General features: G+C 37.8%; 3 protein-coding genes across 14 annotated transcripts; 2 read left to right on the top strand and 1 right to left on the bottom strand.

Annotated features, from left to right (window-relative positions):
• The first annotated feature begins 16,955 nt into the window (after positions 1 to 16,955).
• On the top strand, positions 16,956 to 19,171 carry LOC131437824 (uncharacterized). 8 transcript variants are annotated; one of them, XM_058607434.1, is made up of 6 exons: positions 16,956 to 17,242; positions 17,754 to 17,891; positions 17,954 to 18,087; positions 18,144 to 18,575; positions 18,648 to 18,825; positions 18,886 to 19,171. In XM_058607434.1, exons 3-6 carry the CDS (start codon positions 17,963 to 17,965, stop codon positions 19,018 to 19,020), a joined length of 870 nt encoding a protein of 289 aa, XP_058463417.1. In that variant the 5' UTR covers positions 16,956 to 17,242; positions 17,754 to 17,891; positions 17,954 to 17,962; the 3' UTR covers positions 19,021 to 19,171. The 8 variants fall into 8 exon arrangements, with proteins under 8 accessions (XP_058463417.1, XP_058463418.1, XP_058463416.1 ...); XM_058607435.1 differs by having other exon boundaries at positions 17,747 to 17,891; XM_058607433.1 differs by having other exon boundaries at positions 17,722 to 17,891.
• Positions 19,172 to 24,115: 4,944 nt separating this feature from the next.
• On the top strand, positions 24,116 to 32,034 carry LOC131435934 (transmembrane protein 53-A-like). Its single transcript, XM_058604240.1, has 6 exons — positions 24,116 to 24,543; positions 30,444 to 30,553; positions 30,824 to 30,989; positions 31,047 to 31,315; positions 31,375 to 31,552; positions 31,616 to 32,034. The coding sequence occupies exons 1-6, from the start codon at positions 24,334 to 24,336 to the stop codon at positions 31,754 to 31,756; spliced, it is 1,074 nt and encodes a 357-aa protein (XP_058460223.1). The 5' UTR covers positions 24,116 to 24,333; the 3' UTR covers positions 31,757 to 32,034.
• A 2,853-nt stretch (positions 32,035 to 34,887) lies between these two features.
• On the bottom strand, positions 34,888 to 51,171 carry LOC131436028 (SHC-transforming protein 4). Of its 5 annotated transcripts, none has more exons than XM_058604454.1 (8): positions 50,971 to 51,171; positions 49,933 to 50,336; positions 37,499 to 37,569; positions 37,182 to 37,413; positions 36,833 to 37,120; positions 36,600 to 36,747; positions 36,317 to 36,531; positions 34,888 to 36,251 (listed from the first exon to the last, which is right to left on the bottom strand). In XM_058604454.1, the coding sequence occupies exons 2-8, from the start codon at positions 50,047 to 50,049 to the stop codon at positions 36,036 to 36,038; spliced, it is 1,287 nt and encodes a 428-aa protein (XP_058460437.1). In that variant the 5' UTR covers positions 50,050 to 50,336; positions 50,971 to 51,171; the 3' UTR covers positions 34,888 to 36,035. The 5 variants fall into 5 exon arrangements, with proteins under 5 accessions (XP_058460437.1, XP_058460440.1, XP_058460438.1 ...); XM_058604457.1 differs by having other exon boundaries at positions 49,933 to 50,358; positions 50,979 to 51,171; XM_058604455.1 differs by having other exon boundaries at positions 50,979 to 51,171.
• Positions 51,172 to 62,697: the final 11,526 nt, after the last annotated feature.

The raw sequence follows: 62,697 nt of genomic DNA, 5'->3' as shown, positions 1-62,697 counted from the left end.
TATTGAACAAGAGACATGCGTCAAGCATGCGTCTCCACATAACTCGGTTCATGGCTGCTCGTCGCCAGCCACTCAAGGCACGGATGCTTCGTAGATCACCCTCCACTTGGTCGATCCACCTTGCTCGCTGCGCCCCTCTTCTTCTTGTACTAGTCGGATTAGATTCAAGAACCATTTCCACTGGGTTGTCTACCGACATTTTTATGACATGCCCAGCCCATCGTAGACGTCCGATTTTAGTTGTCCGTACGATGGGTGGTTCTCCTAACAGCTGTTGCAATTCGTGATACGTACGCCGTCTCCACATTCCGTCTTCCATCTGCACTCCACCTTCGATGGTCCTCAGTACCTTTCTTTCGAAAACACTGAGGGCGCGTTGGTTGGTTGGAACAACCGGTCTAATGAGCGTTTTGTAGATGGTCAGTTTCGTGCGGTGGCGTACTTTTCCCGATCGAAGGGTTTTTCTGAGTCCAAAGTACGTACGATTTCCTTATCCTTATCCTTATATTACATTTTGGTGGGGAAAGGGTTCCAATCAGCTTTTTACAGCCCTGTCCAAAATGTATTGCCCTCCCCGTTAATTTGTATCAGGCCGAATTAGCGCATGCGCGCCATATAAACGCCTCTTTCAATATGAGGAAATTACATTGTTACCCAGCAGTTTCTATTATTTCTTCATGTTTTCTTACCTTTGTTCATAGCTTGTATTCTGTTTTACCTTAATTCCAGTGTTCTATTCAGCTGTGATTCGTGTCTTTTGTTGTCATTTTTCACTCCGTACTTTAGCTGGCATGTTATGTTGCTTCCAATATTCCTTTCTAATTCTTTCAGCATTTTCGTATTTCTTGTTCCTCATCCAGTCATCCGTTTCCAAAAAAAAAAAAAAAAAAATTAGTGTTTCATTGATCTTTGTAGGGCAGCTCATCATGGTTTGACGGATAAGAACTGAGGACATGCGTTTTTATTTAAATGATAATAACACTTGGGTTTAATAGTATTGCTACAGCATGTTCACATTTCGTTATCTTCGGTTGATTCTTGACAGTATATTACCATCCGCTCAGGCACTTTTGAACATCTGGTACACTGACTCGCAATCGAAATGTGTCACAACCAATTTGATACAACACACCCGAGGGAACGGTATAATGTATGTTGTACACACAAAAACACATACATACACACAGGCACATACGCATACACACATGCATACATACCTACATGTATTCCACAAGCAAGCATCACAACATTGAGTTACTATTTCTATTCTAATAGATTCTAACTAAAATTTGTGTGCCAATAGTCATCTCATTAGTAGAGTCACCATGTTATTTTACCGATTACTCGACTTTCAATAAATTTATTGAGATAAAATCGAATACAAAATCTTTGCCTCGTCTGTAAGAAGCAATGGAACATAAAAGTAGTTCAGAAATGATTCAATACTGCTGTTTTAACGAACAAAAAAAAAAAAAAATGCTCCAGATTTCATGTTATTCTTGAAATTAATCCATCAAACAGAGATAACAGATCTCACTCTAACTAATGGTTTTCGTACATGAAATGACTAATGGATTTGAGATGAATGGGGGTACCGTTACCCAATTTCTATCTCTTCTATTGGTCGATCGTTAGTCCTGAGCTGAAACGGTGGCCTTTATTACCGTTCTTGCATGCACTCACTCTTACATTTCATTCACACATCATCTCACCCATCAGGTCCCAAACGATACATCCTCACAATATAAACTGGATGAACATCGTTTGACAGCTATCAGTGGTTTGCTCATTGGTTCGGTCATTATTATTTTATTATATTCTACAATATTCTATTTCATTCCACAGTATTCCATGGTACACAAACCACCAATAAACGTCAAAGATGGATTCGATTTACCGTTCATTTATTGTCATCGTGTGAAACCCAATTGGGATACGTTTACTCTACTTAATTTTCACTTCACACTGGTAATAAGGGTCGGTAGTATGAAAATAAAACATAAAAAAGAGCTCAGTTAAGCTCTACCGGCCTCTCCAACCCCGGATGTTGGAGCGTAATGCAATCAACATCTTATTCAAGTCGTTCCCTATATTATTCATTTAATTCAATTATGAAACTAAAAACTGTAACGCATATCTTTATCAAATTGTAACGCTAATTGATTGAATGTGATGATGTTTGCAATACCGTCAAGCCCACCAACCAAAGGGAGGGAGTCCAAAGTACGTACGATTTCCTGCCAAAATACGTCTCTGAATTTCTCTGCTGGTGTCATTATCGGCGGTCTCCAGTGAGCCCAAATACACGAACTCACCAATCACCTCGATATCATCATAGTCTACCAATATTCGTGGTGGGAGGCGTAGTGTTTCTCTGACGCTATTATGCCCAGTCTGATACACCTAGCTTCAGGTTTCAGTCCCATGTATGTTTCCGTTATCTTCACAAAGTTACGTGTCACAATATCAATATCGCCAGCGAAGCCAAAAAGTTGTACGGACTTTCGGAAGATCGCGCCACACGTGTCAATCCTCGCTCTTAGAACCACATCTTCCAAGGCAATATTGAACAAGATACAAGAAAATCCATCACCTTGACGTAGCCCTCTCCGAAATTCGAAGGGACTCGAGAGCGTCCCAGATACTTGGACGTAGCACATCACTCTATCTATGGTTCCTTGACCAATCGCGTCAGTTTATCCGAAAAACCGTGTTCGTGCATGATCTACCATAGCTGTTCTCGATCGATTGAGTCGTATGCCGCATTGAAGTCAATGAATATTTGATGCGTGGGTACGTTGTATTCATGACACTTCTGGAGTACTTGTCTTATCGCGAATATGTAATCCGTAATGGCGCGTGGGACATACAACTCTTTCCATCTATTCCTGCAGTAGAATCTTCTCCTCCAAAATCTTAGAAATCATTCAGTGCAGCACTCTAGCCAGTGAATCTTCTTAATGTTTGAGCAGCTCAGTTGGCGATTGGTCATAACGCGCGGTTTTGTTTTTCCTCAGCTTACCGATCTCCGATAGATCAGGTACTGGGATTGTCTCGTCGACTAGCAAATATGGAGAAACCTTCAATCCGAACGACCCAACTGAATAAAGCACCGGTACACACAACATGTTCACAATTTGGTGAGCTTCTCTTTCAATCTAGCTCCTGGTTACGAACTTATTCAGTCATCGTCCTATTTTGTTCTTCTTCATTGTTCTCAGGAGGTTCTAGGAGTAATGTGTATTCTAGATTACGGAAGTTTTATTTGGAAGACGAAGAGCGAGCCAGAGCAACACCATAGTTTAAAAATAAATAATTGGAAGAAATTCTCGATTGAGACCCGTCGCCAACGCAAGACGAACTTGAAATATCACTTGCAGTATATAATGGAACCAGCTGGGTGTGGTGTACTATGAGCTACTGCAACCGAGTGAAAGGATCACAATGAGTGGCAGAATATGGTGCAAGGATCCAAATATTGACAAAACTGCATTGTCTCATTGGGAATAACGAGACGTACGAGAAATCAAATTTTCAGCACGTTCCTGGGCTCCTTTTTTCACTATCCATAATTAATCTGATGACCAGAAAATGTTAAAAAAAGAAGATGTCAGTGTGCCAAAAACTACTTTTTTTGGCAAGCAATTTGTACATGTGAAAAGCGAAGTAATCATTTGAATTATAACACCGCACATTAACAACTCTTTTCTGAAGTTGCTGATGTATAAATACACTAATGTATAATTACACATATACTTTGAAGTAATGTGCATTGAATTTACATTCAAAATGTAAAGAAGCATTAAAGCTTCATTTAGAATTGGAACAAACCTTTGCTCTTATTGTGGTGCTCCTGGTGGACGGATTTGGAAGTTCTTGGCGCCCACGTGGCGGGAATTTTGTCAGCTTCACGTATGATTTTTGACATTCCGCAAATCGACTGTATTTTGTAAACAATCAACATTGAAGCCGAAAGAAGGGAAAAAATTGTGCATGGTTATTTGGAAATTCCATTGTGGTCTGCACTCTTAGAAAAAATTAAATTTACGCTTGACGTGAATCCAAATATGCCGTAATTTCTTTGGTGATGCCATAATATTGCATCTACCAACATGTAAAAATTAATTTAGCATCTGTATCGATGTAAGCTTCAGCTAAATTAACTGTGAAATTAAAGATATGACCTATCTTCACATGCTTTGAATTGTGAATTTTAGTGAATCGCGACGCTTCTTTTATGTGCATCTATTAAGATGTAAACTGTTCTAAGTGTGTGCATCTAGGCTAGCTAAACAGCTGAAATTACCCAGAAATACCATATGGTGCGTTATCAAACGGTATAAGGAAACATTGACGACGATTCGGAAGCCTCAAGCCAATCGTCGGAGTGGAACTGTCGAACGGAAATTGCGTGATAAGATTTTGAAGACGATTAAGAGGAATCCTAATCTGTCGGCAAGGATGGCTTTTATCGTATCAAAGAACGCTCACTGGCAACTCTTCACACGATTGAATCAGTGCCATAAAGACGAGACGGAACCGGAACCTAGAACCTAGTATGAGAATCTTCAAGTTGAATCATCGATTCGATTTTCTGCGATAATTGTCAACCTGCGATTCTCTCTTGGGAAATTCCACACAGTAACGATCATTATCAGACTGTAAGTTTTTTTTAAGCGCCGTGAAATACTCAGAGTATGAAGTGCAGCGAAGAAATGTAGCAAAATTCTCTCACGGTTCATGCATTGAGAGACTCGAGTTCTTGTAGCATCTTCTACCGGATTGAAAATGTTGTATACAATATAGATAGCAATATAGCAGCTTCTGTCAAATTTTCGGGAATCGCCAACACTGTCTGTCGGACCGTGATTTGGCTAGAAAATTCGGTGCTGCCCATAATACCGTGAGAAGAACTCGACTCCGGGAAGTAATAAAGTCGTATCGAGCTAGCAAACAGCCAAATCGGACCATAAAACTGAATAGTGTGGTTAAAATTCGTATTCGGAAACTATATGACCAGGTGCTGACCAAGTTTGACGGGTGTCTTCTGATGGACGATGAAACCTATGTCAAGGCTGACTTCGGGCAAATCCCAAGTCAAAAATTTTACTTGACAACGGCTCGGGGGCCGACAAATTTGCAAGAAAATTTATGATTTGGCAGGGCATTTGCAGCTGTGGCAAAAAAAAACGAAAGTTTTCGTTACAAATAAGACAATGACATCGGAACTATACCAAAAAGAGTGTCTCCAAAAACGAATTTTGCCGTTCATTCGATCCCACGACCATCCCGTAATGTTTTGGCCAGATTTGGCAAGCTGTCATTACAGTAAAGTCGTTCAAGAATGGTATGCAGAGCATGGGGTCCAGTTTGTCCTGAAAAACCTTAACCAACTCAACTTCCCCCAGTTCTGCCCTATTGAGAAATACTGGGGAATCATGAAGAGTAGACTCAAGACAAAGGGAAAACGTTGTAAAAGACATCAATCAGATGACGACCTGGTGGAATAAAATAGCTAAAACGATGGACGAAGAAGGTGTGCGCCGCCTAATAAGTCGTGTTACAGGAAAAATTCGAGAATTCTTGAAACCATGACGAATAATTTTATCCGTATTTTTTCTCAAAAGTATGAAGAAAACGCTACATTTGTTTAAAATAAGATCAATTAATAAATAACTGAAATACAGGCAATTGTCTTTGTTCCAATTCTACCTGAAGCAAGCTTTATCTTACAACAACTTTTCGTCGTGCTATATATCAGCATTCAATGCTATATTTTGAACCAACGAAACTTTAATGATACAAGTGTAATGAAATTAATTTGCTACATTGAACCAATGCATTAGTGTTGATAATCATGAATGTTAGTCTAAATTTAATTTTATTCTCTAATATTTGTCGGTAGTACAGAAGTGAAACGAGTTATCAACGCAAATTTAGCTTTTCATTTACTTCGAAATTTTATAAAACAACTTTGCTGCTGCTGCTGTTCAATTTAATAACACTGTTAACATGCTATAACGTAGCATATATACCACGTCAAGTGTCAAGGTTCATTTACATTTCCAGGTGAAAGGTACGAATTAAGAAGCCCGAGAACCACGGTCGTCATGGGTTCAAATCCAAACAAAGGAACAATTTTATTTGTTAATTAATTGAAATAATTTATCTGATCGGTCAATTTTAAAGGAAGGATCACTTGATAATCTCCCCAAATTCTAACAAATGCTTAACTTTGGAAAATGCAGAACCCGCAGATCACAAAATTACAATATTGCAATTGATGTTTCACGCCCTGGTTGTTTCAACTTAAATGTTGTTGATTTAACTAACATATCTGTTGATTTTGTCATAACCACTCAGGTAAACGAAATTGTTGTATTAAAATGCTGTCACTTAGCGGAGAACGAAGACATAAAAACGCAGAACAAAAATCCACCATTTCACCAGTAACGTTTCATATTGAAAAATTTCAATGGCAAATGAACGTCATTTATGTTAGTTAGGTAGTGGTCGTAAGTATGCAGAAGAATATAATAGTTAATTGTGAAACAAGTTTTTAAAGTGAAGTGGTACTATTTGTATTTTCTTGAAAGTGCATCTGTAGCATTAGGTTTACCAGCGAGTCATTCTGCAGGTGGAGCAAAAAATTCTTAATTCACTATGAACATTTTTCTGGTGAATTCCCTTTTGAGTATTGTAATCTTTTGTTGCGTTTCTATATCCTTTGTGAGTTTAGTGATAAAGCTATAAGCATTAGCTGAACGATTAGACCCCCCCCCCCCTCCCCAAATAGCTGAATAATTGGTTGAGAAAACTGAGACATTTTTTGCTTTCATGCATACAAGTAAATTTGCTGGGATTGTGTCTTTGCTCAATTGCACACCTCATTGAAACGTTCCATTTTCAGCGGTGTTTGGCATTGCTTAACTGAAACGTTTCATTACTTGTTTGTGGTGCGTATCTTTGCTGGGTGTCGTTGCTAAGCTTCTAGCACGATAAATCAAAAATGACAGATTAGTTCAAACAACAATCGATTAGCTGTACAAAATTTGAACCAATCAAAATCAGAAAAATAACTAATATTTTAGTTGTTTTGCGATCGCTGGCTTTTCCGTGTATAGGTTCATGGAGTCCGAATGTAGTACGATGGAACCTAAGTTGAAGTAGACTAGTCAACCGCAGAGATCGCTGGGAATCACGCAAGTCGAAAAGGGATACGATCTTTGGAAAGTTGATATCGCCGTTGATTACTTTAGCCACAAGGAATGATTGTTGCATATTTATACGTCGCTCTAGTGTTTCCAGTCCAATCAGGCGACAATGGTCAGGATACGGTGGGAGAGCCAGTGGGTGCCGCCAGGGAAGTTCCCGCAAAGCGAATCAAATAAATTATTTCAGTACACGTTTTATCCGAAAATTACAAACCAGTTGGTAAGGACTCCAAATCAAACACGTGTTTTCACGTAATGGGCAACATAACGTTTTCATAAATACGGATTCTTGAAGTCCGAACATTTCGTTGCAATAAATCCAATTTGCAGCGTTACTTTGGAAATTGTAGTCGATCGGTGGTGATTAGAGGTGAATTTATCATTCCACAAAACGACGAGATCATTGACAAGTTCGACTCTATTAAGTCCACAGCTTAAAGTCATCAGCGTAAACCAATCTGCATGCAACGACATGTAGTAAAGCAGCATCGTTGGAGAACAACACAAACAGTAGTGGGCCAAGGTTACTGCCCTGAGGAACACCCGATTTATTCGTGAACGAAGAAGAAGTACAGGAACCAAGCTGCACGCGTAGTACTCTGTCGCATAGATAAGAACTCAGTCATTCTACAAACATTCTGGGAGCGCCTAGTCGAGGCAATTTTGTTATAAGTATTCCAGCTACATATTAATGCGCAATTTCTGCTTCACCTGTCAAATCCTAGAAGAGTTTATCAATCGCCATTTTCAGCTTCATAATAGCATTATAAAAGTATGTATAAATCTGTTGCATTTAATCCATTTCTTTACTCGAATCTTTAAAGCACAAATAATGTTAGGTTATAATGCGTCGTGAATGCTTGGTTATACATAAAGCGTCTACTTCCATTTCAAAGGTCATACGAAGATCATACCGACAACACGACCAGACACACCGAAGAAAAAGCAGTAATAAAAGTGTCCGTTAACAATTCACCTTCAGTTACCATAAATTGAGCAACCCCTTGGTAATGATAAAAATAATCTTCTGGAGCAACACTGCTCTGGTTGCTACGAGCTAGTTACCAAGGTTCTTAAACTTAAACAAGTAACGAGAAGAATTTTTCAACTTTCATTCAAATTCAACCGACTGTTTCATCAATTGCGGAAGATGATTCAACAAATTAGCAGTTTCGATCCCATCGGTGACTATTGCATCAGTGATATTCTAGTAACGGACCTTTCGGGGACGAGTCTTACATCCATTGGATACGAAAAGACGTCTATTGTATGGTGTACTCGCATATCGTAAAACAGAATCCGGTACTTCAATTACCCGTAGGTAAAATCTTCAAACATCAACAACAAACATTCAAACGTATAATTTCTTTTTATAACTTTCTAGGCAACCTCTGATGAAATCTCGGATTTTAAAGTAATCCAAATTATTTGCTTTGCGTAATTTCTTTTCGCAAAATAAGTTTTAAAGAATACTGATTGTTACTATACAAGAATTTTCGCATATCAGTTCGAAATGGATATTCGCATAATACTGATTTTTCATATGAGACTGAAATACGAGAACTTTTCTCTTGACAAGATGATATCACATTTAAATAATATTGGATGAAAGAGATTAATGATAAGTATTAAGGTATTGAATTAAATACTATTATTACTCCCTGGGCGTTAGCACAACCTTGAGACAGATTGAATGATGCTGTCGCGGTCCCAGGGCTTGTTTGTATCCTTACTCAATGGAGAAGGATGCACACTAATGGTGCCATGGGTAATGTCTGACAAGAAGAGGCAACAATACACAGAATGGGAACAATAAAATGGATATGTTCCTCTTTCTGAGAATGCCAAACTTGTCAGGCATTGTCCATGCTACAACAAATACTATACACTTTGATCTAGGGTAGAGAAGCGATCTACTAATCAAGTTTGATCTCTTTTGCAGTATGCAGTTGGTTTTATGATGACGGAATCATATACTATTTGTTACCTCTTGGAACCGCAAATGAAGTGGATACCAGTCAGTCGGTGTTGAACAGTCGTTCGCACCGCACGCGTATAGCTCTTGGCTCCTGAAATTTTTTTTCTGGCTACCTAGAGTTTCATTGATTCAAGGCTTCAGTCTTTTTCAAGGCTACCTGAATCACTAACTAAGTGACTAAGTGATACAAAGAGTGATATTAGAGTGACTAAGTGATACAAAGAGTGATATTAGAGTGACTAAGAAATTAATCAGCCTTTTTTAAGGCTAGCTAGGAGTCTAATCGAAGACTAATTTAGCCTAGTTAATTTAATTTAAAATTTCATTAATTTCAAAAATGCCTGCGTCCAACCGGAAAGGCAACAAGCCTAAGGCTAAAAATAATTCAATACGGAATAAATCACAATCCGTTATTCAACATTTTTCTAATAACATTCACGATCTTATAGAATCTGAATGTAAAAATAAAAGACAACGGACGGATTTCCCTTCCGCTGATCCTATGCCGTCTAACAATATTTACGAGATTCTTCCTGAATCCGATTGTAGCGACATAGAAGAAAATTCTTCAAAAATTCCCAAAATGGACGCTTGTCGTTCTGGGAAGAAACATCAATCTATGCCACCAGTGACGGTGATGATTTCCGACTTCAAAGCATTCCGTACTGAGCTTTCTACTTTTCTCCCGGAAGTAAAAGTCTCATTTCAAATCGGACGAAGAGGAGAATGTCGAGTCTTGGTGGATGGATTGGAAGATTACGAACGTCTTATTCGATATTTGTCCGAAAAACTTCATAAATTTTATTCATATGATATAAAATCAGACAGACCCTTCAAGGCTGTCTTGAAAGGATTATCAAATGATCAAAGTATTGATGAAATTAAAAATGAACTAAAAGAATTGCTTGGTTTTGCCCCTTCCCAAGTAATACTTATGAAAAAAAGAGCGAATGGTACTTCTAAACCACGCTCTGGAATTTCCCATGAACTTTACCTAATACACTTCAATCGAAGTGATGTAAACAATTTGAAAACTTTAGAAAAAGTACGTTTCATTTCCCACATTAAAATTCATTGGGAACATTATAAACGGCATAATCGTATTGCAAACTTAACGCAATGTCGTCGTTGCCAAGGCTTCGGTCATGGAACCAAAAATTGTCATATGGATATACGGTGTTTGAATTGTGGTAAATCGCATTCGAAAGACGCTTGTCCAATGAATGAAACCACTGATAAATTTTCATGTTCAAATTGCAATGGAAATCATAAATCCAATTATTTGAAATGTCCTGTCAGGGAAAAAATTTTAAACGCTCGTTCGCTTAGACAACAAGTCAAATCAACGACCTTAAATTTACAGAACATACCTGAAAATTCTTCTAAGGCACCTGCCAATTCGTCTTCTAACGAAAACAATTTATTGACAGGTAGATCGACCTCGTCATCATCTTCTTCTAATTTCACTTATGCTGGTATATTAGGTAGAAATCTATCTCCTATTTCTTCTAATGTAAATAATCAAAACACAGGACCGCCTTGCAGTTCTTCTTCTAACGAAAACAATTTATTAATAGGTAGACCGGCCAAATCATCTTCTTCTAATGGCAGTCTACCTACAAATATTCCTTCAATGCCATTCGCTTCTTTAAATGAAGTCGATTTAGGCGATATAACTGAAAATAAAATGATCTACCTACAAGATCAACTTTTTCAAATGATCATCCAAATGAATTCGACTTCATCACTTTTTGAAGCATTTCAAATCGGATGGAAATTTGCAAATAATATTATAATGAATTTAAAATTTAACAGTGATGTTAAATAATTATTTGAATATTTTAAATTGGAATGCTCGATCTTTGAAATCGAGTGAAGATGAATTTTATAATTTTCTCAAAGTTCACAAAATTCATATTGCCATTGTGACAGAAACTTTTCTTAAACCAAATGTAAAATTGAAAAGTAATCCACATTATGTGGTTCATCGATTTGACAGGTTTACTGGAATTGGTGGTGGAGTTGCCATTTTTGTCCAACGGCAAATTAAACATCGAATTTTACCTTCTTTCAATACTAAAGTTATTGAAAGCTTGGGAATCGAAGTTGAAACCATTCATGGAATTTATTTCATCGCTGGAGCATATTTGCCATTCCAATGCACCGGCGAACAATTAAATTTCTTTAAAGGCGATTTGCAAAAACTTACAAGATATCGATCGAAATTTTTCGTAATAGGGGACTTAAATGCTAAGCATGTCCAGTGGAATTGTAGACAAAATAACAGTAATGGTAAAATACTTCATAATCAACTCTCAGCTGGTTACTTTACAGTTCTTCATCCCAGTAATCCTACTTGTTTCTCTTCCGTGAAAAACCCGTCTACAATTGATCTGGTTCTAACAGATCAAAGTCACATTTGTAGTGAACCGATTACTCATGCTGATTTTGACTCAGATCATCTTCCTGTAACATTCAGACTTTCCAACGAAGCTATAATTAATCCAATTAGTTCTATTTTCAACTATCATAGAGCAAATTGGTTGGATTACAGATCTCACATTGAAAATCATGTGGATCATGAAACTATTTTAGAAAATTCTGCGGATATCGACACAGCAATTGATAATTTGAATCATTATATTATCGAAGCTAGAAATCTTTCAGTTCCCAAAGCTCAAACTAAATTAAATTCTCCTATCATCGATGACAATCTTCAACTGCTCATTCGGTTGAAGAATGTTCGTCGACGACAATATCAACGTTCTCGTGATCCTGCTATGAAAAACATAGTTAAGGATTTACAAAAAGAAATTAAACATAGATTTACTCTTTTGCGAAATGAAAATTTCGCTAAAGAAGTTGAACAAATTAAACCATATTCTAAACCTTTCTGGAAACTTTCTAAGGTTCTTAAGAAACCTCAGAAACCTATTCCTGCTCTCAAGGAAGGAAATCAAATACTTCTTACAAATGGCGAAAAAGCTCAAAAACTTGCTCAGCAGTTCGAGAGTGTCCACAATTTTAATTTGAACGTTGTGAGTCCTATTGAAAATGAAGTCTCACTGAAATATGATCATATTTCAACTCAAGTGTTATCACACGATGACATTATTGAGACGAATTTTGATGAAATTAAATCAATTATTAGAAAACTTAAAAACATGAAGGCTCCTGGTAATGATGGAATTTTTAATATTCTTATTAAAAATCTTCCCGATGTTGCCTTGAGACTCCTGGTTAAAATTTTCAACAAGTGTTTTTCATTAGCTTACTTCCCAAAAAGATGGAAAAACGCTAAAGTAATTCCTATCCTAAAACCTGATAAAAACCCAGCAGAAACATCAAGTTATCGCCCAATTAGCTTACTTTCTTCTATCAGTAAACTTTTTGAAAAAATTATCTTGTTAAGAATGATGACTCATATAAATGAGAATTCAATTTTTTTACCAGAGCAGTTTGGATTTCGTCATGAACATTCAACTACTCATCAACTTGTCAGAGTAACGAACATGATAAAAGCAAATAAATCTTCTGGGTTATCCACTGGAGTTGCTCTTCTAGACATAGAAAAAGCATTCGACAGTGTTTGGCACAAAGGTTTAATAGCAAAAATGTCTGATTTCCAGTTTCCTATTTATTTGATCAAAATGATTCAAAATTATTTAACTGATCGTACTCTTCAGGTTAGCTATCAGAATTGTAAATCTGAATTGCTACCCGTACGAGCCGGTGTTCCGCAGGGTTCGAGTGTAGCTCCAATCTTGTATAATATTTTCACTTCTGATCTTCCAAATCTACCCGTTGGTTGTCAGAAATCGCTATTCTGTGACGACACAAGTCTGTTAGCCACAGGTAGAAATCTAAGAGTGATCTGCAGTCGCCTACAAAGAAGTTTAAATATTTTCAGTGATTATCTGTCAAAATGGAAAATTAAACCAAATGCAGCAAAAACGCAATTAATTATCTTTCCTCACAAGCCAAGAGCTTCTTTTCTTAAACCAAACAATAATCACATTCTCAAATTGAATGGCTTGGAATTGACATGGTCTGATCAAGCTAAATACTTAGGTTTAACGTATGACAAAAAACTCACTTTCAAGGATCACATTGAAGGAATCCAGGCAAAGTGTAATAAATATATTAAATGTTTATATCCTCTTATAAACAGAAATTCTAAGCTCTGTCTAAAAAACAAATTGTTAATTTATAAACAAATTTTCAGACCAGCCATGCTTTATGCGGTACCAATTTGGTCAAGCTGTTGTTCCACCAGGAAGAAAACGCTTCAAAGGATTCAGAATAAAATTCTGAAAATGATTCTGAAGCGTCCTCCCTGGTTTAGTACAAATGAGTTACACAGACTCACAAATATAGAACCATTAGATGTAATGTCACATAATATTATAAGCAAATTCCGACAAAAATCGATGCAATCTTCAATTGAATCGATTCGCTCTCTGTATTAGTTAGTAAGTTAGTATATAAGTTCCTTTTCCCCATTACACAATACAAGTAGGTTTAGAATTTTCCCTACACAAAAATCTCAGAATTGCGGAAGCAAATGATGTCTTCATGGTAATAACCAAATCATATATATATATATATAACAGGGCTGAAAAGTCACCACTTGTGGCTGAACACCCAATTTAAATCTTAATAATTTAATTTTAACTCATATTCCAATAAATAGTTATTTAAAAAAAAAAAAAAAAAAAAAAAAAAAAGTGGATACCAGCGCCCGAAACATCCACACATAGTAATTTAGTTGCTTGTTGGAAATAACTCTCTCTTAGATTACATTGTAGTATGCTTGGCGCTTTCTCAGACATTCGACACTTTTACTTAGATCCAAACTAATGATTCACTCACTCATCAATCATCACTCATATGCTACTATGCAAAACATATATTTATTTCCTCTTCCAAGATTATAGATTAAGTACACCATCAAGCCATATTTAGTAAGTATAATATCAATTGAATATCTTCTTTAAATATTTCAGCAACGAATTTGCTCATGGTGAATGGATCAATGCACAATTCCTGGCCGCCAGTGTTCAGTTGGTCAACATAGACTAGTTCGTCTGACAAGGAATTGAAATTGTATATCCTGGATCCATAAATGGGCCCGGTTTAGAATCTGCGCTATTCAGCTGCCCGACCGGTAAACCCAGAAAAAAAAAGAATTAAAATACTATTATTACTGTTAATATTATACAAGTTTCATAAAAAATTGTTCATGATAAAAGCAACAAATATGAGATATGGACACAAACTCTTTAACAATGAATTTTCTGGAAGGGTTCTATAATAAAGGGAAGATGATTATCAGACATACAATAACGATCTGTCAATTATTTTTCATGCAATATGACATTTTTTTAATACATATATTCACTCTGATTTTTTATTCGATCGAAATACAGGCTCAAAGTGAATGTATTAGAAGAATTCTACATTACTTGAAAAAATATGAGCAGATCGATATTTGCACAATCTTCTCATTTTATCGGTTGACATACAGATAAAACCGTTTTTTTTCTCACAAATTGTATTTTACAAATTTAAACGAAATTTATTTGTTTTTATTACCGAAACCGGTAGCCACGATCTTCACCTTATTCATCTTATCGAAAACAGCAGTTGTTTAGTCTTGGTGGCCAGTTACATATATTTTTCGAATGATTTCATTTTGACATTACGAGTTACTGAGGGGTAGTTGAATTTGTGATACAGTTTTAATAGACGAGTGACAGGTCGTGTCGTCGGTCATACGCTTTTCTGACTGGTTTCACTCGAAAGATGAGTGGAACAAGGCTAATGAGGTGCCGAATGACTTTTATACCCCGAATACACTGGAACTGCGGCCAAATGAGAAGTACTGGGTCATCATGAAGCAGGTGCTTCGGTCGGTATACGGTCACTTCACCGACGGTCATGAGGCATACGGTCATTAGACATACGGTCAACTGGCATAAAGGTCATTTGGCATATAGATATTTGGTATACAAACCATTTGGCATAACGGTCATTTGACATAAAGGTCATTTGGCATAATAATATTTGGAATAAAATATAAAAATAATTCGGACGATCATAATTCACTTAAATATTTTCCGAAAATTCATATAAATTGACATTAATAATTGAGTTTATGTAGTTTGTTTCTGTTCTGTGTATTTCGGCCTTTTAAGGTATTCTCGTGTACCATACACTTGATGATTGATGATTTGGAAATTCGTGTTGAAAATACACTTTAATTAAATATTTTTTCTGCATCGTGACGGTGTATCGCAGCAAATTTTTACGTGCATAGCGAGGAAAAATATACTCATGAGCAAGTACTGGCGTATGAGTCGTGTTCTTCTAGTAAGAACTTTTAACCAGAATAATGATGCCAATGTAATGAAAATAGCAAATAGTATTAACACCTTCTCCGAAGAAAACTACTTGAAAGCAATAGCAGCACTGTTGGGGTTAAAATCAAAATAACTCTGATGACTTTTTCGTTATTTATATGTTAAATATTAAAATTTTTTTGTTTTGTTACGACTTTTTGTTCGTATTCATTTTTTTTTGTTGTTCAATGTAGAACTAAATATTGACTTTTTCTTTATATGTATTGTTATTTTATGTTTCGGGTAGATGGGGCATACGAGTGGATTACAGGTTTGCTAGCGAGAGGTCGCCACTCCCGACAGCGGGGCGGCGGCCGACACGCTGTCGGAAGCAGCGGCCCCTCGCAAGCAAACCTGTAATCCATCCGTATGCCATATGACCGTATGCCAAATGACCTTTATGCCAGTTGACAGTATGCCTAATGATCGTATGCCTAATGACCGTCGGCGAAATGTAACATGTCACCGCATCGGTCCCAAGGAAAAATAATGGGAGAACGATATGAAGAAAAATTGGACTTCCACATAAAAACAATGATGGTCCAAATGTTGTACAAGACCTTGTGAGCAGGGATGCCATTTTTTAAAAAATCTGTGATCAAGCCAAAAACCTGTCTGTGAAAATCTGTGCCCGTTTCCCGTACCATAATAGCAGATCAAAATCAATTTGGTGAGCAAAAAAAAGGCCTCACAACTAAAAATCTGTGTCTCTTTTTCCTCAACTGCTCTGTACTTTTTGGTGCTGAACTGTGCTCGATTTCTAAAATCTGTGATTTTTCCAGAATCTGTGAAAATCTGTGATCATTTTCAGGAATCTGTGAAAATCTGTCATTTTTAAAATCTGTGCAGAAAATTGAAAATCTGTGAAACACAGATTAATCTGTGAACCTGGCATCCCTGCTTGTGAGTAGTGTTAAGAGGAAGGTTCGTGCCTTTTGACATGGTATTGAAATGGAATAAAGCGAACATTGAAAAAAAAATATTCCCTGAAAGTTTGAATGGATGAATTTGACCGAATATTTACTTGTGATGCAATTTGATTCCGTACACTCTTTAAAATTTTTTTAGACTTTCGTGTGTCTTGAAGGTATAACGTTAAAGACCATTCAAACTTCACTACAAACGACAAAAGTTCTAACTCTGAGCTCCCATAAGAAATATTTTTTCGAATTCTTTTTCATATTTCACAACAAAAACGTAATTATATTTTTTCAACGAAAATTTTGTCATAGGCTACTAAGAACTTGTGATATTCAAAGCATCAAACTGACGATATTTTGTAGTAATCCCATTTTTATATATTAAACGTAAACTTCAACCCAGTGAAAATAGAAGTGACAACCCTCTTTTGTTGTTGTTATTATTATGTTCATTTATTCAGTACCGGCTTCAATCTTTGCATTGTTGTTTCTTAGAAAAAGTTACAAGCCATTAAAAATGTCCTTCACTTACGCTATTGCATGGCAATAACAAGTTGCAATAAAGAATAAGTGTACATGGTAAACCATGACTTGTGATAAAAACACTGTGGTAGTCATTATTGTTTTTGGAATACTATTCCATCCATGTATAATATCCTAATTGTACCGAAAACGATGATATAAATTACAGAGACAATTTACAAGTCAAAGGTTATTCCAACCGTTTTGGTAAGTTATTTTACATGATACATGTTACTATGTTTGCTAAGATATATTGTATTCATTTGGATTTTACCGTAAAATTTGCACTTAATCAATAATTCCCATACTATCAAACCAAAGCAACCAGCTGTTCGTATCGTTTACAAAACATTCAACCACTACACTCGTACACCCCTGCGCTAAGCAAATGAAGAAAAATCATCGAGCGTTTGGCTTATGCACACAAACGAAACACTCGAGCAAAAATTGCAATCAGTTATTTCGCGAGCATAGCGCATTCCGTCTGCGTTTGGCCTCTCATTTCTCCAACTCACGATTTTTTTTATTTCGGGTAATACATCCCAGTTTTGGTATATATTTCTGAGAATTTTCAAAATGAACTTGACCTTTAACCTTCGGCAGGTACAAGCTTTTTTTGTTTTCGTTTTTCTTTTATATAAATTTTCCACCAATCCCACCGGCTGATCGCACGTGTCTTAAACTAGATCACTAGAAAACCCTAACCGGCAGAAATCAGCATTTCAGATTACCATTTGTCTGCCTTGCCAACCAATTCAGTGGAATTGTTCAATTAAGGGGATACGAACAGTCACGAGGATTATTGAACAGTCAGGTGTCAGAGAGGGTCAGTTCGGCAGTCAACCATCAACACCGGGTATGTGAAGAAGTGTCACCGAAATTAGGTATTTGTTGGTAAAACAATTACAACTATTTCAGAAATTCATCATGACATCCAGAAGCAGCCGGTCGCAAACAACACCGATTAACATTCGGATTTACAGTTTAACGAGAAATATTCATTTCTATAGCTCGGCGAGAAGTAATTGGGACTGTGATTCGAAAACCTTAAGGTTTGTTTTATTATATGTGTTAATAATGAGCAACTGCAAAATATGTTGTTTCTTAGACTGAAAGAACAAGTGGATAAGCCTCTGGTTTTGATATTATCGTGGCTGCAAGCTTCCGAGAAACATTTGCGAAAGTTCGCAGAGTTTTACAATGAGCAAGAATTCGAAGTGTTGGTCGCACACATTACACCTTGGCAGCTAATGTGGCCAGTTCTTGGATCGCAGGCCGTCGCTAGTGACATCGTGAAATTTTTAAAAAATAATGATCTCGCCAGAGGAGTTGTTCTACATGGATTTTCTGTCGGTGGATATCTGTGGGGTGAATGTCTAGTCAAAATTAATGAAACCGAACCTGACAAAGCTGTGCTAGACAAAATCAAAGGTCAAATCTGGGACAGCGCAGCAGATCTCGATGAAATCCCTGTCGGTGTTCCTCATGCCATATTGCCAAAAAATCCTACGCTTCAGGGTGCACTGCGTGGCTACTTAACGTAATCTTATGCTATATACTACTGATACAATTGTTATCGCGATTGATGAACCCTTTCTCTACCCAAACGCAGGTATCACTTGAAGTTATTCCACGAGGAAGCCACTCAATATTACCAGAAATGTACCAAGCAGTATTTCAACGAGCCGGCTCGTTGTCCCGCACTTTTGCTGTTTTCGAAAACCGACCCAATCGGAACGGAAAGTGCCAACCGTAGGTTGATGGCCATGTGGGATTCAATTGGCATGAAGGTGATACCATAGGGACTGTCGCGTTTCGTTCATGTAACCACGTTATTTTTTTATCAACAGACAACCTTCAAGTGCTGGGATCGATCGCCACATGTAGGTCACTTCCACAAGCACCGTGACGAATATATCGACCATTTGCTGAACCATCTTGATTCGCTCAACATCACTGGTTATACTCCCAAAGCAAAGCTGTAACCAAAACTAATTAAATCATGACTTGTGATTAAAAACTGGCGTTAAATTGAGCACCGAAATTACGTTTTTTACTGGCATCGCATTGGAAGCTTATAAAGTAATTTACCAGTGAAGATAAATATAACGCATCAAACGATGAAAACCAGATCAATCCAGATTTGTCAGTTCAGTTTAGTAGTATGTGTGCTTGAATTCTATAATCGGCGGGTACTAAAGAGCACTCAGTGATGACAAATGTCCAATTATGAATGAATATTACAATGCATGAGATATTTCGCTCTCAGCGACAATGCATCTCACAAAGAACGAAAGAACTTTCAGTCTGTATTCTGAGCGGATTATCGGAAAACATTACCTACTAATATTACTTCATTTTCAGAGATAATCTTCTGTTCTTCTATTTTTGAGATGTGCTTTTTTATTTCACTTTGTCAAATAAAATATTCGGAACAACGTGATGGGTCACGACCATCGCCTTTCACGCAACCTACCTGAGTTCAATTCCAAACCCCGCCAAAACGATCCGAAAGTTTTTCTGACCCGAGAGGCAAATTACCATAAGGTTAAAAAAAACCTCTCTGATCGAAATAAACAAATATAATATAACTGTAAATACATTTGGAACATTCTATTTATTCATCAATCAAAGAACAGCGCGAAATTGAAGAAACACTACCATTAGCAGTCATTGGTTTCAGCTCATTTATTTCGCATTTCTAGTTCCTTATTAGTAATCAGTAGGATTTTCTGTGACCACATTTGTTTCAGATGATCTATAACACGTGCCGTTTTATCGATTTTCAAGGATTGATCAACCAAGCTTTTTTTAATTTCGATTTGAGTTAAAGTTATCTTTTTATCGTTCTATCTTAGCGTCTTATCGTCAATTATCCTCCGTCATTAAATTTCATTTGTGTACATATTCACATTTGGGAATTATAAGCTGAGTGGAACAAAGCCTTCACCAGAAATGTGTTTTTTCATGAATTGTGGCTTTTTGCCTTTTTATACAGAAAGGTTATGCAATTGCTGGAAAAATCGACTAGCAAAATTGACCCCGAGGGCCAAGTGTCATATACCACTCGACTCAGTTTGTCGAACTGAGCAATGTCTGTGTGCATGTGTCAAATGGTCTCGCTAGGTTTTCTCGGAGAGAGTTGAACCGATTGTTACAATTACTAGGATTTAGATGAAAGCTCTCGTGGTCCCATACGGAATTCCTAAATTTCATTCGAATCCGACTTTCGGTTCCGGAGTTATAGGGTAAAGTGTGTTAAATAAGGTATACCGTCACTTTAATCGGCGAAACAAAAACCGTAAAACAATTTCTAAAATGGACTCGAAACTACTCAAATCGATAGCCAATATCAGTATAAGCTAAGCAAACCGATCCGGCTATCCTGGTTCCCGGTCTCAGGTTCCGGAAGCACCAGAAATAGTGGTCATATATTCCAACATGAATCTCACTTTTCTCAACGATGGTTTGACCGATTTCCACAAATTTAGGTTACAATAAGCAAAAACCTCTTCTTTTTATTTAAAAGATATTTTTATTCAGGCCTATTTGCGTACAAGCTTTACGTGGCCGATTGAGCCGAATTTTTGAATAAAATTTTTTTTGTATTGGATCTCGTTGTCACCCTTTTTCTAGGGGGAAAGGAGCTTCCATTTCCCTCCTGCGAGGATTGAGGGGCAGTTTGTTCGTGGTTCGTCTTGTCATCCATTGCCGCATCGGTGGTATTGTTGTTGATTTCCGTCTTGAGTTCGTTGCTAGATGCTGGTTGGTTGGAGGGTAAGTTGTTAGCTGCAGCTGGTGTACTTTGTTCTATAGGGGATACTGATCGATTCGTTGAACGGCTTCATTGTTGTTGGTGGCTGTCACATGTGTACATAGCTTTGCGAATATAAGGATCGAAGCCGCTTGAGGGAAGATCATGCACATGCACTTCTATAGCACTATCTTCCATATATACTGGAATGTTGTTGAAACTTAAGCAAACCTTCAAGTTCTTGTATCGAATGTCGAATTTTGCACTGCCTGAAGTCAACAATAATTGTATTCTTTCGTATCGGCGGTAACTTTTGTTCGTTTGGTTCACTCATTTCGAGATCGTTCTGTTGTTCTCTACACAATACTGTACTTGGTTTCTTCCGTCCCGAACGTAAGCGGTATTGCTTTATTGACTGACTTGGATGAGATGTGAAAACGAACTGAAAAACCTCCTCTTCTTTTATACCAACAAATTTACGGTATTCCAATGGTACAATAAAGCATAAAGACTGTTCCAGAAAGTATGGACGCACTTTGATTTCGCTGTAAATAATTCACAAGTGTTAGATATTCAAAATTTATTCGATATACTGATAATATTAGACTACAACAGCAGAATATTATTCTCAACATTTGCTACTTAGCCATTGTAGACTAGCTGGCGCACCTTCTTGCGAACATTCCTCAATAAATTCCGTACAGACTTCTTGGCGACAAGTTTTGACACTTTTTTCCAATTTTGAATGGTTTCGGCTATCGAGACATGTTTCCTAAGATGTGCCTTCGTTAATGCCCAAAATTCCTCAATTGGTCGAAGTTGTGCGTAATTTGGTGGATTCATGTCTTTTGAGACGAAAGTGACATTTTTGGTAGTATACCATTCTACCGTTGATTTCGAGTAGTGCAAGAAGCAAGATCTGGCCAGAAAACAAAAGGATCCTTGTGGCTTCGAATCATGGGTAGAAGTCGTTTTTGTAAACATTCCTTGATGTTTATTTCGCTGTTCATTGAAGCAGTCGGGAAAAGGGTTTCGAAATCTCACCGCAGCTACAAATTGCTTGCCAGACCATAGCTTTCTTACCAAATTTTTCGACTTCAATCGATGTCTCGGACTAGTTTAACACTTGCCCTTCTCGCACTGTATAATATTATGGTCCCGGCAAGGGTTTGTAATCGAGTATCACGTAGGTTTCGTCGTCCATGATTATGCAGTTCAAATTTCCAACAAGAATCGTATTGTACAGCTTTCGAACCCACGGCCTGATCGATGCTTCTTGTTTCGGACTACGTTTTGGTTGTTTCTGCTTCTTATGGGTTCGAAGATTCAAACGTTCTTTAGCACGAAGAACATTTGACTTCGAAGTGCCCACTTTTTTGGCCACATCCCGAACTGAAACCTCTTTCTTTTGCTCAAATGCCTTCAGTATACGTTTATTCAACTGAGGGTTAGCAGGACCTTTTTTTCGACCCGTTTTCGGTTTATCCTCACCGAACTTCCTGATTGCATTTCGCACGGCGAAAATGGTAGCGGTTTTTGGATGCGTCCATACTTTCTGGGACAGTCTTTAGTTCCCGGTTTCCGTTTCCGAAAGCTTCGGTAATAGTAAAGAAAAGCTTCAAAAACGGAGCTTTTTTCGATTTCTATATTCCGATAGAATTCGATTATATTCCTTTTGTGGAATTTGGCCTTTCTGTTTCAACAGACTTCGCAGCCGATTCTTAGTGTACAGAATCATTTCATGGTTAGTACAATGGATCCTTCCAGGTCGGGGCTCGAACATACGACAACTGGCTTGTAAGACCAGCGTCCTATGCATTGAACCGCCAACTCGGGACGACTCAGCAACTAGTAATCCGATTTTCACACATCATGATTCAAATTGAAGCTTTCATTATCTTAAAAGATACTGTCCAGTTCATCCAGATCCGACTTTCGGTTTCGAAATTAGATGGCGATGAGTGTCGAAACTTTCAAACTGCCATACAAAATTATGCAAAATCGGTACGCATCGGTACGTGCTGGTACGAAAGAAGAAAACACCACCGCCTAGCATTGGTAGTTTATACCCAAAGAAAGTTTTTGATTTTATTCAAGTTTGAAAGAAGAAATCTTGAAAGAATCGCCTAGTTATGTTTTTTTTTAAATATAAGTAATATGAAAAAAGCCATCATTACACCATTAGGTGGATTTCGTTCTATTAATTCCAGTACAAACAACAAACAATATCAATACAATCCAATAAATTGTCAGAAGTATCGTACCGTGCCGAATGAATGCACTGAATTAAAATAAATCAAATTGAAGTTCATATTTTGAACATTGAAGAAACGTCAGATTTCAAAACAAACCAAACTTACAAACTTAGAGCAAATTCAGCAGCGGGTAAAGCACTACTGAGGCTGCCAGTTTTTCTTGTTATAAAATACAGATTAAAATTTTAAAACTGACATAAATTATGCATCTAGAACTAGAATACTGCTGAATATGTCCTTACAGCCTCCGCAAACATCATAATGTTGAAGTTATACAAAATTCGGGTGAAGCAAAGACTGGCAACATCAAATTTCATTTCGCTGTGTCATTATCTACTATCGTTCTGTCCACACGTGCCGGTGTCAGTTCATTCAAGGCCACGGTGTTGAGTAGATTTACGAGACATTTTACTCTGCACTGTTGTTTCGAAGGGGTTGTACGATTATTTCCGATATTCATAAAAATTAGTAAATGTGACTGAACTATGAATTATATGCGGATCGTTTGGCAGCTCAACAATCCGTAACAATAATCCAGCACTTTGTGATAAAAAAGCGTGACATTTACATTTTGACTGATTCAATACAATGATGAAAATGTGCATTCCTTCTTATAAAACTGTGTATTGAAGTATAGAAAACTTTGAATCATTTGTATAAATAACTCTTGAAATGTCAACAAATTTGTTAAACATAATCAATTACATAAAAGATGAAAACGTCAATCTCGGTAGCACAGCTGATCTAAACTAACAACTTGGGAGTGCTAATATTGTTGGAATCGCTGGATTCTAGCTTGGAAAATAGATAACAATAATTCAATCTAACAAGCATCGTAAAAGAAGTCGGCAGACACTTAGATCAGAAAAAACCCAACAGACAGTTCACTTCATGACACGGCCACTACTGCAGTACAAAAACCAAATCAAAAACATTGTCAGCATAGTACAACCAGTCAGTGTTGGTGTCTTCCTCTAAGAAAGAAGGGGCTGCACATGGAAGTGTAGTGGTGTAAGTACTATGTGTACCTTTGTACCTCAACGTTGTTCAGTCATTTTTGCTCATCAGATATTCAGTTTATATTTTTCGTTTTTCCGTGCCACACTTCGTATGCTATCAACCCGATAAGTCGAACAGGGAAACGATTAAGTGCGAGTGGTGACCCTGGCTCCAGCAAGAGCCGTTCGTCGCTGTGTGTTTCATTGAAGAAGATATTATTGATTGAAATAGAACATTCTCTTCTTTAACTTGTCAAACTAAACGAAATTAGTTGGAACCAATCGGGTGCAATGGCGTTTCTGACGGTGCGACTGATTGCTACGACTGCAGTGAAAAGTGCCAACCAGAATATTGCGGGCAATATTAAAAAGTGCACTCTGACATCGATGGATCAGCAGATCGGGTCGGTCGCTATGTTTAGTGGGCTGACCAGTGCGAAGAAGAGCGACACTCCGAGGAATCAGATTTTTCCAAATGCTGTCTTGAGTTCCAATCAAAATGTAAGCTCAGTGGGGTCTCAATTTCACTTATACCTTATTCCCGTACAAACCATAACAGTGCTCGAAGGCCTTTTTAACCACAACCCAACGAATTCAAGTAGATTAGAGTTATCAAGTAGCATAGATAGATGCAATTGTAAGATTCCGTTCAACTCAGTTGATTGATCGGGAAAATAAATTTTACTTGGACTTTGTACGGGTTCGCTACGATACCGTAGTGTTGTGTGCGTCATGTCTGTTGCAAAATGTGCATACATGTACTGGACTGGCATAAAGAGGAGCGAAACTACCTTGCTTTGCAGCTGCATTTTGTCTGTTGCACCCATCCAACCACCTACTCAATCACCAACTAGATTCGCTGTTGTTCGCTTTGACTATCCAAACAAGTTCCAAGACAATGTATGAAGAGCACTGCAAGATTCTAGAAACCGTAGCAGTAGTTAAAGAACTGCACAATGTTTGACTTTTCTTTATTGGGTCAATGTCATATAAATATTCGTACAGGATAAACGTGCCCATTTTCATCTCAGCAACCTGAGTCCTGCCAACTAGTGAATCCATTATTCAGTGAAATCTACTGTCTCTGTTCAGTATTTTCATATATTTTCCATAGCAACGTGCACAAAGAAAAGCAAAAATATCCAAAGATACAATAGCTGAATATCATTTGAATCGTTATCTTGACAAATTATTTTCTTATCGAATAATGATTAGCTAAACTTTGTCCTATATAGTATTCATTGAGCTTAACGTGACACATAATCTTTCTGTTCTGCCAAAAGTTAGCGTTCGCTATGAAATTTCCAAGATAAGATTTCACTTAATTATGTCACAAAAAACATTTATGCATCAGTACAATACGCGACCAAAAATTGATCTAATCTCTAGTTGGGCAGAATAAAACAACAAAAAAATTTAGTAATATCTGAAATCTAGCACAATTATCAATAGCATATTTTTGCGAGAATATAAAATATCGCAATCGGCTCTTTGGGGTCGATTTGCTGGTCCCAAATGAAACCGAATTATTAAATCTTTCTGATGTTTTAAAATTGTGATGGCATTTTCCTCGAAAGCGAAGGATTAGCAGAACGTTGAAGAACGAAATTACGTCTCGGCATCAAATCGGTTCTTGCGAACTGCACGTAAACGTAACTTGATCAATTATTTCACTACAGTTTCTATGATTTCAATGAAAGTTTCATAGTAAAAGACATTTAATTAAAAACAAAAATTATTGTAAACAATTCTTGGGGATTGATTTGTGTGCCCTAAAAAGAAGCGATTGATCAAACTTCTTCGATACCTCAGCTCTCTTTGGAACAACCATACCGGTATACTTGAAGCGATTGATTGTGTGAACCAGAGCTATCAACTAGCAACATTGTACGAAAAAGATTAGATAGGTTATGTCACTGGACAGCTGTCAACTAGGCTCTACATATCACCATCTATTGAGTGTCTGCGAGCCGGTATTTAAAACCTAAAATTCTCTCGATATTTTACCCGTCAGGACGCTCATTGATTGCCGATGCAATTGCTATTAACTTCATTTCTCCTATCACTGCTTGATTACGATGTGACTAAATAATAACCGAACAGTATAAATATTGAAATATATTACTTCACTCCAATAAGCTTCAAGTCAGATGGCTTTTTGTAAAGAATAACTTATCTAATTAACTCATTAACTTATCGATTTATGTTTGTATTAATACTTTTTGAAATTTCAACAGGGAATAGAAGAATGAGAGAGAAAACAAAAACAAGTCGCCTGTCTTTGACTGAGTATACTTCTTCTTGGCCATTGAACTATCGAGTATCTCATTTGACAGTCACTTTTACAATACATATTACAGCTGACGATGATTTTAGTCAGTTTGTCAAGGTCATTCGATGTGACTGACAAACTGCAACTTTGGTGTGAACGTTTGCTCAAATTCAAGTGTAACAGCTTGCTTCTAATTTAAACATTTGTTAAACTCAACATTCTTATTTCTTTTAAAATTTAATTCCTGGCGTGAACGTCTGCTCAAATTCAAGTGTGACAGCTTGCTTCTAATTTAAACATTTGTTAAACTCTACATTCTTATTTCTTTTAAAATTTAATTCCTACGAAATCCGACCATTTTGCATGGGAAGAAATACGTTTCCGTTGTCATGATTACAATTACTCGAAACCAATCTTCTTATCTTCTTATGAAATCATGACTTTAATTTATCCTTTTATTTTTAAAACTCCCAACTACGAGAGCTAGCGCAACATTGAAAATAGAAAGAAATATCTAATACCAAAAAAGTATGCGAAATCGAAAGTGCAATTCCTGCTAATATTATTTTTCTTCGACATGAATGCAGTCGTGGCGACCAATCATTCCCAAAGTTATTTTGTCGCACTCGACACGGAGAGCCCCCAGATCACAAAATAGCAATTGTTGTTTCTTGCACTGCACAGTGGTTCAAAAGCCCAATTTTACACTCTTAATTGATAACAAGTCAAAAACGTGGTTTTCCAGATACATTATCAAATATCAAAAGATACTATTCTTGTAACTTAAGTAGAATTCATGATTTCAATTTTTTGAAAAGGGTCTCCTAAAACCAATTTCTGTGAGAAAATTTACATATTTTGAATTTCAATGATATTTTTACATAGTTATTCATCTTTAAAAACGTATGTAATCCACCTAGCAGTAAGATGATACCTTTTTTATCAACCCGCATGTGTTTTTGCATGAATATTCTTCGGTGTTTCAGTTTTCATGACATTATTTCAATGACCATCGTTTTAAGGGCAATTTGAGATTTTAATCACTCATTACTCTGTTATTTCTAAACTGCAAATCGGATCGAATTTGAATCTAAACGTGTGATAATCGTTTGAACATTCCATGATATGTCGAAGTAAGTTCCATTTTAGAGTTTACGGTAATTTAATGTACTTCCATAGCCGGTATTCAGGAACCAGCATAACCCAAACCGATTCGTACGGTCATATGACGAAACAATTGCAATACACTGAAGTCTTTTTTATGCGAATTTACGTACCGCATAAAAAAAACCGCATAAAAAAAATCCGCATAACTCTGAAAATTCGCATAAAAAAAACCGCATAACTCTGAAACTTCGCATAAAAAAAAACCGCATAACTCTGAAACTTCGCATAAAAAAAGACCGCAGAAGGTTAAACCGCATAACTCTGAAACTTCGCATAAAAAACCCGCATAACTCTGAAAATTCGCATAAAAAAGTCGCGTAAAAAAACCGCATAAAAAAAGACCTCAGTGTAGTTTGAAGTCCAACTTTAAAGCTCATCATCTCAGTCATCTTCTTATCGATTTGAATTTTAAAAATTCATCCCCCTGTAATTCCAGATTCGGAAGTCAAAATTCGAGAAAACTGATTAATTTTGTATGGGACTGTAAGTTTATTTTAATTTGAGTTTCCGTTTCTGAAATTCGATTTGTCCTTTTCTGAGAAAAAACGATTCGATACTGGAACCGGAATTCGAAAATCGGTGTAGCCGAGGTCAGTTAAATTCACCTGAGAAGTTGTATAGTTTACACTTGATTCAAAATGGTTAAATATCAGTGTACACATCTTTGAGAAATCGTAGCGCGAATTAAATTTTTGAATACCTTCCGAATCGAAAACTGAATACCACTAAAACTGAAATAAGTATATTTTGTTATCACCTATCCAAATCTGCTAACCCAATAAATCTGATTAATTTATGTGAAATAGACATTTTTATACTTATCACCATGCATCCCCGAAACCGGAAGTTGGATCTGACTGAAAAACAAGATGTTTTATAGAATCTTAAAACTTTTCATTTGAATCTTAGATGATTCTTAGATCTCATTTGAATCTTAGATCGGCTCCGCCATCTACGAGAAAAATGAGTTACACAGTTTTAATTTCGTTTCACATATCATCCTGTAGTTCCGGAACCAGAGGTCGGAGCCAAACATAATTCAGGAACTTTGTTTGGGAGTATACGACTTTTCATATGGATCTGAGTTTGTAGAAAACGGTTGAGTCATCTCCGAAAAAAAATGAGTGAAATTATTTGTCACACACGCATTTACTGATCTCGACGAACTGATTCGAATGGTATACGGCTGTTATGTTCTTCCAGCATTTATTGCTGTAAGTAGTTTCAATCAATATAATTATGGAATTGCTTTCAACTTGAAAATTTTGCCATCATCTGGTTCACATATGGCATATTCGAACGATTATGTTGCCAAAAACGAACCGTGCTAAAATCGGTCCGAGATAAAATATCATGCTGTACACAGTCTTTTGGGTACTTAGAAACAAATGTATGTAACAGTATAAAAATCGTTTTTTATGTTGCTCCCAAGTATTTCTTTACCAGACAGCGCTCAAAATTTCAACTGCTGGAATAGGGGAAAAAGTCGCTTACACAAAAATTTCAATATCTCCGTTAAAAATGGACGGATTTTAACAATCTATGGCTTGTTGGATAGGTTATACCGTGCGGAATTTAGGTCTGAAAATATATTCTGTTTTCAAGGTCAATTGTGACAGATACTGTCAAAAAACTGAAAATTTTGACATAAAACTATATAACTCAAAAAGTAAACTACCGATCTCAAAACCATTCAATATCGTTCAGGGTGACGGAGAGACCTTTCATTTGCGACTAGTTTGATCAAAATCGGTCCAGCCATCTCTGAGATCTCGACCTCTTAGTTGACAATACACATACAGACACACACACACGAACATTTGCTCAGTTCGTCGAGCTGAATCGATTGGTATTTGACATTCGGCCCTCCGGGCCTCGGAAATTTTTTCTAAAGTTTGAGCGAATTCTATACCTATTTTTTATATTTATAAAAAAAGGTAAAACCTCACAACTTTCTCGAATTTACTATGTTTTTATCATGAAATAAAAGCCGTTTTTTATGCTTCACAAATAAACGCGAATCGAGCCCTATATATAAATAAGTTTAGTAACTGTTTGTCAGACTTTTTTTGGAAAACGAGATTAGAAGCCATGACTTTGAGAAAAGGCAATCATTTTCTATAGAAACTGTAGTGGTTTCTCCGGAAGTGAGGATTTTTTTCTTAAATTTTTGTATTCTAGTTGGCTCAAATTTTGTATTGGTATTCTTCATGACCAAAAAAGAGCATGATGGAAAATTTATGGACAAAAAAGTTACTGCCTTTTAAAACTAGGCGGATTTTTGAAAATTGTTGAAATATTTTTTCATAATTTTCATTTTTATTATTTTTACGTTTCGTCTTTGACTCATCAGTGCAGAGCAGTTCAAATTGAACTGCTTAGTGCTAAACTCGGTATTTCTGCTACTTACAGAACACTTTTCGTTTTGCAACGAAGTGCAATGTCTTTTCTGACGTGCCGAACGAAAACGTGCCCTAGCACAAAATTTGGCAAACCCCTATATGACCATAATTTTCAATTTATTAGAATATGATGCTAGAAAAACTTTTATTTCAAGTTTTTATACAATGTTGTAGAATCGAATTATACAATGTGTATTATTGGACAGTTTATGTCAAAAGCAAATAACTATGCTTAACGCTCGAAAATTGCTGTTGAAATAAAGTGATCACATTAATGGTACCTTGAAAGTACATTGCTAGCATAAGGTTCAACAGCAACACGCTTAAAATTGAAAAAAATATCTTCCTGCGAACCATTTGCTCTATTGAGGACTTTGTCATTGCTAAGCCATCAGCATGATAAATAAAAAAATACAGCTCAGACAAAAACAATCCATCAGTTGTATCCAGTTTTAACCTAACAAATTCTGAAAAATAACTAACATTTTAGTTGTCTTACAATCGCGTTCTTCTCCGTGTACGATCAAAGATTAATTTCGATTAAAAATTGTTTTTCGCAGGTCAACATGGTTGTCCCGAGTAGAAACATCACTGTCCAAGAAATCTCTCGCAGTTTGCAGCTTTACTCCAAAGGCGGAAGAGACGTCGAAAAGGACCCAAAAACACTTCAGTAAGTTTGGCACAAAACAAATGAATCGACTAATTTGATGTCATAAGTTCGTAAGGTCACAAAAGTTCTTTGTTGATCATTATTTTTATTGTTACTGCCAGTAACTACACACTAGCTAATTTTTGTCATAATTAATATTTTTACTCTTAGACATGCCAGTAATTACAAACATATTACCATTAGCGTTTTGAAATCACATTCGAGGTTGACTGCGTTGGACATTCATTCCATCAATTAACTCAGTTAACATTCACTTGAAATTTCCTACAGATTGAAATCCGGCTTCGAAAAACCAACTGTGCTGTTGTTTGCCTGGTTGAATGCCAAACATAAACATTTGGTAAAATATGCCAACCTCTATACGAACCAGGGCTTCGAGGTAGTTGTAACACAACTCACCCCATGGCAGCTGCTTTGGCCTGTGAAAGGCTCACAGGTACGTATCAGCGGACGTCGAAGGAATCCGTATTGACGATTGTTTTGTTTATCGTAGCTTGTAGCAGAAGATATCGTGAAATTTTTGAAAAACAACGAATTTAAGAATGGTCTGATTTTTCACGGATTCTCAGTGGGAGGCTATCTGTGGGGTGAATGCATGGTTCACATAGTGCGAGATCTTCAAAATTATCAAATTGTGTTGGATCGTGTGAAGGGACAAATCTGGGATAGTGCTGCCGATATCACAGAAATCCCTGAAGGTGTGCCGAGAGCTTTGTTTCCAAGGAACCCAACACTTCGCAACGCATTGCGAAAATATATGATGTAAACAGGAATACTGTGAAATATCTCCAAAATATCCACTCTATACTTTGATTTTCCAGTTATCACATGAAGGCATTTCATGAACCTGCTACGTCACATTATATCCGCTCCAGTCAGATGTTCCACACAAACTTGCTTAGATGTCCAGCACTATTCCTAGTGTCGAAAACTGATCCCGTTGGAACGGTGGAAGCGAATACTCGGGTCAAGGACTCTTGGGAAAGCAACGGAGTTAAGGTACTGTGGTAATTTCAAAAAAAATATAGCTCTTCTTAAAACATTTTATTTGCTTTCAAATAGTGTCACTTCAAATGCTGGGACCGTTCGCCCCATGTGGGACATTTCCGTAAGCATACCGAAGAATACACCGAACTGGTGTTTTCACATATTCGTCAGCTGGACGTTGGAGCACATAAACAAGCATTGCGAGCGAAGCTATGATCGGAAGTAGATTAGTACTGTGATACTTAAATGCAACTGTGAAACAAAAACAAAGAAAAATTAGTTTTGAAAACACGTACACGTTTTGACTAGACCGTAAAAGTGCCCAGATATTATGTGTTTATTAGGTTACCACAATTCACAAAACGAAAATTAGAAATCTTCAGTGTACATTCATAACACTGTTCATTGGGTACATTAGGAAATGATTCGACAAGGGAGATAATACTTTGTACAAAACTCTTGGATATTGAATAAATATTGGATGATCGTTGTAATTTGTACATCTTAATTAAACATGTCCAATATACCAATTTATGATCTCGAAGACCCGGCGAACGACCAAAATTAGGTTAAAGCCGGGTATAAATAAACGATATAAAATAAAAAAAAATGATCTCGAAGAGTTTCGATTTGTAAAACAATGTCGAAGAACTCTGAGGAAGCTACAAAAGAAATCATCAGGAAATGTATTCTCAACCAAACACTGTAGAAAATCTGTTAATGTCTTTTTTCACATTCGTTAGTCAATGCTTTGTTCAATAATATCAGTGCGTAGCAGTTTATGTTGAACTGCTACCTCCGACCTGACGGTTCAACATAAACCGCTAGGCAGACGTAAAGGTAATGCTATTTGCAAAGCACTCCTTTGATATTACACCTAAGTGTAATATCAAAACTGACGCCGAAACTTGTTTCGTTCGGGACGTCAGTTTTGATATTACACTTAGGTGTAATATCAAAGAAGTGTTTTGCAAACAGCATTAACTTTACGTCTGCCTAGCGGTTTATGTTGAACCGTCAGGTCGGAGGTAGCAGTTCAACATAAACTGCTACGCACTGATGAGTCTAAGACGAAACGTAAAATCAAATGAAATTGGTTATGTGCACCTAGCATAAATTAGGGGGTAAAAACTCTTTACCTCTCAAACTCACATCAAAAGACTGATTTAATCCCCTAGTGGTGTGATGATAGCAAAGTTAATGTCTTAGCGTTACATTCATTCTGTGGAATTTTGCCTTTATGTTTCAACCAACCTAGAATTTAAAATTGCATACACACTTCAAGTAAAACTACTTTTGTCATTTAAAAAAAAACAGTGTTCAAACTTATCATTCCTTCTAGATGAAAAAATACTACACAAGCTTAGCAGTGGCTTCAAAAGTGTTATCTGGACTCTGCTCCATCGGAAAGAAATGTTTGTTACTGGTTTGCTGAATTTAAATGTTGTCCTACAGACACCGATGATGGTGAACGTTCTGGTCGTTCAAGTTGAAGTGGTTACTCCAGAAAACATAACGACGTACTCCAATTGGTTATATCTAACTGTAAATTGAAATTGCGGGAGAAGGCTGAGGTCGTAAAGATAGCAGAAACCATGAACATTTCAAAGTGGATGCTGCGTTCATTCACAGTCAACAACAACGTGTTGTTGATTCAGAGGAGTGTTTGGCTTTATTCACAAATAACAAATCAGATTTTTTGCATCAGTATGTGACAATGGATGAAACGAGGATCCATCACTCAACTACGGAATCATAACGTTCATCATCTGAGTGAACTGCAGTCGGTGATCCACGTTAGAGAGCATCCAAAGATACAACAGTCAGCTGGGAAGGTTATGGCTTCAGTACTTTTGGATGCACATAGTACAAACTTCATCTACTATCTTGAGAAAGGAAAAAACAATCAATAGTGAATATGTCCATCTTTCGAAAAATTCTAAGAAAACTGCTAATTTCGGACGTCATTCACGAAATTCATCCACGTGCACGACGATCACAATTGAGCTTTATTTTTTCATATTAAAGTACAATACTTCCGGTTAATTGTGGAATATAATCTCATTCAAATGGCTGCCTCGGCTGGCCTTCCAGTACGTCGGTCCAGTTTTTTAGTACATTTTCGATTGTATGCAACTTTATATCAGCTATGGCTGCACGAATGTTGTCCTTCAGGGCTTGAATTGTCTCTGGCTTGTCCACATAACACTTATCATTGACAGCCCTCCAAAGATAATAGTCTAACGGCGTCAAATCACAGCTCCGAGGCGGCTAAACGACATCCGAATTTCGACTGATAACTCGATCTTCGAAGACTGTGCGCAGAAAATCGATCGTAGCGTTGGCTGTGTGGCACGGAGCGCCGTCTTGTTGGAACCAAATGGTGTCCAAGTCTTCCTCTTCAAGTAACGGGAAGAACCAATCGCTAATCATGGCTCGGTAGCGAACGCCATTGATCGTGGCGGCGGCTCCTGCCTCATTTTCGAAGAAAAATGGCCCAATGATGCCGCCAGACCAAAATCCGCACCAAGGACCTAAATTCTAAAGAATTGCTAAGGACCTAAATTCACTTCACTCAATTTTCACCGTGAAGTGATACCGATAATAAGGGTCCCAATCACTTCACTTGGTTTTCACCGTGTAGTGATACCCGTAATAAGGGCCACTGACCCTGATTACCGGTGTCACTACACGGTGAAAACCAAGTGAAGTGATTTTTACCTTATTATCGGTATCACTTCACGGTGAAAACTAGGTGAAGTGAATGTAGATCTTTATCACCGAAGTCACTTTAGAGAAAAAAGTAATTACTTAGATGAGCTTGTTGTTATTACAAACATCAAATCACCACAATTTTGTTGGAAAAAAATTTTTTTTTTCACTACAGCGATTATTTCGTTGACCGTGACACTGGTAATAGGTAAAATCAAGTGAAGTGACATGTGAGTGAAGTGAAAGTGGAAGTGAAAGTGAGAACGGTAATAAGGGCCACTGGCTTCAGCCCTTAATGATAATGATAAGAAAACAGATTGGTAAAAGATTGATGAATGAGACAGCAGAAAATAAAGTTTGCGAATAGTTACCACAAAGACGGGAATCAAACCCAGAACTTTTTTGCCGCGTCTTTTTGACAGTTGAGACCACTTACGGTCCGCTTACCCATAGCTTTTGCATATCTGGGGAAATCGTTTTGTCATTTGAACTATCCTACATGTAAGACTCACGCAGTCTATCTCTCAATTATCACTAGATATTAATAAGAACACCATCCTCCAAGAAGAATGCTCAATTTAAGGATCTTGAACCATCTTAAATAAATTAATTATATTACTATTAAAAAAACACTATTATGTACTTTTGTATTATTTATTTCAAGCAACTTTTTGCTGTCCTTTCCTGTCATATAGTAACTTGATAAATGTTGCGTTGCATTTAGTTCGACCTTTCTTCACTGGTAAGGATCTTCATTTGTGCTTTTTTTTGCTTGCTGTTATCGAGTGTCAAATTATAATTTGTGTTCTTACGACTGCTTGTATCTAGAATGTAAACGAGTGAGTTTCAGTTTATCACCGGTAAATCGTTACCGTCTATTAGTTAGTAATAACAAACTAGTCAATGCTTCATGCATGCGCGTACTCTTTAAATAGTTCGGAATCATCCAGCCAGCTGAACTCAAACTCCCGCACTCAAAGAGACTAGAAAAAAAACTTAAGTTTTGCGCGTTTCAGTAGATTAACTTGTTTGCTGTTTACAGTTTGGAATCAGTAAATGTTCCTATTACTAGAATGAAATTGTTATTTGAATACTTTGTCACACAGATTGCGGTATTTATGTAATTTTTTCTTGTGTTGGTAAAGTAGAGTAATAAAATATGACGATCAAAAATAAATTTCTCTACGAATTTGTATGTTCAATTATTTTCTCAACCAACGGCACTGTAATTAATAACAATATATAATTAGTATTTTTCAGATTTTTTCTTCATTTTTTAAATACTATTAATTTTATGTTTGTTCTGTTGATTGAAGAAATCTACTAGTTTCTAATTATTTTTTAAATATCTGATTTCGTTCACCTGCATGCAGTAGAATATGTTTTGTAATTATTATATAATCTTGTTAATCTCTTGGTATTTTTTTCGAAATGTTATTCGTTTGTATGTTTTACAACATGCGTGTATCAGAACAATATAGAATGTACCATAAAAGTTTGCTTCTTTTTATGTGATTTTCTTCCCCCCTTTATATCCTGGAACGTTTGCCTTGCCTGTTTTTTTTCAACGGTAGTAGAGTATAAGTAAATGGAAAATATAGGATCTATAGAGTTTACGATTTACAGTTCTTTTTGTTTGTTCAAGTCATTTTTACAAAACAGTATATCTTTACTTTTTCCCGTGTTTGTAACTGCCACTACTGCTACTACAGCCATGTTGTTGTTGTGGAACGTTGCGTTCTGGAGATTGGCCGCCGTGGGAACAGCACTGGCACTCGCACCCTCAGTTGAGCCCTAGATGTGACTGCTGTTGCGATTGTTGTTGTTGCTGCTGCTGCTGCTGTTGTTGTTGTTTTGCCTTCGAGAGAAGATCAGTTGTCCGGAGAATCGGATGTCGCAGAAGGAGGGCACTTTCAGCTGATATAATCGGTAACGAATTAGTCCAATGGTAGTTAATTAGATGACTGATACTTTCGAAAATTCGGTCTTTGGTTCGTACCTACAACCAACGGAAAAACGCAATAGTTAAACGATTCCCATATGTTGGCTGGATTTTATACTCACAATCCCTTCTGGATCTATCAGCAGCAGATGTTTGGGCGAATTGCTTTGCATCCCAGTAAGCACATACTGACCCGGTGTTCCCGCGGATTCTCGCACCAAGAAATCACCATCGCTTTTCAGCAAATGTTCGCTTTGTGCACGACTTATGTTACCATGGTACCACGATTCAGTTAACAGCTGGGATTTTTGCACTTCTGACGAAATTGCAAAAGGTTCTAATTTGGAATAGATCAGTAGAATGGCATGACGCTTGGGGGTAGAAAAATCAACCGTAAAAACTTACGCATATCAAAAACATCCTTTACTAACGAACTGGAAGATATCGACTTATTGCTGTGCGAATTTGTATTAGAATTTTTGTCGTTTACGTAATCATGATTTGGGAGTGGTGTATTCAGATCTATCAGATTACTAGAAATCCTTTCACGTGTCTAAAGAAAAAAGCAAAGTCAGCAATCAATTATACAAAATTAAGATTGGCTACTGCTTGCTTAAAATTAAGATTGGCTAGCTTACCCTCACGCTTGAGGAACTTTGCGACTGCGACGAATGATCATTTTCCGTGAGCAAATCCGGCGGCATCTTATCCGGAAGGTCGTTGTAATACTCTTTATCAGTTTTGACAAATTCTCGGAATTTGTTTTGCGTTTCGGGCTTATTGAAAAATTCTTTATATCGCAGTTCAAACGCTTGCCCAATGGTTGCTATCAGATCCTGTGCTACCCCTCCACCACATTCCAATACGTAGCACGCTCGCCACTCTTCCATATCTTTTGCTACGTACGCCACGAAGTCAAGCGTGTCCTAAAAAAAGAGAAACTTGTATTCCATTCCGAAAATTTTTCAATACAATTGATAGCCATACCGTATCACCACCGGAGGCAAACGATATCCGTGGCATATCGTGCTGGGCGATCACATCCCCATTCTCAACGCTCACCAGCGAAAGGTACTTGCTCGAAACGGTCAGTGTAACATTGGTTCCCGCGTGTTCCATCTGCGGGGTGTCGGATATACACTGTAATACCCGCCTGCCTACACGTCGTTTCTTGGAGCATTTTAAGCTGGCTGCCTCGCATACTCGATTAATGCACTCTCTAAAATTAGGAATGTTTATAATTACGGACCTTATTTTGACTTGTCATCAAAAAACATGGCTGCCAAATTTCCCGCGGTACTTACTTTGCTACCTGTGATCGTGTGGCAAAGTCTAACGTTTTCATCGATGCTCTGATCTCCAGACAGCCAATGTACTGTAAAAAAAAGCAAACACAAAACTAAGCTCGATGCTCGGTCGCGGTGATATTCACTAAGGCCATCTCTTAACACTAAGGAATTTGACGAAATTTTGATGCTTTGAAATTTTTGAGGCTCAAAACTGTTCACTGCGTACAATTAACTAAAATTATTTAGCATTTAAAAAAAAGGACAAAAATTTCCGATTTATCGTGGCTGAAGAAGAAGACCGAGGGAAAAGTGACTAAATCGCTGCATGCGCATGGTTGAGAGGTCGGTGTAACCGGTCGAACAGTTAAAAAGTACCTGCCGAACATTAACATACATGCCAAGAAGCGAACAATGGTTTCGGGGCTACAGGCAATGACGCAGCGGCTGAATTCGATTTTTCCGGTGAAACGCGACATGGCGGTGATGATGTAAGGAATGTATCGAGAATAAGCTATCCATATACATTTGTGTTGTGAGCATGTATTTGTGGCTGTTTGGCTTTCGTTTGTTTACTTGTTTGTGCGGTTGAAATTCTGCGTTTTCAAAATGTCACGTATTGAAAAGGAAGTGAAAATTATGCTTCTGGACACATGGCTAAGTGAGAAGGGTATTACTATGCGAAAATTGTCCAAGCAGTTTGGAATTCATCATGTCAGTGTTAAAACCATCATTAATAAGTTTGGGGAACACTATTCTTTGGATGAGCTACCAGGAAGAGGCAGAAAACCCGGTTCTTCCAACCCGAAACTGGACCAGAAAGTGGTATCTCTAATCATGAAGAACAATTCAATGTCAATACGTGATTTGGCTAAAAAAGCAGGAACGAGTATCGGAATGATCCAGCGTATCAAGAGGCGAAATCACCTGGAGACCTACAAGAAGCAGAAAATCTCGAAACAAAGTGTAGAACAGAAAAAGCGAGCAGCAACAAGGACCCGGAAATTGTATTCGCGTCTTTTGCAGTGTCCGGATGCATGCGTTTCGATGAATGACGAGACTTATGTAAAGGAGGACTCAAAAACCCTTCCAGGACCACAATACTTTACTGTCGTCGTTGGAGAGGATGTAAGCGATGCGGACAAGTCGATTCAAGTGGAGAAATTCGGTCGAAAGGTAATGGTATAGCAAGCAATATGTTCCTATGGTTTGAAGTCAACCATTTTTTACACTACTGGAACTATAAATGCAGGAATCTTTCGAACTGGGTGTCTCCAGAAGAGATGGCTGCCTTTATATAAGAAGCATAGTACACCTCCACTGTTTTGGCCGGATTTAGCGTCGGCTCACTATGCCAAAACCACTCTCAATTGGCTTGCGGAGAAGAGTATAAATTTCGTTGAGAAAAATATCAATCCACCAAATTGCCCTCAGCTTCGACCCATCGAACTTTACTGGGCAATCGTGAAGAGGGTCCTTCAAGAAGACTGGTAAGGCAGCTAGGAACATGCAGGAGTTCAAAAAATTTGGGCTCAAGCGTTCAACAATGCGATGCAACACTTGTCCGGAACTTGATGAAGAGTGTTCAATAAAAAGTTAGAAAATTTGTGCAGGAATAACTTAAATTTCATCCGGTTTTCATTATGCTCAAGTTTAAGCTCGTACAATGAAGGATTAATTTTTAGTTTGAATAAAATATCGTTTTTATCATAATTTGAAAGAAAAATTTGTGGATAGCATATTTTCGATACACTCCTTAGGACGAGACTTATCTTACTCTGGATGTCAACGACTGGCAGGACACTTCGTACTTCACTTCCCCCACGAAGGAAGTGAGCTTCACCTTCATTTCACACACCAAGTTCCCCAAGAAGGTGCTGCTGTGGCTGACAATTGGCGAGAAGGAGATGTCAAAGCCGGTCATTTTTCGCTCCGGACTGGCCGTGAACGGGGAAATTTTTAGTACGAAATGAGTGCCGGGAGTTGCGTCGTTCATCATGAAATACCATAAGGGCGAAGACGCGATGTTCTGGCCGGATCTGGCGTCGGCCCACTACTCGAAGCGATCGTTGGAGGAAATGAAGCGGCTGAATATCGATGTGGTACCCAAATCGCTGATCGCGCCCAACGTCCTCCAGTTGCGTCTCATCGAGAACGAAAACTGTGGAAAAGTGATAATTAAAACGAGGAAAGAACTCAAAAACATGTCTACACGCATGTTTTCGTCCACCAATGTTTCGGTTAACTACCGGAAAGCCGTTTGCAAGGGCGTAGATTTTTTTAGCAAGTGAGCTTAAATAAGTACCTCCCATGGGAAATTCATCAATATCAATTATTATCAAATTTGAAAAATCATTTTTTATTTGTATTTTCGTAAAGTAAAACATTTCAAGAATATTCTGTGAAATTTTCAAGCTTATCGGAACAAAACTCACGGGCCTTTACCTTCGCTTATCTCATACTGTGAAGAAATAGGAACTCGGCGCATAGGCCCAAGACTTCTGCTTTGATTGACTTAAAAACTTGTCAAAACATTCTTGAAATGTTTCATTATAACAAATTATAAAAGAAAAAATATGATTTTTTGAAAATATTACAGCCTACGGGCTCCCTTGAGTAGTAAATTGTTTCCATTGATTTTATAAACAAGAAAACTTTAAACGCGTTCTTCTCGAAAGCAGGTTTTGAAAGTCCGTGTCCATCGTCATTCAAAAACTACTGCACAAATTTTGTTCAAATTTTGCACACACGTTCTACATATGAATCAACCAGACCCCAACGTTTTCCTTTTCGTTGTTTGTTACTTTGGGGAGATTTTACAGCTACGAAAAGGCGGAGTTTTTCGTGAAAAATCATAGTTTTCACTTTGAACAACCACCAAAAATTCAAAAAATTAAAAAAAAAAATCAAACAGAAACGTTGGGGTCTAGAAAAACTTCTACTCTAACTATGCTGCGTTCGTTTGTTCACTTCTGATTAGTCTGCGCTGAGATACAGTGGACACCGCAAATCATTGATTTTTAAGAAGTGTCCTCAAAAATACCTCTTCACCGACTTATTTCTCAATATTTTTCCACGAAAAACTCACAAAATGTTGTTCGAATGATGCTTTTTAACATGCAAAACATTTGCATTTATTTTGTTGAACGATAATTCTTTAAAAAAAATGGAAAAATGATTATTGTTTTCATCATTTAGAGCATTTCGAGGCGATCGATATTCTTCTGATGCCACAATATGCAAAATATAACGATATATACGGTAATATTTTACGTTGGTATCTATCTAGCCGTTTCACCGAACAGGACGTATGTTTCTTTATCGTTAAAACCGTTAAAACAGTCAAAATATTTTAATTTGTGAAGGAAAAGGTATAGCGTGATTAGTGAGTTGATGCCGTTCACACAGCCTGCTTGGGTTCGATTCTCAATCCAGCACATAGAATCAGAAAGGTTTTCTAGCTTGAAGAGGCCCTCTCGGCACACACACAATCACTCCTATAATGTATTTCGATCGAATCGGATTTCGTCGAACGAATGTAAAACTTTATATTCTGTAATGCGATCGAGTGATGCTTTTGTGTGGAAAACTCGAACTCGATCGAGTTACAGAATGCAAATTTCGTATTCGATCGAAACAATCCGATTCGAACGAAATACGGAATCGGGATGAATGTTTCCCTCTTAGCAGGCCGTTTTTTTTTTTTTATTCAATATTATAATATAATTTTAAGGCACACTGCTTAAGCTCTAAGATGCCAAGGGTATTTACTAATCTTAATTACGACTAACTTAAAACTAGAATAGTATCATTATGTAATGTAGCGGTAGCGGATTCTCGAGAAGCGATCGGTAGTGGCCGGTGAATTGAATATTGCATGAGGGTCTTCCATATGCCGTTGGTGAAGATCCATGTTGGCCGCATCATTCGGTCCGTGTGGGTCCGCGGGAAATCTTAGCAGGCCGTTCTATTTTGTTGGTCTTTGAGCGCTTGTTGTTGTTTTTTCTCTTGCAAAAATAGTGTGAAAATTAAGTTTTATCTTTACATAGAAAGAAAATTTGTTGTTATTCTACGTGAAGTAGAAGTATTGTGCAGGTATGTAGTGTTAGTTTAAACCAATAAGTGGAAAAAACTTCAGAAATTCTGCAGTAAAACTAGTCCAACGGGGCTCCAACTCCTCATGTTAAAAATGGCTCAACAATGGACCTCTGTTTGCCGGGTTTGTTGAACGAAAAAAATGGCATTCGGTTCAACGGTGTTTCAAAATCGGCAAACGAAGGTCCCGTGTTGGCCTCCCGTTGAACGATTGATTGGACTTTCTTTGGACCAATGATCCAACGTATTGGACCAATGAAGGACCACCGTTGAACGTTTAAGAGGGTTCTGTCGTTTCGCGCTAATAAACCAGGGGTGGAATTATGTAAGGTGATGAGTGACTATCACCTCCTGGTGATAAAGAGGTGATCACCAGCATGTTTGGAATCACCGAAGGTGATCACTTTTACTATCACCATCACCGGTGATTGAGCCAACTTCACTCCCTTATCACCTGCCAAGAAACGTCAATTTTTCAGGAGTAAAATATGAATGTGGCGTATACCCATATAATATTTTAAAATCTAAATTTTTATTCCTGTAGTTTTCAATCCTTTTCAATAATTCGAGTCATGTTTATAAATGATGATTTGTATGGATCGAAGAGTAACGTTGAAAAAAATTTCCTCGCGAGTATGGCAAACTGCGCACAAACAAATAAAAAAATTCACTTGTTGGTTTAATTGAGTGCCGATTTTTATTTTTCAATGGAAATCAATATCACAGTCAGTTCTTTGGGATACATTTGCTAGCTTTTAAATGACACGAATTGTTAAATCTTCTTGATGTTTCACAACGGATGGCATTCCTCTCAAATGAGAAAGATCCGTTAAATAATTTTGTGTATAGTTTTCATTCACTTTACGATTATGGCATTTCACAGAGCTTTCAAATGCTAGTTCCATTTTGGAAATTTTACCCACCGGAACTACGAATATCCACTATGATTGTCCAATTGTCCAAAAATATTGCCTTATTTAGTTCAATTCACAAGAAAAAAATTAAGAACGCAGTTTAAACTTTTTTACTCGTTCAGTTGAACAAGACTGATATGTCGCTCACTAAGTCACGACCATCTAATTCTACTGAAAATTTTAGCATAGATTTTTTATGTCGTTACGTTATGTGCAACAGGAGATGTCTACATTCATAAACTTATCACTTTTCCACAAAGCAATTTATCTTTGACTCTACGAATACCCCAATGATGTTTCTTCAAATAATAATTACAATGAATTGATGTAATTGATAAATACTACCGTACATTCTATGAATTCTTTAAACTATATTAACTAAGTTACTTTTCATTTTGGTATTCAATTTTGACATAATATCAGTATGAGTTTTATTAAAAAATTATCCTCTCCGACCAATTTTGGTAGGTTATGTTTATGTCAGTGGCTTAAAATTCACCTAATGGACAATAATTTATAAAGCCACTTCTCAAAAATCAAATCACTACTAAAAGTGATAACTAAGTTGCTATCACCTCCATTTTGACATGAAGGTGATTAAATCGTGGTGATTATCACCTTACGTAATGCCAACATTTGATAGTGATGTTAGCCTTTCAGCAGTTGTGACAGAACTTGGTGATAATCACCTTACATGATTCCACCCCAGATTTATTCCTGAAACGTACCAAAGTAGCTTAACAGGGCATCTTTTTGGCGAGGCGAAGGTTTCGGGTACGAACCCTGTCTCTAGCGATTGTTCTTCGTAATGTTTCATTTTTGCTTTTCTCTATAGAAAGGTATTAGAATTGCTGAAAAAACTTGGTTTTCGAACGATGCATCTAAAACCCATAGTTTTATACACTGAAGTCTTTTTTTATGCGAGTTTACGTACCGCATAACTCTGAAAATTCGCATAAAAAACCGCATAACTCTGAAAATTCGCATAAAAAAACCGCATAACTCTGCAACTTCGCCTTAAAAAACCGCATAACTCTTCAAATTCGCATAAAAAACCGCATAACTCTGAAACTTCGCATAAAAAAAACCGCATAACTCTAAAAATTCACATAAAAAAGTCGCATAAAAAAGACCTTAGTGTATACTAATCGACTCAGCTCGACGAGATCGGAAAATGTCTGTGTGTGTGCGTGCAACTTTCAATGAGTTGTTTATGGCGCAATTTTCTCAGAGGTGACAACCAATTTTGACAAATTTAGGCTACCGATTTTAACAAATTTAAAGGCTACTATTAGACCATTGATAATGCACGAATACGGTTTCCGGGATAAACTGACGCGATTGGTCAAAGCAACGATGGATAGAGTGATGTGCTACGTCCGAGTATCTGGGACGCTCTCGAGTCCCTTCGAATCTCGGAGAGGGCTACGTCAAGGTGATGGACTTTCTTGTATCTTGTTCAATATTGCCCTGGAAGGTGTGATTCGAAGAGCGAGGATCGACACGAGTGGCACGATCTTCCGAAAGTCCGTACAACTTTTTGGCTTCGCTGACGATATTGATATTGTGACACGTAACCTTGAGAAGATGATGGAAACCTACATCGGACTGAAAGCAATAAAAATACATGAGAGGAAGAGGCTCTAGAGAAGAAACACTACACCTCCCACCACGAATATTATTAGACGATATCGAGGTGGTTGACGAGTTCGTGTATTTGGGCTCACTGGTGACCGCCGAGAAATTATTATTATTATTATATCGTTTATTTATACCCGGTTTTAACCTAGTTACGGTCGTTCACCGTGGTTTAGGGGGGAGGGGGGGGGTGGCTAGAGGGGAGAAAGAAAAGGGGGGGGGGGGCAAAGGCTAGATTATGTTGGGGGGAGTAAGGTGTTTACAGTGGTACATTACAATTCTGTATAATATGTTCAAAACGACGTATGTAACAATGAGAGATTCTCTTTGTTTACTTTCTCTTTTGATTATTGCGGCACTCTTAGCAATTCTTCTCTCCAATCATTTACCGATAATAAAAACTAAAGCTATTATCTTTTAATCTGCTCTGGAGAAATTACCGAAAAAAGCAGGAATATTTCGCAATAATCGAAAGAGAAAGTAAACAAAGAGAATCTCTCATTGTTACATACGTCGTTTTGAACATTTTATACAGAATTTACAATTTTTAATAAACATTTCATGAGAGGTATTCTTGTAGTTCGGTCCTGGTCGGTTTCCGCTTCGGCCGCGGGGAGCATCTCCGGGGGCAGCGCCCCCGGCGGATGGCCGTTGGGGTGCTGGTATTTAAGAGGAGACCTTTCAGGAGGTCCTGGTCTTCGGTCCATGGTCCTGGTGGTACTGGCAGATAGAGTTCCGCTGGGGCCGCAGTCGGCATTCCAGTGGTACATCAGCTGACGGATGGTCCGTAAGGGTGGTGTCATGTATCGGTTGGGTGTAGATCGGTCGCCGGGTTCCGGTTGGCGAGGCTGTGTTGTTGGAGGGTGGTGCCGTGGTCAACATCCCAGGGGGGCCTCCCTCGCGGATGGCACACGGTGATGCGCTGAATCTCGGGCGATTGTGGGTGTTTAAATCGGCAGTCGGCGATCTCGGGGCTGTGAGTGGGTGGTGTCAGTGCTGTGGTTGTTGGTGAAGAGCCGCGGGTGCTCGCGGGACGATATCATCGTTCTGTTGGTGGTGAGACGGTTGCCGGGAGGTCCGATGAAACGAAGACCGGCGGGCAGTGAGGCCGAGGCCGTGCGTTGGTGGGGGCGGTGCTGTAGTTGGTGACGGGGGGCCATGGTTGACATCCCGGGGGGCCTTCCCCCCGCGGATGGCCCATGGTGCGGTGCTGTCCCTTGGTTGGATATGCGGTGGAAGCCGGGAAGTCGATGCTACGATGTCTTTGTCTACGTCTAACGAGTCGGTGTAAGCGGAAGGAAATAGGGTTGGAGAAAACGAAGAAGGAGGTATGGTTAGTTGAGGGATGGGTATTTAGAGCAGGTTTAGGAGGCGGGCGTCTTTCAGAAAGCGGATTAGGGTGGTTTCGAATACGGGATCGTTGGAAAGGGCGTCACGGATGGAGGAGCTGATGTTGTAGTGGGTTCGTATATTGTGGTATTCTGGGCAGGTGGTAACAATGTGCTCTGCCGTGAGCCTTACTTTGCAGTGCAGGCAGGAGGGTGGGCTGCCGCGGGTGATGCAGTGGGCGTGGGTGAGACGGGTGTAACCAACCCTGAGGCGGGATAGGGCTCTCTGCTCTGTCCGATCTGTCCACCAGGACAAATCCCCCCTGATCTTGGAGAGGTAACCTCAAGAAGATCTCCAGTGACCTAGTAGATGTTCCTGGAGCCTCCCCCGGAAGAAGGTGATCAGGTCAGCGGATGGAACCTCCGGTATGTACCGTGGTGACTGTCTGCCCATGGCTGCCAATTCATCGGCCTTTTCGTTCCCCGGAATCCCGCTATGTCCGGGGATCTAACATATAGTGGTTTGGTTGTTGCTGTATTGTTGAATCGCCTGGACGAACGGGTGTCCGGCCCTGTCGGACTCCAGGGCGGTAATAACCGACAGGGAGTCCGAGAAGATGACGGCCTCGGATCCCGGGGGGATCACCTCGATGCATGCGTAAATGGCTGCGGCCTCCGCGGAGAATACCTCAGTACCGGTCAGTGCAGGTTTCGAGGAAGTTACTCCTTGCTTTAGCTGGAGGGGGTTTGGCTCCGAGAGAAAGTGCCAGGGAAGTGTCTGTTTTGGAAAGGTCCGGCTGGTGCCATGGCCTTCTCAAAACTCGGTGGAGGCGAGCCAGTTTTGGTAGGTTGTTTCCGGTGAAGCTTTTGAACAACCTTTCAGCTAGTTTCTTTAGGAGGCAATCTTCCTCACCGTGAGTTTTTTCTAGCCACCGCAGTGCTCGACGGAAAATTATCAAAGCCGAATACCAGCGGAAGGGAAGTACGCCGGATTCGATGCATGCAGCTACTGCTGGGGTGCTAAGAAGTAGGTTTGAGGCAGTTCGGACGGCTCTATTGTAGGTGGGCGAGAGTATCTTGATTAGATTCTCTCTGCCCACCGCCGTCGCCTCTATCCCGTAGGTTATACGGCTCCATACCAGTGACTGAGCTAGAAGTAACCCTTGGTGTCGATTCCACGCCGAGAAATTCATAGACGTATTTTGGCAGGGAATTGTGCGTACTTTGGACTTAGAAAAACCCTCCGATCGATAAAAGTACGCCACCGCACGAAATTGACCATCTACAAAACGCTCATTAGACCGGTTGTTCTCTATGGCCACGAGACCTGGACTATGTTGGCAGAGGACCAACGCGCCCTCAGTGTTTTTGAAAGAAAGGTACTGAGGACCATCTATGACGGAGTGCAGATGGAAGACGGAACGTGGAGACGGCGTATGAATCACGAATTGCAACAGCTGCTAGGAGAACCACCCATCGTACGGACAGCTAAAATCGGACGTCTACGATGGGCTGGGCATGTCATAAGGTTGCCGGACGACAGCCCAGTGAAAATAGTTCATGAATCTAATCCGACTGGTACAAGAAGAAGAGGAGCGCAGCGAGCAAGGTGGATCGATCAAGTGGAGGGTGATCTCAGAGATGATCCGTGCCTTGAGTGGCTGGTGACGAGCAGCCATGGACCGAGTTTTGTGGAGACGTATGCTTGATACAGCAAAGGACACCCCAGGCCTATAGCTGTTAGGTAAGGTAAGTTATTATTGAAAGTAATCAAAGATAATCTCTCATTGTTACATTCGTCGTTTTGAACATTTTATACAGAATTGTATTCATTTCAGCAGTTTACTATCTTTTGTCTTATTACTGGGAATAATCTACTGATTTACGGTTATGTATGGTGAGATTTTACTCTTGGCAAAACAGTCATTGTTTCTTCGAACAATGTCCCGTCCCGGTTTGTCGGTTCAATGCATAGGACGCTGGTCTCACAAGCCAGCTGTCGTATGTTCGAGCCCCGATCTGGAAGGATTCTTAGTGTCAGTAGGATCCATAGTACTAGCCATGCAATGATTCTGTATGCTAAGAATCGGCTGCGAAGTCTGTTGAAACAGAAAGGCCAAATTCCACGAAAGGAATGTAATGCCAAGACTTTGCTTTTCTTCGAACATTAAAACTTGTTATAAAGAGTGGGTCTTTACACTTTTCTGGATGAAAACGAGCTGATACTGGTGAATAACCATAACGGTTGAAGCCTGAAGCTGCAATTGACAACTGACAACTGCTTTACATTGGACCTGGTTTTCCCGTCTGGAGAAAATTTCATATTCTACACATTTTCAATCGTATTTACATCTGAACCTGACGCATTTCAGGCGAAAGGCGATAATAAAGGAGCAATTATTTTCAACAATATTCAGCACTAATTTACAGGGTCTGACTGTTTAGTAGAATATTTATAATAGAATATATTTTTTTAACATCGTTGAATTGTACTAACAGATCGGCTGAAAAGTTCGTATCGTTTCTATGAGAGGGCGCCACTAGAATTAAATCCATACCATTTTCAGTTAGTACCAACCTTCAAAAGATACGTGTATAAATTTGACAGCTGTCTGATTATTAGTTTGTGAGATATTGCATTTTGAGTGAAGCTACTTTTGTTATTGTGAAAAATATGGAAAACAAGGAATTTCGTGTGTTGATGAAACACTACTTTTTGATGAAAAAAAGTGCCGCCGATACCAAAAAATGGCTTGATGAGTGTTATCCAGACTCTGCACCGGGCGAAGCAACAATTCGTAAGTGGTTTGCACAATTTCGTACTGGTCATATGAGCACCGAAGACGATGAACGCAGTGGACGTCCAAAAGAGGCTGTTACCGATGAAAACGTGAAAAAAATCCACAAAATGATTTTCAATGACCGTAAAGTGAAGTTGATCGAGATAGCTGACACCCTAAAGATATCAAAGGCACGTGTTGAACATATTATTCACGATTATTTGGATATGAGAAAGCTTTGTGCAAAATGGGTGCCGCGTGAGCTCACAATCGATCAAAAACAACGACGAATTGATGATTCTGAGCAGTGTTTGGAGCTGTTATATCGAAATAAAATTGATTTTTTTTCGTCGATATATAACAATGGACGAAACATGGCTCCATCACTTCACTCCGGAGTCCAATCGACAGTCAGCTGAGTGGACTGCACCCGATGAACCGAACCCAAAGCGTGGAAAGACTTAACAATCGGCCGGTAAGGTTATGGCGTCTGTATTTTGGAATTCGCATGGTATAATTTTCATCGACTACCTTGAAAAGGGAAAAACTATCAACAGTGACTATTATATAGCGTTATTAGAGCGTTTGAAGGACGAAATTTCAAAAAAATGGCCTCATTTGAAGAAGAAAAAAGTTTTGTTTCATCAAGACAATGAACGAATTGGGCTTCGAATTGCTCCCTCATCCACCGTATTCTCCAGATTTGGCCCCCAGTGACTTTTTCCTGTTCTCAGACCTCAAGAGAATGCTCGCTGGTAAAAAATTTAGAAGCAATGAAGAGGTATTCGCTGAAACTGAGGCCTATTTTGAGGCAAAGGACAAATCGTACTAAAAAATGGTATCGAAAAGTTAGAAGATCGCTATAATCGCTGTATCGCCTCTGATGGCAATTATGTTGAATAATAAAAACGAATTTTGGCAAAAAATGTGTGTTTCTATTAAACGATACGAACTTTTCAGCCGAACTGTTATAGGGAATACTACTTGTACTCATCATCAGTGTTTAAAATACGTGTAATACGTATCTGTGATGTGACGTCTGATATACATGTTTTAAAAGTGTTGTGAGATACATACTGAATGCGTATAGTGACGTGACATACCTATAGTAGAAATCAATGGTGTAAAAAATTGTATTCTATCAATATTCAGCAGAAGAGTCTTAATCATGTTTAATATGGTTTTAATGCAATCATCGATTGCAAAGATCTATTCGACGTATTCAGTATCAATATTAGTATCGCAACCACGGCGACTTGTCAGTCTGGAAGTATGTGACAAAACATGCTGTTTAAATTTAGCGGTCAATTGAAATAATTGGAATCCTTCATCATGTTTATAAATAAATATGACTTCAAACCGATTCGCGAATACAGCACTCATTATGGAATAATGACCCCACTTTGATATCCCGACAAATACTAAGATAAAGGTATGTTTACGCCGTAGTCCCGTGTCGGTACGGTCATGTTGCGAGAGAAGGAACTAACTCTCAGTCTGAAAAAAAACGCTAACACTTTCTTCTGATACCGACTTAACGATGCAAAAACAACTGCATCATATCACAAAAACATAATTTGTTTAAACTTGCATAATTTTTGTGAATCCTTTAACTAATTCTTCGCTTATAACATAACAATGCAATTCTATGTAGAATAGCAGCAATATGAAATGCAAGCCAATACAAAACTACTTACCCGCACATCGAATGTGACACCTTCATTCATAATGACATGATCTGGATGTAGCCAGTCGGGTGTCGATTTATTATTGAAGCTCTTATCCAAGCCGGAAGGCTCACCGTTGCGTGGCATAATAACGGATGTGCTCGTGTCTGCCTTGTGATAATTTAAGATGGTATTGAGACTCCAGTATGAGGGTTTTCCGTTTATTTCACTTATAATTTTTCTAAAGAGCAGAATCGGTGCCACTACACTGGGTACTCCTTTTATTGGCTTAGTCAAACACGCATCTGCCTGTCTCGATATTACTCACTCACTTTACTCAGTCGCTCCTTAATTGAAATCACTATGTCACTTCTTCTATGCATTTTCTTTTTGTTTTGTTACAAGCGCTCGCTTTCTTTATACATAAATTTTCACTGATAGAAAATATTTATAATACTGTGGTAATAACTAGTAATCTTAAGACTATATATGTTTGAATTAGAGCATTAAATGTTATTCATTCATTTGAATTTGGTGTAAAGTTTTTTTGATCATAGAAAGTTAAATTAAAGAATATCAAAGAAAAATAAAATAGTTTCCGTTTTGATTTTTATTTAGCTAAATTTATCAACCATCTGTTGACGAAAATTAAAAAACTTTACCATCTCGAGCAAAATGAAATAAAAACATAGGCATTTGTCCATTAAAAATATGTCGTTTTTGAAATCTTGTTCATTTTTCACAATAACCGCTGTCGATTATCGTTTTTGGGTGTTTATTTATTATGGGAGACAATACTTCGTCACGGAGGAATTTTTACGTTCCGGAAGCGGAAATGATTCGTCATACATTATGTCTGTTTTTTTTTTCTCTGGGTTTCGCATTACATAGATAAGTTTGCTACTGTATGCTTCACTTTGCGACAAAAATGTAGACAAAACGAAAAGATGTGACGACGTTCCCAAAAAAATTTGTCAACTAAACGAGGATAGGCAGACGACGGTGCAAATCTTATGCACGAAAGGCTCTGCCCGTCAGATCCTGTTTTCAACTATTCGAACAAATCACCTGCATACACTATGTAATTGAGAACTGCAAACTACGGAATCAGGCACAGGAAAAGTTCTTCAGTATTTTAAGAGCATTTTCCAACAAAAATAAAAGGGTTTTACTTCACACTCGCGAAACTTAATCAGAATATCTAGTGCGAAGGAATGTTGAAAACAAACTTTTTGGAAAACTTTTCTTCTTCCTATCTTGTTAGAATAAGTGAACATGTGTGAGTGTTGGGTGTTTGGCTTTTGACATTTCAAAGGAGTCTAAAATTATGGTGAATTTTTATAGTAATAGTACTCTCAACAGAATACATTCAAATTTGGGTGAAAACTTTCTAAACATATTTCTACGGATTTCATATGTATGTACGGCCAGAATTCGCTGTACCAGTTGGTTGGAGTGTTCGTTAAATGAGTATTCGTTACCCCGTAGAAAATTTGACAGTTCTTAAAAGGAAGAGTTGGCCGACGAAATTGGGCTCTTGAAAATCGACCGATTAGTTTTGCGACTGAGTTGAGTCGGCTGTTTAGACACAAAGTATTTTTAAATACCCGACTATTAAACCAAAACTTCAATTTATGCGTGTTATATATATGATCCCACTCCTCTCGATTATCCCACCGACTTAGTACGGTTTCGTCGGCACAATCGGCAGACGAATCCATCGATTAATTGACCATTTGTTGCACATACGCCTATGGGAGTTTAACATTAGCGTCAACCGTTGTGACAGCCGGTTTAGTAAACAGACTTAATGTTGTACAAATCCGTCAAGATGGTATGGCCTAATAGCGGTTTTTCTACGAGAATTATTTTGGTCATTTTTAATGATGACTAAGTAATGATATTTCAAATTTGCATAGAAAACTCGTCATTACTGTACCATATACGTTCATTTAAATGACATTATTTTTTAGTAATGACACTTTTAATGATCGTGTAAGGTCCGCTAATAGGTGTAGGGTAACAGAGGTATTTTGGCCCACTTTAGGATTGATTTTATTTTGGCCCACTTTATAAAAATATCCACCAAATATTGTAATATCTTTAAAAACCCCTTCCGCAATAGGTAATTTAATGTGATTAGCTTCAAATTGATGCAAAATGAGTTACTTAACATCGATAAAATCCGATGAAATCGATAAAGTTTGTTAGGTGGGCCAAAATATATGAAGTGGCCAAAATACCTCTGTTACCCTACTAGTCGGGAGTTTAAAAATACCTTGTATTAAAACAGTCGATTAATATGCCTATAATACAGTTTCGAATGTGTTTCTCAACTTAGTCGCAAAACTAATCGGTCGATTTTCAAGAGTCCGATTTCATCGGAAAAAATTGAGTTTGAAAATGAATAGAAAATTGAGTTATTAGCACTCAAATATTGGGTGAAATTTTGTTCCACATATATCAAATTTGAGTAAGAATTGATTTCCTTTTAAGTATATTGTATTAGAAATATAAAGTAATTTTCACTCAATACTTAAAATAACCCTACTGTGATTATTTCTAATTCCTTTTACAATTGATTTCTAACTTCGAGACACTGGGCCGTATGAATAAAACGTAGCATGCTTCAATTTTTGTAGTAAATGCTACATGTGGATCACGTTCCTGTCAAAAGCAGAGACTTTACTACACAACAACGTTCGAATATGTAGTATTTACTACAATTTTTCGGTAGGTAGCTCCAGAGGTTGCTACTCGTGTGTTTGCTGATGAAGTGAAGTAGAAAAATGGAACCAAATCAAACGTGTTTTACTCTGTGGACTATGTTTTTGAGAAGATACTACAAACAAGAGACTTTACTACATTTTATTCATACGGCCCATTATATCAAGTGGCGGTCGCTTTGAGTAGTGTGTCACTCGCACCTTTACACCCATGCACGACCAGAAGCAGAGTTTTTTATTCCGGTTTTTGCAGACACAAAACCGTTTGTGTTAAGCGACTCACTTTTGCAACAGATACAGATGAACAGCTAAATAAAAATACGCGATTCCACTAACAAAATATGGCGACTGTTGCTACAAATGGTTATTACGACTTTTAGACTGATCTCTCTAATAGTAACAAAAAAACGAGTTCTTTCGTTAAACTCAAATTTAGAGTAAGAGTTACTCATTATCATTGATGGTAACTACTCAATTTTTGACGTTTCCATGTATCATTCGAAAATGAGTAACTAGTACTCAAATTCTGATTAAGTTTTTCTAAGCGAACAGGGCATTCAATAGCACTGCTACACGCTCAAAAATAGATACTCAAAAATGAGTAAAATCTCACTCATCTACAGAACAAGTGGAACAACTCTAATTTAGAGTAAGTTTTTAGTTACTCAAATTTAAGTCGTTCCTCTGAAAACGATGTTTGGGTAAAATCTACTTATTTACTGAGTATTGCATTATATGCACATGTGCCAAAAATAGTAAGTAATTAGCACTTAAATTTTGAGTGAAATTTTATTCCTCATATACCATATTTGCGTGAAAATTACTCCTTTTCTAAGTGTATTGTATTAAAATATTAAGTAATTGACATGCAGCACTTAAAATAACCCTACTGTGTTGATTTGTTATTCCGTTCACAATTGATTTCTAACTTCGAGAAATCATATCAAGTGGCGGTCGCTTGGAGTAGTGTGTCAATCGCACATTAACATACATGTTAGTAATGCTTAGACACCAATCAGATACTTATTTCTCATAAATGACATTTCGGAATATTCATTTCCATTCTGAAGCACAATACGGAGCACAATATCTGCGTCTATTGCACTACCGAGAGCACAGTTTATCATTCCGGTTTTCGCAGTCACAGTCACGACTCACCCTTGAAATACGCGATCTCACTAGTAAAAAATTGAACCTGTTGCTACGAATGGTTATTACAACTTTTAGACTGATCTTGCAAATAGTAAAAGAATCGAGTTCTTGAGTTAAACTCATATTAAGAGTTAGAGTTACTCATTATCATTGATGGTAATTACTCAACTTTTGACGTTTCCATACACTAAAGTGGAGTTACCAAATATCTACGTTAAGGGGGTTAGGGTCTAACACTTTTGAACAATCAATTATTATTTTCTTCATATTTTCTTATAGTAAAACATTTGAAGAATTTTCTGTGAAATTTTCAAGCCCTATTTCAACGATACTCTGGAAGTTATGGACCTTTATCTATGGATATCCCATTCTTAGAAGAAGCAAGAGCTCGGCGCATAGGCCCAAGATTTCTACTTCGATTGACTTCAAAACTTGACAAAACATTCTTGAAATGTTTCGTTTTGATAAATTATAAAATAAAAAATATAATTTTTTGAATATGTTAGACCCTACTGGCTCCCTGGAGTAATTAATTGTTTTTATTGATTTTATAGAAAAAATCCTTTAAACGCGCTTTCCTCGAAAGCAGGTTTTGAAAGTCCGTGTCCATCGTCATTCAAAAACTACTGCACCATTTTTTTCAAATTTTGCACACACTTTCTACATACAAAAAACCAGACCCTAACGTTTTTCTTTTCGTTGTTTGTTACTTTGGGGAGGTTTAACAGCTATAAAATGGTCGATTTTTTCGTGAAATATAGTAGTTCTCACTATAAACAACCACCAAAAATTAAAAAAATTAAAAAAAAAAATCAAACAGAAACGTTGGGGTCTAGAAAAACTTCTACTCTAACTATGCTGCAATCGTTTGTTCACTTCTGATTAGTCTGCGCTGAAATACATGAAATACAAATCATGATTTTTAAGAAGCGTTCTCGAAAATACCTCTTCACCGACTTATTTCTCAATATTTTTCCACGAAAAAATTACGAAATGTTGTTCGAATGATGCTTTTTATCATGCAAAACATTTGAATTTATTTTCGTGAATGATAATTCTCGAAAAAATTCACAAAAATGATAATTTTTTTCATCGTTTAGACCCTACCCCTCCTTAAGGGACGAAATTGTCAAAACTTGAGTAATTTTTACTCAAAATAAGAAAAAAATATTTTGTTCAAAATTTGAGTGAGTTCATCTCAAAATTTGAGTGCTTGTACTCAAAATGAAGGAATTTTTCTTCGTTAATTTTCATATACAAAGTTATTCTTCTTTCTTTTGAATGCGCAAAATAGTGATTCAAAACCGTTTCCTTTTGAACGGTTTGGAGTCAAAATTGAATAATTTTGATATCCTTATGTTGCGCTTTTCACTAAGCATAATTGAAACCACAAAGCATCTATGATTGACGTTGATTGATGTTTTCAAAACCAGATCTAGAAACGGTAATGGAAAATGACGTATTCTTGCATTCTTTATTTCGATAAGAATATTCCGAGAATGAAAACGCACTGAACTGCAAGTATTTTTTTCACTCAAATGTTTAAGAACTCAACCCTTACTCTAATGTATGAATAAATGCGAGAGAACTCATGGCAACGATTTTATTTTACTCAAATCCATACTCAAATTTTGACATATTGTTCCAGTTTATGAATTTGAGTAATCGTAACTCATCGAAAATAAGTAACTAGTACTCAAACTCTGAGTAACTTTTTCTAAGCGTGGTTGTCAAATTATCGTATCGTACACTCAAAATAATAATCATGTTATAGTGACGTGAAAAGTTATGTGAATATTTTCCACCCTACTTGTCACCACAGACTAACAGACAGGACACTCAAATTAGATTCTTCAATCATTTTAACGGTCTTTTCGAATATTCCTTTATTTGGGACAGTACTCACGTGTGTCATGATGGCGCCACGTTACCCTATCGAAAACATCCTGTCTGTCATCTAGACTGTGTTTATTTTTTTCATTTACCAACAGAGTTGCCATTCATACAGAATTACCTGTAATGTATTGATTTGTTTACGTCCATGCGAATTTCATGCAGGATACAGATTTAATACATATGGCCAAAACTATATACATAATTGTGCCTATTTCTCATCCTCCAACGCAAGACAAAATCGAACCCGTTTTGTTACAATATTTACTTGCTTCTGGTCTGCCGCCACTTAATTTTTGGTGAAAACTACCGACACAATAAAAAATAGTCTAGATGAACAACGTTGAGTCAAATAAATGGTTACCTTCCAACATCGCGAAAAAGTTAAATATATTATCAACGTAATCCAATAATTTATTGTGACGATTCATTTTCAAATATTTTGATGAAATCAGGCATCCCTGCAAGCAGCTGATCAGTGTTGACAAACGAGGGGAAACCAACTAGTAAAAAAACTTTTACATAACACAAGGGGTGTACAGATAGTAAATAGTTCGCGCAGTACAATATAGGTGGAGCTAGTGCATCACGAAAAATTATTTTTTATAAGAATTTACTCATACTGTCATGTCTGTTAGTCTGTGTTGTCACGTAGGTTTTAATGGACTGGCATTTAAAAGCTACGTGTTTCATAGGTAAAATGTAATGTACTGTTCATATCACATTTACCTATCAGTTCATATCAAATTTAGATACCAGAGAATTACTATTTTATATATCGGTTAAAGTCAAAAGGGAGATTTCAGATTTTTATATAAATCTATGAAAGGAAAAATACCATGAAAAATGAAACTTTATTTCAGAAAATTAGCAAAAAATTTCAATAGCTTAAAAAGCAATTATTAACGTCGTGGTATCTCAAATCAACAAGCCTCCAGAAATCGTTTTTGTTGTCACTGTCATCCAACCGAAGCCGAAGTCGAGATCCGAGAACTCCCCCAACACTACCGATGCAGTTTGATGTCGCATTACATGGTTCCAGTGTCTCTAGCATCATGCCGATTTTGAACTCGTTTGTCGGTGGACCAACGGAATTTGAAGCATTCGGCAGGAGTGGGTAAACTTCCGGACTCACGCAGGCACTCGGTCCAGTTGAACACATGGAAACTTTCATACTGGAATGGTCCGGACGTTGTAGTGAAAAATTGTAATTTAATACCTACACTTTGAGGGCCACTGTTCGCCATTTTCAAAATCAAGTTTTTCACAATGGAAATTCACGTAGATTGTTTGACGTTTGGTCAATTCACGTAAACCTTATGTGATGACTCTATCCATTATAGGGGATGTCCGTATAACATTCATTTTTGTCACGTAAAATATTCAATTTGACATTTGAAACCATTCGAACGTTAATTTTTATTTAAGTGTACATATGTATTAACTAGGTGTATGATTTCGCTATCAAACCACCCGATTGGCATATTGTCGCAAAACTGAAATGTAGAGGCGCTGCTTGTTTAGAGATGATTCTTTCAGCAAGAGCTGTCAATTCGGTAGGAAAATTTCTTATTACTTCACCTTTTTAACGATTTTTTTTTATGAAAACGGGCAAATTCATTTGAAAAATCATAGTAGAAGTTCAAGAAAAAGTTTTTACTTTAAGGTGGTAATGTTGATCTTAGTTCATTGTGTGAAATCTACCGTTTATTCAGAATAGAGCATTAAACTTGGTTTGATACCATTTTTCAAATGCCAGGAAACAACAAATAAAGTATCCAAAATAAATAGTACTCGATCGCTATACATTCTAGTACTCGAGAAATCAACATTACACTGGTTTCTGCTTAAAAAAAATGTTGATCCGAAAAAACCTAACCTTACCCAATTTCACACATTTCTGAAGATTTTCCATGCTTAATCGTAGTTTACACTAAAAAAAGTAGTAATAATCACTTTGAAATCGATTTTCTTCTACTCCGAGTGTACTTTTATTGCTGATATATATTTGTACTATTGAATAAACAACAAAAATGTTGCAAATCACTACTGCACTACTTTCCGAAAGAATCCTCCTTTTCTTGGTTCTATTTTTCATTGGCAGGTGACGCTACCGGTAAATCAGCTTTGCGACAATGTGCCAATCAGGTATGGGTGCTATCGAATACCAACAACAAGTGTCTTTCGTTATTGTACTCCTATGCAAAATATGCAAAATTGGCAAGAATTTTCAAAGGATACCATGGATAATACCGTTTTAGTTACTGATTGTAAACACATCGAATACTAAACATACCTGACCATAAAGGCCCAAAGCTTTGGAAAAGTTGCGAGCCTGCAGTACATGTCAGGAAAACACAATATTGAGTAATTGAGTAAAATGTGTAATTTTTCGTATTAAAGCAAGCTTCCGAAGCTCTAGTGAAAAGCTTAATATATTTGAGTGCTTCATTGCGAAGGTTTTTGCCCGCCACTTCAACTTCATGGACGATGAGCTTTGCGCTTTTGAGACGCTTCTTTGGTGGTTTGCTCATTATTTTCCTTTGCTTCCGCTGTAATGAAACGAAAAGCAGGAAGAAGTCAAATATAATGCAGAAAATCAACATTCATAATGATTCTCCATTGAGAGGAAATGCGGTTCTTAGATGATTATTAGCTTAAATCATTATATGAGAACATGAATTCCTGAATACGGCAATTTAAAACTTCTGTTGAAAAGACTTCATGGCAGCACCCATAACAGTAACAAGTAATCATGACATATGTGCTTTAAAACAATGCTCATTGTTCGGCTCACTTTCGTACCATATTTAATTTAATTCCAATTGAATGCAAGTCCTAGAATTCGCCTAATGAGGTTTGTTTTTCGTAACATTCGGTTAGGCCTACCATACTAAATGTCCTTTTCGCATGTTAGAATCGAATCCAACTCAGCTATTTCATTTGAAACCATCCATTTAAGTCAGGGGTTCCCAAAGTGGTCGATATAGACCCCTTGGGGTCGATATCCTTTTTGCGGGGGTCGACGTAAACGAAAACTGACTATGGGGGTCGAGGAGGTCTAGAAATCGACCCCCTATTGCTTGACATAAGTTGTGTTTATTTTTAAGTATTTTACATCAATATTTAAAAAGCAGGAAATTGAATTTTCAAAGAAATTTGTTGATGGGGGTCTGAGGCCTAAGTTAAATTTAGTGAAGGGGTCCATGACCCAAAATAGTTTGGGAACCCCTGATTCAAGTGATATGTTTTGGTCCAAAGGGTGAGATGAAAGTAAGTGTGTTTGATATGAATGCAATACTGTGTGGCATGCTTCAACGCCAGTGTACTGGGAGCTTAACCCAACTTCGGTTGTGAGCGTAGCGTTCGGCAGCACTGCCAAAAGCGCCATTTTTGGAGGAACAAGAATCCGTCGAGCTTAGTTCACTTCGCGCCCCAGACCGCATAACAGGTAAGAAGCTTCATCGGGTCCAGAACTCAAACAGGACACAAAATGGAGGTTTCATCTACAAACCGAGATAAACTCGGTTTTGCACATTGGCGATCCTGCCAGTTATTAAAAAAAAAACTGTTAATAGAGCAGTGAAAGTGTGGGAATTGAAGCAACGAATATAATCGCATGATTGCAAAATATAAAGCTAAGTGATACCGCAAAATCAAATTGCTACCAGTCTAGCGAGGCGGATCGGGACGTCCGTTTCTATTTTTTCACATTACCTGTGAAACGCCAGTAGTATAGTTAAAAGTTAAATGGCGTTAAAAAAAGCCTAAATTGGCGGTTCGGGACGACCGCATTTAGTCAACTAAATTATGCATCAATTACATGTCTGCTTTACATGCCGCTTGTGCGAGTCGGGACAACCGCATATTGTTTGATAATTCAAAATAGTTTCGCTTGGTTATTCAAAACAAAATGATCGCCAGGAAAACGAAAAGTATTTGATACTTAGACGATAGTAAAATAGAAATTAAATTACTTGTATGTAAGAAACGCTGCCCTCTCACTAACGCAAAATGTTTGCCTAATGCCGGTTATACTAAAAAAAAAAAAAAAACAAGTAATATGCTCGCAAAAAAAAGTTCTGCTATAGGTTATTTTAAACACTGCATCTGAAATATCATTTCTCCTTTACGCAGCTATTTTCAGCATACAAAACCTTGTTTCTTAAACAAACTAGTTACGTGTCCACATTTATTTATAATTACAGGTAGAAAAATTAATTACTAGGTCTATTCTGACAAGTTCATTTTCAAACAATGGATAGCGATGGGAAATACGTTCGTATAAGGAAAGATTTTGTAGCTTATTCGAGTGATGAAGAACTTGAACAAGAAGCTAGCCATAACAGTATTGCAGAAAGCAACAGTGAAAATTGTGACTCGCGCAGCGACTGTTCTGAAACATACAGCGATCATAGTCAATGCCCCGTTATCGATAGCGATTGTGCTGGTCAGCAAGACAGTGAAGACAGCAGACTTTCTAGAGACGAAATCAACGACCCAGTGATTGCTCGTACTACTGACGGAGAATCGGATCCACAAACCTAGTGGCCTGCATCTCAACACTCAAACACGTGGTCGACGATCACGGTGCCCAAGGTGCAACAATGTATTTCATAAGAACCTTGAATGCCCCGCTCTATCTAGAAAATGTAATGCCTGCGGCCAACAAGGACATTTTTCGGTAACATGTCGATCAAAACGCCTTCGACCGGTTGAGCAGAGGGAGCTATGTGGTGAACCTTCTGGCGATGAAATTAGCGTCGACTCAAAGCAGGTAAAGTAATCTGTTTTGATTTAAAGTGAAATTCGAATGTCAAATACACGCTTCCAACATATTCTTGTATTCTCATGTTACCTTCGTAATCCCTTTTAGAATATAAACGCTATGAGTTTGGACGAGGCATTAATCAATTGTAGTGTCGCATCCTGTAAACCCATTCGCTTTCTCATCGATTCGGGGGCTGATGTAAATGTCATCGGTGGCAAAGATTGGTTGAATCTAAAACGTGAGCTCAAGGCAGATTCAACAGAACTCGAAATTATTCAACAATCTCAAAAACATCTACATGCTTACGCTTCTACTCAACCAATGCCAATCGAATGCATATTCAAAGCGAATGTTGAGGTATTAGGTGCCGAAAAACCTTCAGTTATCGCATTGTTTTACGTTGTCCCGAACGGCATAAGATCACTTTTAGGTAGATCCACTGCTAGTGACTTGAAATTGTTGCAGGTGGGAATGAGTGTGAACAGCGTTAAAACACTTGACCACATTTTCCCGAAAATGCCGGGTGTATCAGTTAAATTCAATGTAAACCAATCGATCACTCCAACCAAGAATGCATACTATAATGTTCCGGCAGCGTTCCGGGAGGCAGCACGACAAAGGTTACGTGACATGGAAAAACAAGGAATAATCGAAAAGGTTACGGCTGCACCTAGCTGGATTAGTGGTATGTCAGCCGTAGCTAAAGGTAAATCAGATTTTAGGCTTGTCGTAAACATGCGTGCTCCAAACAAAGCTATAAACAGAGAGTACTTTCGATTACCATTAATAGAAGAAATGCGTATAAAGCTGCATGGGTCTAAATTCTTTTCCAAGCTAGACCTTAGCAATGCGTTCTACCATTTAGAACTTGACGAAGAATCGCGCGAATTGACAACGTTCCTCGCTGAAAACGGCATGTATCGTTTCACTCGGCTAATGTTCGGAGTTAATTGCGCTCCAGAAATCTTTCAACGGGAAATGACTCGCTTGTTCATAGGCATGGAAAACGTGATTGTGTACATAGACGATATCCTCGTTTTCGCTAAATCCTTAGAAGAATTAAGGATAACTGTTACAAAAGTGCTGGAAATTTTGCGAATCAATAATTTAACACTCAACAACAATAAATGCGAGTTCGATAAAGAGCGTATAAAGTTCCTTGGACACCAACTAGATGGTGAAGGTTTTCATATTGATGAAGAGAAAATCAAAAGTGTACGCAATTTTCGAGAGCCCTCAACTATTTCAGAACTTCGTAGTTTTCTCGGTTTGGCGTCTTTTATTAGTCCATATATTAAAAACTTTGCAGACTTGTCTCAACCACTCTGGGAAGCTACAGTAAAAAAGACATGGAATTGGGGAAATGAACAAAAAAGCGCATTTCAGAAGATCAAAAATCGCATAATTTATAGCACGATCGCTCTCGGATTCTTTTCGGATACTGATAAAACAATCCTATATACCGATGCTTCCCCGAATGCACTGGGAGCTGTTTTAGTTCAGGAAGATAGCGATTGTAAACCGAGAATCATCAGTTTTGCTTCAAAAGCACTAACAGCAACTGAGCGAAAATATGCTCAGAATCAGCGGGAAGCGCTAAGTGCAGTATGGGGAGTGGAACACTTTTCATACTTCCTTCTGGGAAGACAGTTTACTCTACGTACAGATGCTCAAGGAGTAACTTTTATTTTCAACAGATCAAGAGAAGAATCAAAGCGGGCTCTGACTCGTGCGGACGGCTGGGCACTCAGATTAAGTCCATACAGTTACGAAATTGAATATGTGCGCGGCAGAGACAACATAGCCGACCCATCTTCTAGGCTATATGATGGGGAAGACGAACCGTTCAATGATGACATCAGTCCATGGGAAATAGCGGCGCTCGAAGCCAACGCTGTAAACATTCTGACTGAACAAGAGATCGCGAGCGCTACGCTAAAGGATGAAACACTACAACGCGTAATAATCGCTCTAGAAACAGGGCAATGGTCTGATGTAGATGAAAGGTACAAAAAGGTGAGGGAAGACCTATCTATCCGGGATGGTATTATAATGAAAACGGGATGTGCAGTCATTCCAACTACGCTGCAGAACAAAGCTCTCGAAATATCGCATGAAGGGCATCCGTCGATTGCGAAAATGAAGAGTATAATCAGACAACGCGTTTGGTGGCCAGGTGTAGCGAAAATGGTTCAAAAATGGGTAGAATCATGTGAAACGTGTGCTATAAACGGAAAACCAGAGAGACCCACC

Source organism: Malaya genurostris, chromosome 3 (genome assembly GCF_030247185.1).
Source record: "Malaya genurostris strain Urasoe2022 chromosome 3, Malgen_1.1, whole genome shotgun sequence".
NCBI lineage: Eukaryota > Metazoa > Arthropoda > Insecta > Diptera > Culicidae > Malaya > Malaya genurostris.
This window is presented reverse-complemented; position numbering and strand designations above follow the sequence as displayed.

What these genes read in the sequence shown, in the direction of transcription:
- LOC131437824 (XM_058607428.1), top strand. Translation starts at nt 17,612, where the DNA reads ATGAACTTGACCTTTAACCTTCGGCAG. An exon ending in CAGTCAACCATCAACACCGG is followed by an intron (nt 17,892 to 17,953) that starts GTATGTGAAGAA and finishes CAACTATTTCAG; the next exon opens with AAATTCATCATGACATCCAG. An exon ending in GCACTGCGTGGCTACTTAAC is followed by an intron (nt 18,576 to 18,647) that starts GTAATCTTATGC and finishes ACCCAAACGCAG; the next exon opens with GTATCACTTGAAGTTATTCC.
- LOC131435934 (XM_058604240.1), top strand. Translation starts at nt 24,334, where the DNA reads ATGGCGTTTCTGACGGTGCGACTGATTGCTACGACTGCAGTGAAAAGT. An exon ending in GCATTGCGAAAATATATGAT is followed by an intron (nt 31,316 to 31,374) that starts GTAAACAGGAAT and finishes TTGATTTTCCAG; the next exon opens with TTATCACATGAAGGCATTTC. An exon ending in GGGAAAGCAACGGAGTTAAG is followed by an intron (nt 31,553 to 31,615) that starts GTACTGTGGTAA and finishes GCTTTCAAATAG; the next exon opens with TGTCACTTCAAATGCTGGGA.
- LOC131436028 (XM_058604454.1), bottom strand. Translation starts at nt 50,049, where the DNA reads ATGCCACGCAACGGTGAGCCTTCCGGCTTGGATAAGAGCTTCAATAAT. An exon ending in GTGTCACATTCGATGTGCGG is followed by an intron (nt 37,570 to 49,932) that starts GTAAGTAGTTTT and finishes TTTTTTTTACAG; the next exon opens with TACATTGGCTGTCTGGAGAT. An exon ending in TTGCCTCCGGTGGTGATACG is followed by an intron (nt 37,121 to 37,181) that starts GTATGGCTATCA and finishes CTCTTTTTTTAG; the next exon opens with GACACGCTTGACTTCGTGGC.